This window comes from Pristiophorus japonicus, chromosome 11 (genome assembly GCF_044704955.1).
Source record: "Pristiophorus japonicus isolate sPriJap1 chromosome 11, sPriJap1.hap1, whole genome shotgun sequence".
Lineage (NCBI taxonomy): Eukaryota > Metazoa > Chordata > Chondrichthyes > Pristiophoridae > Pristiophorus > Pristiophorus japonicus.
In genome coordinates, this window is record NC_091987.1 from 67,755,845 (window position 1) to 67,827,933 (window position 72,089).

The 72,089-nt window shown below is 45.1% G+C and overlaps 1 protein-coding gene across 1 annotated transcript; it reads left to right on the forward strand.

Moving 5' to 3' along the window:
- The first annotated feature begins 14,942 nt into the window (after positions 1-14,942).
- Positions 14,943-59,820, forward strand: LOC139275750 (T-cell surface antigen CD2-like). Its single transcript, XM_070892949.1, has 5 exons — positions 14,943-15,011; positions 16,324-16,641; positions 38,863-39,108; positions 41,028-41,171; positions 59,290-59,820. Exons 1-5 carry the CDS (start codon positions 14,951-14,953, stop codon positions 59,715-59,717), a joined length of 1,197 nt encoding a protein of 398 aa, XP_070749050.1. The 5' UTR covers positions 14,943-14,950; the 3' UTR covers positions 59,718-59,820.
- Positions 59,821-72,089: the final 12,269 nt, after the last annotated feature.

A 72,089-nucleotide genomic window follows, 5' to 3' on the forward strand; every position in this document is an offset into this window, starting at 1 on the left:
TGGAATCAAGGGATAGGGGAGTAGTGCAGGAAAGTAGAGTTGAGGTAGAAGATCAGCCATGATCTTATTGAATAAGGGAGCAGGCTCGAGGAGCCGAATGGCCTACTCCTGCTCCTAATTCTTATGTTCTTATGTTTCAAATCCCTCCATATCCTCGCTCCTCCCGATCTCTGGAACCTCCTCCAGCACTACAACCCTCTGAGATACCAGCGCTCCTCCAATTCTGGTCTCTTGCACATCTCCAATTTGAATCACTCAACCATTAACAGCTGTGCCTTCAACTGCCAGGTCCCTAAGCTCTGGCATTCTTTCTCTAAACCTCGCCGCCTCTCCTTCCTCCTTTAAAACACTCCTTAAAACCTAGCTCTTTGACCAAGCTTTTGGTCATCTGTCCTAATTTCCTCATATGTGACTCGGTGTCTTGTTGTACAGCAAGTACCTCAAAAGTAGTAACCTCAGGATTGCTACCAGTGCCACATGCTAGTCAGAGTAGTAATCGCAGGATAGCTCAGATTAATACGTGGCTTGAGGAGCGGTGCAAAAGGGAGGGATTCAAATTCCTGAGACATTGGAACCGGTTCTGGGAAAGGTGGGACCAGTACAAACTGGACGGTCTGCATCTGGGCAGGACCGGAACCAATGTCCGAGGGGGAGTGTTTGCTGGTGCTGTTGGGGTGGGGTTAAACTAATATGGCAGGGGGATAGGAACCTCTGCAGGGAGACAGAGGGAAACAAAATGGAAACAGAAGCAAAAGACAGAAAGGAGATGAGTAAAAGTGGAGGGCAGAGAAACCCAAGTCAAAAAACAAAAAGAGACACGTTACAGCAAAATTCTAAAGGGTCAAAGTGTGTTAAAAAGACAAGCCTGAAGGCTTTGTGCCTCAATGCGAGGAGTATTCGGAATAAGGTGGACGAATTAACTGCGCAGATAGCAGTTAACGGATATGATGTAATTGGCATCACGGAGACATGGCTCCAGGGTGACCAAGGCTGGGAACTCAACATCCAGGGGTATTCAACATTTAGGAAGGATAGACAGAAAGGAAAAGGAGATGGGGTGGCGTTGCTGGTTAAAGAGGAAATTAATGCAATAGTAAGAAAGGACATTAGTTTGGATGATGTGGAATCAGTATGGGTAGAGCTACGGAATACCAAAGGGCAGAAAACACTAGTGGGAGTTGTGTACAGACCACCAAACAGTAGTAGTGAAGTTGGGGACAGCATCAAACAAGAAATTAGGGATGCGTGCAATAAAAGTACAGCAGTTATCATGGGCGACTTTTAATCTACATATTGATTGGGCTAACCAAACTGGTAGCAATGCGGTGGAGGAGGATTTCCTGGAGTGTATTAGGGATGGTTTTCTAGACTAATATGTCGAGGAATCAACTAGAGGGCTGGCCATCCTTGACTGGGTGATGTGTAATGAGAAAGGACTAATTAGCAATCTTGTTGTGTGAGGCCCCTTGGGGAAAAGTGACCATAATATGGTAGAATTCTTTATTAAGATGGAGAGTGACACAGTTAATTCAGAGACTAGGGTCTTGAACTTAAGGAAAGATAACTTCGATGGTATGAGACGTGAATTGGCTAGAATAGACTGGCGAGTGATACTTAAAGGGTTGATGGTGGATAGGCAATGGCAAACATTTAAAGATCACATGGATGAACTTCAACAATTGTACATCCCTGTCTGGAGTAAAACTAAAACGGAGAAGTTGGCTCAACTGTGGCTAACCAGGAAAATTAAGGATAGTGTTAAATCCAAGGAAGAGGCATATTAATTGGCCAGAAAAAGCAGCAAACCTGAGGACTGGGAGAATTTTATAATACAGCAGAGAAGGACAAAGGATTTAATTAGGAGGGGGGAAATAGAGTATGAGAGGAAGCTTGCTGGGAACATAAAAACTGACTGCAAAAGCTTCTATAAATATGTGATATGTGGTAAATAAATAGATATGTGAAGAGAAAAAGATTAGTGAAAACAAACGTAGGTCCCTTGCAGTCAGATTCAGGTGAATTTATAATGGGGAACAAAGAAATGGCCGACCAGTTAAACAAATACTTTGCTTCTGTCTTCACGAAGGAAGACACAAATAACCTTCCAGAAATACTAGGGGACCGAGGGTCTTGTGAGAAGGAGGAGCTGAAGGAAATCCTTACTCGGCAGGAAATTGTGTTAGGGAAATTGATGGGATTGAAGGCCGATAAATCCCCAGGGCCTGATAGTCTGCATCCCAGAGTACTTAAGGAAGTAGCCCTAGAAATAGTGGATGCATTGGTGATCAGTTTCCAGCAGTCTATCGACTCTGGATCGGTTCTTATGGACTGGAGGATAGCTAATGTAACACCACTTTTTAAGAAAGGAGGGAGAAAGAAAACGGATAATTATAGACTGGTTAGCCTGACATCAGTAGTGGGGAAAATGTTGGAATCAATTATTAAAGATGAAATAGCAGCGCATTTGGAAAGCAGTGACGGGAGCGGTCCAAGTCAGCATGGATTTATGAAAGGGAAATCCTGCTTGACGAATCTTCTAGAATTTTTTGAGGATGTAACTGATAGAGTGGACAAGGGAGAACCAGTGGATGTGGTGTATTTGGACTTCAAAATTTAAGCACATGGTATTGAGGGTAATGTACTGATGTGGATAGAGAACTGCTTGGCTGACAGGAAGCAGAGAGTCAGGATAAATGGGTCTTTTTTAGAATGGCAGGCAGTGACTAGTGGGGTGCCGCAGGGCTCAGTGCTGGGACCCCAGCTATTTACAATATACATTAATGATTTAGATGAGGGAATTGAGTGTAATATCTCCAAGTTTGCAGATGACATGAAGCTGGGTGGTGGTGTGAGCTGTGAGGAGGATGCTAAAAGGCTGCAGGGGGGCTTGGACAGGTTAGGTGAGTGGCCAAACGCATGGCAGATGCAATATAATGTGGATAAATGTGAGGTTATCCACTTTGGTGTCAAAAACACGAAGGCAGAATATTATCTGAATGGCGGCAGATTAGGAAAAATGGAGGTGCAATGAGACCTGGGTGTCATGGTACATCAGTCATTGAAAGTTGGCATGCAGGTACAGTAGGCGGTGAAGAAGGCAAATGGTATATTGGCCTTCATAGCGAGGGGATTTGAGTATAGGAGCAGGGAGGTCTTACTGCAGTTGTACAGGGCTTTGGTGAGGCCTCACCTGGAATATTATGTTCAGTTTTGGTCTCCTAATCTGAGGAAGGATGTTCTTGCTATTGAGGGAGTGCAGCGAAGGTTCACCAAACTGATTCCTGGGATGGCAGGACTGACATATGAGGAGAGACTGGATCAACTGGGTCTTTATTCACTGGAGTTTAGAAGGATGAGAGGGGATCTCATAGAAACATATAAAATTCTGATGGGACTGGACAGGTTAGATGCAAGAAGAATGTTCCCGATGTTGGGGAAGTCCAGAACCAGGGGACACAGTCTAAGGATAAGGGTTAATCCATTTAGGACTGAGATGAGGAGAAACTTCTCACTCAGAGAGTTGTTAACCTGTGGAGTTCCCTACTGCAGAGAGTTGTTGATGCCAGTTCATTGGACATAGTCAAGAGGGAGCTAGATATGGCCCTTATGGCTAGAAAGCAAGAAAGGTGTATTGAGGTGAATGATCAGCCATGATCTTATCAAATGGTGATGCAGGCTCGAAGGGGCGAATGGCCTACTCCTGCACCTATTTTCTATGTTTCTATATTTCTAAGATAAAGCTGCTAAACTGCTTCATGTTTTCAAGCAGTTCCATTAAAAAACACTGGAAGAAGACATTTTCATAGATAAAAGTAGTGGTGGAAATGAATACCTAATAAGGGAATATTTCAGTTGAGGCAAAAAACACTTTTTTAACAGAAGTGTGTGTATGCATGTCAAATTTAAAATAATATATGTGCCGCTTTTTTATCACTTGTTGGCATACTTAAAATAAATATGATTTGTCAGGATGTTGTGGTGTCAGCTATGGCTTAGTGGTGCTCTCTCACCTCTGTGCCAGAAGATTGTTTGTTCAAGACCCACTTTAGATACTTGAGCACAAAGTCTTGACTAAGGAGTCGAGATTCAGTTGTTACCGCCAGCTGATACAAGCTAGGAATACGGTAACTGGGCGTAAAAGGCTATGCGCCGGCATTAGGTGGTGTTGCTGCCTGCTGGGAAATTCGGTTGTGGTTTTTCAAGGACGCTAAGAATTACCACCTTGCCTACTACTGCCATGGAAATCATGACGTCAGTACGCGCGTGACGCCTCGCTGGCGCCGGTCTCTCCAAATTCCCTTTTTGCCCCTCACTTACGGCTGGCGGGGAACACGCCACAAAAAATTGCCGTTCACAAGTCGAGGCTAGGATGCCGGAGCGGTATTTAACGGGAGTTGCAGCTGGGTCACAGAGGTCATGGTGAGTGCTGCGTTCTCTCCTCGCAGAGTGCAAAGGTGTTGGCATGCTGCATCGGCTCAGCTTCACTATTAGCATTTTGCAAACATTGGTGGGTTTCAGGTCAGATACATTAGCAACTAACATCTCGGTGTTACCTTCTGCAACTCAATGGGGGCAATGATGGCACACCACGTCTCGCTGTGGCGAAGACTTCAAAGGCATCGGCTGCACAGCCAAGTTATGGCCAATGTGGGTCCCCGCCAGAGGAGACGCCGCAGACCTCGGGGCAGGAGGCTGTAAACACGCAGGGTTTACCATGCACATTACTCTTACCTTGATATGTCCGAGGAGCTGTGCTTTAGAAGGCTGCGGTTCTGCAAGGAGGTGGTCGCCGAGCTCTGCCACCTCCTGCACACAGACCTCGAAGCTGATATTAGCACCAGGACCTCGCTGTCAGTGGCTGTGAAAGTGACAGTATCGCTGAACGTCTACGCTAGCAGAAGTGCAACAGAAAGCCATCACCCACAGCAAATAATTATGCAAACAAGACCCCTTCAAACATTATCACCCGCATCCAAGTGCAACTATTTACTTGAGTTCATATTCAAACAAAGTCATCATCTCTGGCTACTATCACACAAATTTGTGTATGAAACACAAAAAGTTAGTATGCAGGTACAGCAAGTAATCAGGAAGGCAAATGGAATGTTGGCCTTTATTACAAGAGGGATAGAGTATAAAAGCAGAGAAGTCCTGCTCCAACTATACAGAGTACTGCGTACAGTTTTGGTCTCCGTATTTAAGGAAGGATATACTTGTATTGGAGGCTGTTCAGAGAAGGTTCACTAGGTTGATTCTGGAGATGAGGGGGTTGACTTATGAAGATAGGTTGAGTAGGTTGGGCCTATACACATTGGAGTTCAGAAGAATGAGAGATGATCTTATTGAAACATATAAGATAATGAGGGGGCTCGGCAAGGTGGATGCAGAGAGGATATTTCCACTCATCGGGGAAACTAAAACTAGGAGACATAGTCTCAGAATAAGGGGCCGCCCATTTAAAACTGAGATGAAGAGAGATTTCTTCACTCTATGGAATTCTCTACCCCAGAAAACTGAAGGCTGGGTCATTGAAAATATTTAAGGTGGAGATAGACAGATTTTTGAGTGGTAAGGGAGTAAAGGGTTATGGGGAACGGGCAGAGAAGTGGAGCTGAGTCCATGATCAGATCAGCCATGATCTTATTGAATGGTGGAGCAGGCTCGAGGGACCAAATGGCCTACTCCTGCTTCTATTTCTTATGTTTTTATGTTCTTATGTTCTTAAGTCTTTAGCGGGTCTTGTTCAGTAATTTCCCACCCCTTCCCTTCTTCCCCTCCCAAGCCTACTGCTCCTCCTCAGTGGGGTCTCAGTGTCTGTAGCAAGGCTATTAGAAGGGCCACACCTGATGGGCTAGCAGCACGTCCCCAACCAGCTTGGGCCCTAGAGGGGTAGGCTACGGACTGCACCACCTCAGCATGAGTGGTAGAACATCACGTTCCATAAGGCTCGACGTGCTGCTACTCCCCCAGGGCAGAGCCTGAGCATCTGGAACAGTCTGGGTGAGCACAGATTGCTGCCCTGCTTCGGCACCATTAGGTCCCTATTGGACTGATGGAGCCCCAGACATCATGGCAGCGGTCAGTGTGTGTTTGGCATCATGTTGACTCTGCATTAGCACAGAGTGCGACTGCAGCCTACCACAGAGTTGATTGATGCCACCACGCACTGACGACATGACAGAATGCAGGCCTTGCGTGGCTTCAGCCTGGTGTTCAATGGCTACTGCCACGTCAGCCATAGCCTGTGCCACCATGTCTGGGTCACTTGTGGCCTCCAACATCTGTTGGTATCTACCAAGGAGGGGCTCGATGGGCTGCTGAGAGGCATGGGCAAAAGTTGAGGCGGGCTCCTCCATTCTCACAGCTAGTGCATTGAGATGCTTGGACACCCTTGCTTATGCACCCAACAGATTGCTGTGCATCTGCAATGATTGTCTTGTGACAACCTCCAATTCGGCCTTCTCACCAGAGTGCTGCTGAGCACCATTGAAGCATGCACTTACCCTCCGGGGAGCTGGCCCCAGGGCTTTCCCTCCCCCGTGGCGTTGCTGCAGGCCACTGGGTCCCGGAGCATCACCCACCTCTAACTCCCTGACCACGCCTTCCACCAAAATGGTGCTGGAAGTCGCTGCCTCCTCGGTAAGTGCCAGAGAGATGTCCTCTGCCTCCTTCTCCTCTCCACCATTACCCGCAATCGAAGGCTGACTTGTAGGCTCCTGTCCGGCTGGGTCATCATCTGAAAACACAAAGCCAGAGAAGAGTGGTTACCTGCAGGGGGGCGGCCAGAACTGGAAAAGGCATTTGGAAATGCCACTCGCATGGAAAGTGGTGAAGGATTGTGGTGTCAGGGCTCAACATACCGTCACTGTCTTGAGGGGGCTCGGCCTGAGCCATCGCCAACACTTGTCAGGGTCGAGACACATTCCTCCAACCGCAGTTAGGGGTTGCAAATAAGGTCCCTTCCTCCCATCTGCATCTGTTACTTTCTATTATGGGCTGGCTAGCTTGGCCTGCAAGATTAAACAGAACGTCAGAGTTAGTGCCCTTCTATCCGTCTGTCCGAAGTGCCTTACAAACTTCAGAACATGTTACTGCATGAGAGTCTTCACAGATCAATGTAATTTCCATTAGCTGCGAGTCACTCATAGGCAGTCCCTCGAACGAGGATGACTTGCTTCCACGAGTTCACAGGTGTTTCGATGAAGAACCTGAACTACAATTGAGGGGGTGGAAGATGCTTGTGCGTGAATGTTTTAACGTGGGGTGGCCGTTGCACACCAGCCACCACATGGGCTTGAGAGAGCTAGGTCTTGGTCAAGTGGCAAGGATTAACCAAGACGACTGGAGACCAGCTCTGCTGCACGGACCTAGTGCGCACATATATTGCAGTGTGGGCTGGCCCGTGCTGCCCCTGGGCCCTCAGCTCTTCTGGGCCCCGTACCCTCATCTGTCGCACCTCCGCCACGCTCTCTCGCCGCTCCTCCGCCATAAATATTCACCGCATCTCACCATAAACACTCGCCGCTCATCCACCCCGACCTTCCCACTCCTCTCTGTACCTGGGCTCCGCCGATGTTCCTGCCCACGCTCCAAAACGGCGACGAGGGTTTTGATGACGTCACCCAGTCGCCCATCTCAAAATCGTCGCATGCTTGGAGCAGCTCCTGTTGGAGGTTGAAGTGGTACACCGCTCCAGCTCTTTTGTAGCCCGACCTGAGGAGCTGTTCTCTCGCAAATCAAGGGGTCACGATGTCTCAGGGCCCGCCACTCTAGCTCTTTTACTTCAAGAAGACATACAGGCTGGTGGAATGGGCGGATACGTGGCAAATGAAATTTAATGCAGTAAAGTGTGAATTGGTACACCGCTTCATTGCCAGAGTTGGAAAGGACACTGACCTCTGGGGAAGTGTAATCAGCAGAGAGGGGGTATGGAAAGCCAACTCCAATGGCACGCTCCTCCGGACAAAATGCTTAGAACACGGACTCGTCATAACCAATACACTGTTTCGTCAGAAGGACAAATACAAAGCTTGATGGCAACACCCTTACTCCAAGCACTGATATATTTAAGGAAGGATATACCTGCATTGGAGGCTGTTCAGAGAAGGTTCACTAGGTTGATTCCGGAGATGAGGGGGTTGACTTATAAAAACATAGAAACATAGAAAATAGGTGCAGGAGTAGGCCATTCGGCCCTTCATGCCTGCACCGCCATTCAATGAGTTCATGGCTGAACATGCAACTTCAGTACCCCATTCCTGCTTTCTCACCATACCCCTTGATCCCCCTAGTAGTAAGGACTACATTTAATTCTTTTTGAATATATTTAGTGAATTGGCCTCAACAACTTTCTGTGGTAGAGAATTCCACAGGTTCACCACTCTCTGGGTGAAGAAGTTTCTCCTCATCTCGGTCCGAAATGGCTTACCCCTTATCCTTAGACTGTGACCCCTGGTTCTGGACTTCCCCAACATTGGGAACATTCTTCCTGCATCTAACCTGTCTAGACCCGTCAGAATTTTAAACGTTTCTATGAGATCCCCTCTCATTCTTCTGAACTCCACTGAATACAAGCCCAGTTGATCCAGTCTTTCTTGGTATGTCAGTCCCGCCATCCGGGAATCAGTCTGGTGAACCTTCGCTGCACTCCCTCAATAGCAAGAATGTCCTTCCTCAAGTTCGGAGACCAAAACTGTACACAATACTCCAGGTGTGGCCTCACCAAGGTCCTGTACAACTGTAGTAACACCTCCCTGCCCCTGTACTCAAATCCCCTCGCTATGAAGGCCAACATGCCATTTGCTTTCTTAACCGCCTGCTGTACCTGCATGCCAACCTTCAATGACTGATGTACCATTACACCCAGGTCTTGTTGCACCTCCCCTTTTCCTAATCCTATGAAGATAGGTTGAGTAGGTTGGGCCTATACACATTAAGATCACCTCTCAGCTGCGAGTACTTGGTGTGGCAATGCTTGAATGAGGGGGCCAGGACCTAAAAGTTACGGTGAGGATACCATCTTGCAGACACATATGAAGACTGAGGAGGTAACAAGATGAGGGGTGGGTCTCAACAATGGAGTAGGAAGGTTAACAGCACATGCAGGTCCTTGGAGCGGGTGAGGCTGCAAAAGCGAATGTTGCATCTGGCCTCAGACACATTCCTATTGAGGAGAGACTGCATATTGAGCTCAAAGCATAGCATGCTCAGGTTAATGTGAAATATACTCACCCTCTACCACCCGCGTTATGTTGTTCCACCTCTTGCGATATTGGGTCGCTGTCCTGGGCACATGTGAGTTGCTGAGATGCTTTAAGCGACTTCCCTCCATAGACGTCGAAAGGTCTGTGGCTGTGGCCTCCTGCCAGCCTGCAACAGCAGCTCCCGTCGCCTCTCCAAGGCATCAAGCAGTGCATCCACGGCGGCATCAGAGAACCAGTGAGTGCGCTGACAAGCTGCTGCTGCATCTGCCATCTTCACCTTCTGACTGAATGCGTAGGAAGCGAATATTAGCATGAGGCAGTGCCGCGCCCTATCACTGCCTGAATTGAATCCAGATGGTGCCAGTTTGCCTGTGGCACAGTTACAAATGCTGATTACTGGCTGTATGCTGTTGCCTACCCACTTCCTGCCCCATGTACCGCCGTTTACTGCCTCCAGAGTAGAGTGCAACGCTTGATTCACTGCTGCAATCCCTTCTTCAGGCGGTAAAACTGAATTTCGTGGTTGGTGGCGGTAATTACCGCCTGGCGGTAAAATCTCCACTCCGGCGGTGTCACTGCCTCCAAAACAGCAGTACCGAATTTCGGCCCTGAACACTTTAGTGCAGTGCTTTAGTGAGTGAGTACTGTACTATCGGAGGTGCCATCTTTCGGATGGCCTGGATCTTGCGGTCGGCGGCATACCTACAGAGTACGCCGCTGGCATCCGAACAGAATGCGCACTTAACTGCTGGGGACTGTCTTTGGCAAACTTTCTGGAAGACGTTGCATAGTAGAGGGCAGCGTAATGACCCATGGATCCCAGGAACGCATTGTGTGTGGAAGCAGGGGAAGAATGTTTGCGAAGCCTCCAGCTACCGCTCAATCACCTTACTTTGCATTTGTAACAAAGTGCTGGAGAGGCTACTAATGCACAGATTAGTCCCCATCATCGAGCCAGCTATTCCTAAGGAGCAAGCGGGCTTCCGGAGCGGAAGTCTTCCAGAAAACCTTCCAGAAAGTTTGCCGTGGGGCGCTGGAAGCTGGCTGCCCAAGCACTTTCCGCCACCATTGCCGTCCAGGGCGCTAAGAGAGGCAGCAGAAGACCGAAAATCCAGCCCAAAGTGTCTATTCCAGCATCATAGGCAGTCCCTCGAAATCGAGGAAGACTTGTTTCCACTCTAAAAGTGAGTTCTCAGGTCACTGTACAGTCCAATACGGGAATTACAGTCTCTGTCACAGGTGGGACAGACAGTCATTGAGGGAAAGGGTGGGTGGGGAGTCTGGTTTGCCGCACTCTCCTTCCGCTGCCTGTGTTTGATTTCTGCATGCTCTCAGCAACGAGACTCGAGGTGCTCAGCGCCCTCCTCCGGATGCTCTTCCTCCACTTTGGGCGTTCTTTGGCCAGGGATTCCCAGGTGTCGGTGGGGATGTTTCACTTTATCAAGGAGGCTTTGAGGGTGTTCTTGAAATGTTTCCTCTGCCCACCTGGGGCTTACTTGCCATGTAGGAGTTCCGAGTAGAACGCTTGCTTTGGGAGTCTTGTGTCGGGCATGCGGACAATGTGGCCTGCCCAACAGAGCTGGTTGAGTGTGGTCAGTGCTTCGATGCTGGGGATGTTGGCCTGATAGAGAACATTGATGTTGGTGTGTCTATCCTCCCAGGGGATTTGCAGGACCTTGCGGAGATATCGTTGGTGGCATTTCTCCAGCGATTTGAGGTGTCTACTATATATGGTCCATGTCTTTGAGCAATACAGGAGGGCGGGTATCACTACAGCCCTGTAGACCATAAGCTTGGTGACAGATTTGAGGGCCTGATCTTCGAACACGCTCTTCCTCAGGCAACTAAAGGCTGCACTGGTGCATTGAAGGCGGTGTTGGACCTCATTGTTGATGTCTGCCCTTGCTGTTAGTAGGCTCCTGAGGTATGGAAAGTGGCCCGCGTTGTCCAAGGCCGCGCCATGGATCTTGATGACCGGGGCCAGTGCTGTGTGGTGGGATCAGGTTGGTGGAGGACCTTTGTCTTGCGGATATTTAGTGTAAGGCCCATGCTTTCGTATGCCTCGGTGAAGATGTTGACGATGGCTTGGAGTTCAGCCTCTGAGTGTGCACAGACGCAAATGTCGTCTGCGTACTGTAGTCCGATGACAGAGGATGGAATGGTCGTGGATCTAGACTGGAGGCGACGAAGGTTGAACAGGTTCCCACTGGTTCTATAGTTTAGTTCCACTCCAGCGGGGACGACATGCAAGCCGTGATCCTGACCAATGGATCCACCACAGACCCAATCCACGTCCGGACCGGGGTCAATCAGGGCTGCGTCATCATGTCAACCCTCTTCTCAATCTTCTTCGCTGCAATGCTCCACCGCATACTCATTCCAGCATACGGCATATAAGTAATGGGACTCCTTGCAGTTTTACAGCTGAATTCTTTCAAAGATATGCTTGGCCACTATTCTTATTGCAAGATTGTATACTGTACACAATTGAATAAAATGATAATGTTGAACTTGAGCCACAGGAAGCAGGTTGTTACTGCAGCCAGCACATTCTATCACATGATCAAATGTGACAATATACACAATTAAGCCAATTTCAGGAACTTCAACCCTGGATACAGTTGAGCAACACAAGTTGAAATTAATCTGTTTCCTGGACAGAAGTATTTGTGGAAATTGGAGTGACAAAAAAAAACTATTATGTGGAAGGAGGAGCAAGAGTGCTTTTTGCCATAGTTATATAATAGGAACATAAGAACATAAGAAATAGGAACAGGAGTAGACCATACAGCCCCTCAAGTCTGCTCTGCCATTCAATTTTCTCATGGCTGATCTGATCATGGACTCAGCTCCACTTCCCTGCCCGCTCCCCATAACCCCTTATCGATTAAGAAACCATCTATTTCTGTCTTAAATTTATTCAATGTCCCAGCTTCCACAGCTCCCTGAGGCAGCGAATTCCACAGATTCACAACCATCTGAGAGAAGGCAGGCCTGTCTGTGGAAATAGTGCTGTAATATAAATAATGCAATGTATATACCTCCAGAATTTTCCTCCATTAATCCTGCCTGAAATCGGGCAGGATAACGTTGGAAATTGCTGGGAAAATGGGACTCCTCCCCGCCCCAACCTCAATTTTGCTCCTCCGAATCCTGTAATGACAACTGCTGGCTGCCCTATTCCTGTACTCAGGGGTGGGGGAGACAGAGAATATATAGGGCTGGAGAGATTTCAGAGAAAGAATGAGACAGGGCCATGGAGGGATTTCAAGTCAAGGACGAGGATTTAAAATGTAAGGCATTGGAGGTGGCCAATGTAGGCCAGTGAGGATAGGGTTGATCGGTGAGCAGGACTTAATGAGGGACAGGATATGTATAGCAGAGTTTTAGATAATATGCAGATTATGAAGGTGGAGAATGGGATTACAGCAAGGAGAGTGCTCGAATAGACCAGTCTGGAGATACTGGAATTATGTTTAAGGGTTACAGCAATGGGGAGGAGCAGGGTGGAGGTGAGCAGATGGGGACAATATTGTAGAGGTGTAAGTGGATAGATTGGGCCTGAAGCTCACCTCAGGATCAAACAGGACACACAGGTTGTGAACAGTCCGACTCAGCCTGAGACAGTGGCTGGGGAAGGAATGGAATCAGTGGCAAGGAGTGAAGTTTGTGGCAGGGATTGAAGATGAAGGAGTTGGTAGTTTCAATGTTGTGTTGGAGAAGTTATGAATCATCCAAGGCTAGATGTCGGCCAAACAGTCTTATAGCACAAAGGCAGTTGAGGAGCTTACCAAAGTATTAGAAAGGTAGAGTTGAGTGGCATCAGCTGACCCCATGCCTGTGGATGATGTTGCTAAGCGGCAGCCTGCAGAAAAGGAAGAGGAGGGACCAATGATTGATTCTTGGGGGATTCCAGAGCTTATAGTAAAGGGGTGGTACAAAAAGCCATTGGTGAAATTATTCCCTTCCTTATCTATCCAGACCTGCCTGTCGCAATCTTCCCCTTCCCTTCTGTTGAGCACTGCTTACCAGAGCTCCCCATCACAATCTTCCCCTCCATCCAGTTCTATCGATCAGAATACTTCCCTCTCCACCCTCCTGCCCAGAATTGCTTGCCAATCTTTCCACTTTTGCCCAGAACTGCATGCCATAATCCACCCTTCTTGCCCAATGATGCTTTGTCACAGTCTAGTCTAGTTTAATCTTCCCATCCCCTTCCCTTCCCCTTGCCTTCCTTTCTTAATAGTGCTGCCTGCCATAATCCTTCCTTCCTATATAGAGCTACGTAGTACAGCCCTTCCCTTCCACTCAGCGTTGCCCATGACAATCATGTTTAACCAACTTGATCGATTTTTTTGATGAGGTAACAGAGAGGATTGATGAGGGCAATACAGTTGATGTGGTGTACATGGATTTTCAGAAGGCGTTCGACAAAGTGCCACATGATAGGCTGTCCAACAAAGTTGAAGCCCATGAAATAAAAGGACAGTGGCAGGAAACAGAAAGTATTGGTGAATGGTTGTTTTTCGGACTGGAGGAAGGTCTACAGTGGTGTTCCCCAGGGTTTGGTACCACGACCACTGTTTTTCTTGATTTATATTAATGACTTGGATGTGGGTGTACAGGGCACAATTTCAAAATTTGCAGATGACACACAACTTGGAAGTATAGTGAACAGTGAGGAGGATAGTGATAGACTTCAAGAAGACCTAGACAGGCTGGTGGAATGGACGGACATGTAGCAGATGAAATTTAAAGCAGAAAAGTGTGAAGTGATACATTTTGGTAGAAAGAATGAGGAGAGGAAATATAAACTAAAGGGTAAAATCCTAAAGGGGGTGCATGAACAGAGAGACCTTGGGGTATATGTGCACAAAACGTTGAAGGTGGCAGGGCAGGTTGAGAAAGCAGTTAAGAAAGCTTACAGGATCTTGGGCTTCAAAAATAGAGGTGTAGAGTACAAAAGCATGGAAATTATGATGAACCTTTATAAAACATTGGTTCAGCCTCAGCTGAAGTATTGTGTCCAAGTTTGGCACCACACTTTACGAAGGATGTGAAGGCCTTAGAGAGGGTGCAGAAAAGATTTACGAAAATAATTCCAGGGATGGGAGTGGATAGGCTGGAGAAGCTGGGGTTGTTCGCCTTAGATCAGAGAAGATTGAGAGGAGATTTGATAGAGGTGTTCAAAATCATAGGGGGTCGGGACAAAGTAGATAGAGAGAAGCTGTTCCCGTTGGCAGAAGGGTCAAGAACCAGATGACACAGATTTAAGGTGATTGGCAAAAGAACCAAAGGCGACATAAGAAAAAACTTTTTTACACAGCGAGTGGTTAGGATCTGGAATGCACTGCCTGAAAGGGTTGTTGAGGCAGACTTAATCACTGCTTTCAAAAGGGAATTGGATAAGTACCTGAAAGAAAAAAATTTGCAGGGATACAGGGAAAGGGCGGGGGAGTTGGACTAGCTGAAGTGCTCTTGCAGAGAGCCGGCACGAGCTTGATGGGTCGAATGGCCTTCTTCCATGCTGTAACAATTCTATGATTCTATGCCCTTGGAAACAGACCAGCCTATCATAACCCTGCCCTTGTAAACAGAGCAGCCTATTATAACCCTTCTGTTTCCTCTTCTCCTTCCTCCCAGAGCTCAGTTACTTATGTCAGCTTCTTTTTTGTCGAAGAACTTTTTGTTTAAGTAGTTACAAATTCTGTTCTCAATTACTGGGAAACAGACAAAAATCAGTCAAAATGCCTGGTCTTCAAAAATGTTCATCACAGTTCAACATAGTTTTGCTGTTAGCAACATCAGGTAAGGATATTTGTAAAAATACATTTTTAACTTTTTTATGCATTTAATTGTATGGAGGTAATTTTAACCTGCTGATTATGTAAACTGGGCAATATCAGTTTCGCCAACTATTATACTTCATGGCCGGTTTCCCTTTCCATTTAAATCAACGGGCAGCCGATCCAATATTGACTGTTCTATGCTATTACCGTAAGTTAAAAATACCCCCTGCCCTATACATTTAATTTCCAAAGGAAATGTGGAAATAGAGATAATTTAACAAGGTTGGTACAGCGTACATTTAAGTGGACAGCTGGATTTGCTATTGCAGAAGCTGCTGATACAAATATCTATTATATTTACTCAAACATTTCTGTTATAAATGTTGCTATTATTACCTGTTTTATGATATAGTACACTCTCTAAGTATGCACTCAATTTACTTTCCAAAGCAAGAAACACCCAATATACATATACGAATGTATGTATAAGATGCACTTATAATTATACATTCCTAATATAAATAAATAAAAATTATTTCATATTCAATATTTAATTCAAAAACTTGAATAAATTACTTCTAAGAGGACATTCTTATAATTGCAGTTTGTACTTCTCAACATTAATAAATAAAACATCACTGATTCTGTGTTGCCTACTTATACTGCTTGTAGGCGCTGACTGAGCATCTATTTCTAGATATTTATATTGAAAAATTCTCATTTAATTTTTCAGTTGAAATGTTAGAAATTAAACCTATATATTCCTTGGGAGTGAAGCAAAATAAGCCTCTTTAGGGTCATAGTTCCCCAGTTGACACAGATAGCATTGAAAGTTTGGAACCAAGCCGATCGTCTGTGGCAGACCTAATAATCTGATACCTGATCGAGGCAGATCTGTGATAATTATGGGCCACTGTTGATAATTCACCTGACACTGGGGCTTGCGAATTTTCTCGCTCAGCTCCAGATAACCATTTAAGCTAATGCCATTAGGCCTGGCTGGACAAACAGTAGGAACTTGCCAGTGCTCTGTACTGTCAGACTGTGAGGTTTTAGCTGGTTAAACTTCAGCAGTATCCCTACGCACATTTGAGGTTCTCTAAGCCTTGCCTCTGCTAACCTGTGCCGAAGCCCTTTGGACCGACTTATGTTATCTATGTTCTTCATGTGAATGAGTCTGCACTCCATATCAGGCCAACAGAAATTTCATCCTTGTGGATTTCTCAGTAGCTTGGACTGGAGACTCAAACTTAATAATGGTTTTCTCTGCATGATAGAGACCCAGTTGACCAAAAAAATATATTTAAACGGTTGTATTCTTTAATCCACAGGACTGTTTCTTACAGAAAGTACTGACGATGCAGAGCCTATTTTTTATAGTGAACTTGGGAAACCAACTTTTTTAAATATTCACTCTCCAAAGTCCATTTACAATGAGATTTCATGGTTTAAAGGAAACTCAAAGGTTGCAAAATACAAAAATGGTTCTAGATCCTATGCTAATTATGAACAGAGAGCAGAAGTTTTTCAAAATGGAACTCTGAAATTTAACATCGGAGAAGCAACTGATGAAGGAGAATACCGTTATGAATTATGTAGCAAAGATGGAAAATGTCACAATGGTCAACATTTTAAATTGCATTTACTTGGTGAGTTTATTTCTTTTAAACTTTTCTGTATTAGAATCTGGTCCAAAGCTTCGGGACAATAGCGAGGGGATTTGTGTATATGGGCAGGGAGGTGTTGCTACAGTTGTACAGGGCCTTGGTGAGGCCACACCTGGAGTATTGTGTACAGTTTTGGTCTCCTAACTTGAGGAAGGACATTCTTGCTATTGAGGGAGTGCAGCGAAGGTTCATCAGACTGATTCCCGGGATGGCGGGACTGACATATCAAGAAAGACTGGATCAACTGTGCTTGTATTCACTGGAGTTCAGAAGAATGAGAGGGGACCTCATAGAAACGTTTAAAATTCTGATGGGTTCAGACAGGTTAGATGCAGGAAGAATGTTCCCAATGTTGGGGAAGTCCAGAACCAAGGGTCACAGTCTAAGGATAAGGGGTAAGCCATTTAGGACCGAGATGAGGAGAAACTTCTTCACCCAGAGAGTGGTGAACCTGTGGAATTCTCTACCACCGAAAGTTGTTGAGGCCAATTCACTAAATATATTCAAAAAGGAGTTAGATGAAGTCCTTACTACTAAGGGGATCAAGGGGTATGGCGAGAAAGCAGGAATGGGGTACTGAAGTTGCATGTTCAGCCATGAACTCATTAAATGGCGGTGCAGGCTAGAAGGGCCGAATGGCCTGCTCCTGCACCTATTTTCTATGTTTCTAAATTCAGTGGGTAATGGTAGGGGACCACAAATCCTTTGGAGTAAAGGATTTATTTCCAGGTAGTTAGAGTATTGTAAAATTGGAGAACAACTCTCTGAAACAAAAACAGAAAATGCTGGAAACACTCAGCAGGCCAGGCAGCATCCGTGGAGAGAGAGTTTAACAGATGTTGCCTGGCCTGCTGACTGTTTCGGATTCTAGCATCCGCAGTATTTTGCTAATAACTCTCCAAGTTAGGATTAGCCATGTATTGTAGAAGCTCCAACTCCTTCTAACTCCTGGAGCATTACCCGTAACATCAACCTGTCAACATGCATTTGCACACAGAATGCATGTTGTTAGCGTCATGCATTGCAGGAATAGCTCCATGCACATGCATGGTGGTTCAGATTTGGTGCTGCAAGACGTGTAGGAAGGAAGAGTACAGGATAATCATGGTGGCAACATCTGAACCACATCAGTGGTGTTGCTGATTAGCCTGAAAAATAAGTATAACACTGTCACTATAATACTGATGGTTGTTTGGTATGGTACAGATCTAGTATTGATTTGGCATTATAACAGTTTGATGTTGCTCTGGTGTAAGCATTTACATAAGAACGTAAGAACATAAGAAATATCAGGGGTAGGCCATACTACTCAAGCCTACTCCGCCGTTCAATAAGATCATGGCTGATCTGATCATGGACTCAGCTCCACTTCCCTGCCCACTCCCCATAACCCTTTACTCCCTTATTGCTCAAAAATCTGTCTATCTCCACCTTAAATATATTCAATGACCCAGCCTCCACAGCTCTCTGGAGCAGGGAATTCCACAGATTTACAACCCTCTGAGAGAAGAAATTTCTCCTCATCTCAGTTTTAAATGGGCAACCCCTTATTATAAAACTATGCCCCCTAGTTCTAGATTCCCCCTTGGGTGAAAACATCCTCTCTGCATCTACCTTGTCGAGCCCTTTCATTATCTTACATGTCTCAATAAGATCACCTCTCATTCTTCTGAACTCCAATGAGTACAGGCCCAACCTGCTCAACCTTTCTTCACCTCAGGAATCAACTGAGTGAACCTTCTCTGAACTGCCTCCAATGCAAGTATATTCCTGCTTAAATAAGGAGACCAAAAGTGTATGCAGTACTCTAGGTGTGGCCTCACCAATACCCTGGACAGTTGTAGCAGGACTTATCTGCTTTTATACTCCATCCCCTTGCAATAACATAGAAACATAGAAACATAGAAAATAGGTGCAGGAGTAGGCCATTCGGCCCTTCTAGCCTGCACCGCCATTCAATGAGTTCATGGCTGAACATGCAACTTCAGTACCCCATTCCTGCTTTCTCACCATACCCCTTGATTCCCCTAGTAGTAAGGACTTCATCTAACTCCTTTTTGAATATATTTAGTGAATTGGCCTCAACAACTTTCTGTGGTAGAGAATTCCACAGGTTCACCACTCTCTGGGTGAAGAAATTCCTCCTCATCTCGGTCCTAAATGGCTTCCCCCTTATCCTTAGACTGTGTCCCCTGGTTCTGGACTTCCCCAACATTGGGAACATTCTTCCTGCATCTAACCTGTCTAACCCCGTCAGAATTTTAAACGTTTCTATGAGGTCCCCTCTCATTCTTCTGAACTCCAGTGAATACAAGCCCAGTTGATCCAGTCTTTCTTGATAGGTCAGTCCCGCCATCCCAGGAATCAGTCTGGTGAACCTTCGCTGCACTCCCTCAATAGCAAGAATGTCCTTCCTCAGGTTAGGAGACCAAAACTGTACACAATACTCCAGGTGTGGCCTCACCAAGGCCCTGTACAATTGCAGCAACACCTCCCTGCCCTTGTACTCAAATCCCCTCGCTATGAAGGCCAACATGCCATTTGCTTTCTTAACCGCCTGCTGTACCTGCATGCCAACCTTCAATGACTGATGTACCATGACACCCAGGTCTCTTTGCACCTCCCCTTTTCCTAATCTGTCACCATTCAGATAATAGTCTGTCTCTCTGTTTTTACCACCAAAGTGGATAACCTCACATTTATCCACATTATACTTCATCTGCCATGCATTTGCCCACTCAGCTAACCTATCCAAGTCGCTCTGCAGCCTCATAGAATCCTCCTTGCAGCTCACACTGCCACCCAACTTAGTGTCATCCGCAAATTTGGAGATACTACATTTAATCCCCTCGTCTAAATCATTAATGTACAGTGTAAACAGCTGGGGCCCCAGCACAGAACCTTGCGGTACCCCACTAGTCACTGCCTGCCATTCTGAAAAGTACCCATTTACTCCTACTCTTTGCTTCCTGTCTGACAACCAGTTCTCAATCCATGTCAGCACACTACTCCCAATCCCATGTGCTTTAACTTTGCACATTAATCTCTTGTGTGGGACCTTGTCGAAAGCCTTCTGAAAGTCCAAATATACCACATCAACTGGTTCTCCCTTGTCCACTCTACTGGAAACATCCTCAAAAAATTCCAGAAGATTTGTCAAGCATGATTTCCCTTTCACAAATCCATGCTGACTTGGACCTATCATATTATCTCTTTCCAAATGCACTGCTATGACATCCTTAATAATTGATTCCATCATTTTACCCACTACCGATGTCAGGCTGACCGGTCTGTAATTCCCTGTTTTCTCTCTCCCTCCTTTTTTAAAAAGTGGGGTTACATTGGCTACCCTCCACTCCATAGGAACTGATCCAGAGTCAATGGAATGTTGGAAAATGACTGTCAATGCATCCACTATTTCCAAGGCCACCTCCTTAAGTACTCTGGGATGCAGTCCATCAGGCCCTGGGGATTTATTGGCCTTCAATCCCATCAATTTCCCCAACACAATTTCCCGACTAATAAGGATTTCCCTCAGTTCCTCCTCCTTACTAGACCCTCCGACCCCTTTTATATCCGGAAGGTTGTTTGTGTCCTCCTCAGTGAATACCGAACCAAAGTACTTGTTCAATTGGTCCGCCATTTCTTTGTTCCCCGTTATGACTTCCCCTGATTCTGACTGCAGGGGACCTACGTTTACTAACCTTTTTCTCTTTACATATCTATAGAAACTTTTGCAATCCGTCTTAATGTTCCCTGCAAGCTTCTTCTCGTACTCCATTTTCCCTGCCCTAATCAAACACTTTGTCCTCCTCTGCTGAGTTCTAAATTTCTCCCAGTCCCTGGGTTCACTGCTATTTCTGGCCAATTTGTATGCCACTTCATTGGCTTTAATGCTATCCCTGATTTCCCTTGATAGCCACGGTTGAGCCACCTTCCCTTTTTTATTTTTACGACAGACAGGAATGTACAATTGTTGTAGTTCATCCATGCGGTCTCTAAATGTCTGCCATTGCCCATCCACAGTCAACCCCTTCAGTATCATTCGCCAATCTATCCTAGCCAATTCACGCCTCATACCTTCAAAGTTACCCTTCTTTAAGTTCTGGACCATGGTCTCTGAATTAACTGTTTCATTCTCCATCCTAATGCAGAATTCCACCATATTATGGTCACTCTTCCCCAAGGGGCCTCGCACAACATTCCATTTGCCTTCCTGATTACTTGCTTTACCTGCATACTAACTTTTTGTGTTTCATGGACAAGAACCCCCAGGTCCCTCTGTACTGCAACATTTTGGAATTTTTCTCCATTTAAATAATAATTTGCTTTTTTATTTTTTCTGCCAAAAGTGGATAACTTCACACTTTCCCACATTATACTCATCAGCCAAATGTTTGCCCATTCACTTAGCCTGTCTCTATCCCTTTGCAGATTGTTTTGTGTCCTCCTCACAACTTGCTTTCCTACCCATCTTTGTATCATCAACAATCTTGGCTACATTACACTTGGTCCCTTCCTCCAATTCATTAATATAGATTGTAAATAGTTGAGGACCCAGCACCGATCCCTGTGGCACCCCACTAGTCACTGTTTGTCAACAGGAAAATTACCCATTTATCCCGACTCTCTGTTTTCTGTTAGTTAGCCAATCCTCTATACAGGCTAATATATTACCGCAAACCCCATGAACTTTCATCTTGTGCAGGAATGTTTTATGTGGTATTGTATTGAATGCCTTCTGGAAATCCAAATACACCACATCCACTGGTTCCACTGGTTCCCCCTTCTCTAATTTAATATTGGTACTGGTCTGGTAAAGTTCTGGAATTGGCACTGGTACAGATATAGGTCTTATATTGGTGTTAGACTGGTATTGTTACTGTTCTGGTATTGATCTGATATTGGTACATACAGTTCCTCTGGAATACTGGACTTGCACTCATATGTTTTTGTTATATTGGATGGTGAGGCCCAGAAGCTGGAGCATTCCGGTTCTGTGTTACAAGCAAAATATATATTTTGAACCACTTAAACTGCGCTCTGGTAATCTTTTTAAAAAGTGTTTATACATGGGTTGCACCCACAGTACCATGCTGACCGTTGTACAGGTCATCATGTCATTATGCAGCAAATTATAGGAAATTGAATCATAAACCAGCAGTCTTTAGCTGGTCTCAAGGCAAACTAGAACCAACATGTACGGAACACCTGTTTCCTTTGAATGTGTTTGCAACAAGTTTCAAGCAGTTCAGAGTAGTTATTATACACCAGGAGCCAAATTCAAATCTGCTTTGTCCCGTAATGTGTAATATAACTGCAATATAAGATCCTACATCATTACCAGTTTAGAACTTATACTAATCTCTTGTTGGTCTTCATCTATAAGGTAATCTATTCTACATTATATTAGCTGAATATCTTAGTGGTTCTTTACAGGAAAGTTTTTAGTGAATTCGACCAAGCCATTTCTTTCAGTTCATTGCATGGTTGAACAGTACAGTTCTTACGTCATTGAAAAATGTTAAATTTCGTTATTTTGGGCCCAAGTTTCCACATGATTTGCGCCTGATTTTTAGTAGCAACTGGTGGAGAACGGACTATCTTAGAAATCGCAATTCTCCACATTTTTTTTTCTGCAGTTCTAGTCAGGTAGAACAGTTCTACTTTGGAACATAATTTTTTCTTCAAAAGGGGGCGTGTCCGGCCACTGACGTCTGATTTGAAAGTTTCCACAGTGAAAACGTACTCCAAACTAACTTAGAATGGAGCAAGTGAAGATTTTTGTAGAACTGAAAAAACCTGTTCTACACATTAAAAAATCAGGCGCAGGTTACAAATTAGGTGTAGGGAACGAGGGGGGGAGGAGCGGGGGAGGAAGGGAAGTCATTAAATTCTACAATAATTCCTTAGTTATACTTGTACAAATATTATACAAATAAATCCAACCTGAATAAACATTTATAAGCAAAGAAAGGATTAAATAAACCATGTTCCTACCTGTGTGAAAGTTCTTCAGGCAGGCCTTTAGGAAGCGGTTTGCCATTGGGACCGAAGGCTGAATGGGCCGGGCCCGAGACTTCGGGCAGGGCCCGTCCCCAGCACCAGAGGTAGGTGGCGTTGGGTCGAGTCGGGGAGAGAGGTTCGGTTCGGGTCGGCGGGGGAGGGAGGGAGAGAGGGAGGGGGAGGGAGGGAGAGAGGGAGAGAGGGAGGGAGGGAGAGAGGGAGGGGGAGGGAGGGAGAGAGGGAGAGAGGGAGGGAGGGGGAGGGAGGGAGAGAGGGAGGGGGAGGGAGGGAGAGAGGGAGGGGGAGGGAGGGAGAGAGGGAGGGGGAGGGAGGGAGAGAGGGAGAGAGGGAGGGAGGGGGAGGGAGGGAGAGAGGGAGGGGGAGGGAGGGAGAGAGGGAGGGGGAGGGAGGGAGAGAGGGAGGGGGAGGAAGGGAGAGAGGGAGGGAGGGAGAGAAGGAGGGAGGGAGGTCAGGTCGGGGAGGGAGGTCAGGTCGGGGAGGAAGGTCAGGTCAGGGAGAGGGAGGTCAGGTCGGGGAGGGGGAGGTCAGGTCGGATCCAGTCCGGGGGCGAGAGTAGAGTCGGGTCGAGTCGAGTGGGAGCGGGAGCGGCAGCGGCAGACGCAGACGGGTCAAGTCGGGTCCGGTCTGGTCGGGGAGCGGGGGGGGCGGAAGCAGGAGCGGCGGGGAAGCAGGAGGGGCAGCGACAGGCGGGTCGAGTCGGGTCCAGTCGGAGGGGAGGGGGGCGGGGCGGAAGCAGGAGCGGCAGCGATAGGCGGGTCGAGTCGGGTCCGGTTGGGGGCGGGGGGGGGGCGGGAAGCAGGAGCGGCAGCTCGTCTTCTCTGAGGAGCAGTTCCTTCAGCTGCTCAGGGTGGGGACGCACTGGAGGACGGGCAGGGTGCTTGATCTCGGAGCTGGAGACGTAGAGGTTACTAAAACCATCAGCCCCCATTTTGACGAGGTCTATGTGACTGAAGTGTCTCCCACCATGAAGTGGCAACTTAAAAAGAAACAGTACAGAGTTCGAGGTCGGGTCGGGTCAGGTCCGGTCCGGGGGGGGGGGGGTGGAAAGCAGGAGCGGGAGTCGGCAGGAAGCAGGAGCTGGCCGTGGGAGGAGCCTTATTCACGCAGCCCCAGTGAGGCCATTCGGCCAGGGCTAGGGGCTGCGTGCTTTGGGCCCCTCCCACACAGTTTCGGGCGCCTGGAGCTACTGCACATGCGTGCCCACTGTAGTGCGCATGTGCAGAGCTCCCGGCTCCCGCCGCGCCGAGGGCCAGAGGACCTGCAGGGAGGTGGAGAATACGGAGGGTTTTTTTAGGCGCACTTTGTGGCGCGAAAAACGGGTGCCCAGCTCGGAGGGGCGCCCGTTTTTTATCGTGTGGAAACTTGGGCCCACTGTCTCAATAAACTATACCTTCCCAATTAGCCTAGATTTAACAGTAATGAAAATAGATGTAAAACCCTTCAGAAATTTAAGGTGAGTATTCCTTTTCTACATTGGTAACATTTCCAGGACAATGAATAGGAGTTATAGCTTGGCTCTTATTATTCTTATTCAAATTTATTTTTATGTCACTGGATTTTTTCAGAAATATTTTTACACAGACAACTTCCCCACACACTCTGTGCGCCGGTGCCAACTTCTTCTTGGTCAGATGATGGCATTTCATTTCACTGTGCAAGTCTGTCTGTCAAGATGTAAGAAACATATATGACAGAAATTTTCCAAGAGCCCTGCCACCAGTGGGGACTTATAGGCTGCAGCTGGTTTATCAGAAACCCACAGGTGCTCTGCCAGCACTTTTCTGTACATTGATTTCAAATGCACACAGAGAACTCTAGTGCTGGTAAAACGAATGCTGAAAATTTGAACTGAAAACAGAAAATGCTAGACTTGCACAGCCTGTGAATCAATGTTCTAATGAAGGGTTATACCTGAAACAAAGCCCTATATTTCCCTTTTACTTGATTTCAAATTGACCTATTTTGTATTTCCAATTTGTTCAATATTTGTAAAGTCTAGAGCTGTAGTTTAAAAAACAACACGGCCTTTCAAATTTCCCCTGTATTACCTTCATATATTAACACATAAATCATAGGCAGCTGCTTCTCAAACTTACAGTTGTCACAAAAAAATCTGCAATACTGATGGGAAGCAGTTGTTGAAGCATATAGCTGGATCAGAGAGTTCTGATCATGTTATTCCCATGAATCACAAAATTAACATAGTTAATCATGAGAAACACCAGAAGCATGAGTGTAAATTACTTCCTGAAGCACACCTTCCATTATTTTCTTCTGTATGTAACACACACTGTAGTATAAGGTGAAGTTTAGCTTATTTCTAATTTTTCTATTATTTTATGAAATGATCACTGAACACTGGTTAGTTTGCTTAGCTCATCCATATTGAAAGCATTGTATCCATGAGGTTAAGAGGTGCCATAATTCACTTGTTCATTTGTTCTTATAAATTTTATATATTGACTTAATAGATTATTGATGGTGGAGTAGTAACATTCGTGATTTTGTCACTTAAGACCAACTAAAGTATACAAATCCTTTAAGTGAACTTACAGCTGGAACGTGGACCTTTGCTTTAATTGTGGAGGTTTTCTGATATAATTGAAATATCAAAGCAGCTTCATGTTACATAGAACAATAAGTATCACCAAATTTATGATCTGGAGATATATTGGTTTGTTACCAAATATTTCTAAATTAATTTTATAGTAGATTTAGACTATACAGTGCATAGCCTTAAAGCATGTGCATTTTAATTACCCCACAAACTATAGATTTCTACCATGTCTTCAAACCAACAGCTCAAAACCTTGGCAGATTTGATGCACTATTGTTTTAGTTGTAATTGGGTTAAATAAATGAAGGTTATTCTAAGAAATTTTAATAAGGATATAAGTAAATGAAGTTTACCCTAAATGAACATAAGAACATAAAAAATAGGAGCAGGAGTAGGCCATTCGGCCCCTCGAGCCTGCCACGCCATTCAATAAGTTCATGACTGATCTTCTACTTCAACTCCACTTTCCTGCACTATCCCCATATCCCTTGATCCCCTTAACATCCAAAAATCTATCGGTCTTTATCTTGAATATGCACAGCAGCTGAGCCTCCACAGCCCTTTGGGGTAGAGAATTCCAAAGATTCACCACCCTTTAAGTAAATAAATTTCTTCTCATCTCAGTCCTAAATGGCAGACCCCTTACTCTGAGACTGTGACCCCCCTGGTTCTACACTCCCCATCCAGAGGAAACATCCTCCCTGCATCTATCCTGTTAAGCCCTGTCGTGCTTTCTTATTACAATTAGCTTATACAGCTAAAAGTGTCTAGTTGGATTTATTGTGCATGTAATTATGGAAAGACTAAAGCTTATGATCGTAAATATTAAGATTAATTGCTGTGCAGTTTAACTCAACAACACAATTATTATTCATTATTATCTACACAGACTTATCTTATATACTCGTTCTGGGATGTGGGCATGGCTGTCAAGGCCAGCATTTATTGCCCATCTATAATTGCCTTTGAGAAGGTGGTGGTGAGCCACCTTTTTGAACCACGGCAATCAGTGTGGTTAGGGAGGTAGTTCCAGGATTTTGACCCAGCGACAATGAAGGAACAGTGATATATTTCCAAGTCAGGATGGTGTGTGACTTGGAGGGGAACTTGCAGGTGATGGTATTCCGATGCGTCTGCTGCCCTTGTCCTTCTAGGTGGTAGAGATCATGGGTTTGGGAGGTGCTGCCGAAGAAACCTTGGCGAGTTGCTGCAGTACATCGATGAGACTGTATTTAGAATGACACAGAAATTACAGAATTTGGGCTGGATTTTATATATTAAGGGGCCAAAATTGCCCACCGCCCAAAACGAGGCTTTTTAAAGTTTTTTTCCGCCATGTCGTGGCAGCTAAGGAGTGGAAGTGCCCTTGTAGCGGGTCGACTGCCCCGACCAGTCATCGGTGCCGTGTTGATGACATCAGCGTGGCGCGGACGTGCTGTGTCAAGTTGATGTATCACAACGTCTCTCCCCTTCAGTATGCGAGCTCTGCATACTTTTAAGTTAGGTCCACTGGCCCACCAGGGAGGGTTTCGGCCAGGCCAGTAGCCTGGCACCCAAGAGGGGATGCCAGACGGCCTTGCGAACCTGGGGGCATAATTGCTGGGGGTCCCTGCCAGTCGGTAAAGGGTCGGCGCCTGCGCGTCCCAGGCACCGCTCCAAAACTCACGATGGGCAATTTACAAAATGGCGGCCATTCCGCGCCTCCCCATGGCCGTCGCTTTCAGGCGGCCAGAGGCCTTACTGGGAGGGGCAAATTCGGCCCATAAATGTCTTTGCCAACCACAACCTATTGTGGATGATCGTATTGACATCCTCGCTTTGCCTGAACCCTAGTTCACAGCTGACGACATCATGTCCCTTACTGAAGCCACACTTTCCATCTGCCTTTTCCACTTGCTGCAATTGTGGCTTACTGTTCAACCCAACCAGTCCATATTTGTGTTTATTCTCCAAATGAGCAGTAATCCTAATCCCGTATTCCTACACTGTTCCACATCTCTTCATCCCCTTTTCTTCATACCACCTATCTAACTTATTCTTAAGAGATAACATGGTCTCTGCTTCAGTCATCAAATCTACAGTCTCACAGCCTTCCACATAAAACAGATTTCCTCTGATCTCTGACCTAAATCGCTTACCTTTAATCTTATTTCCATGTCCCCTCATTCTAGACATCTGAACTAACTATCTGGGTGATCATTTATTCACCATGTATTTCATGGCACAGGCATGCTGGGCTGAATGGCCTCTTTTCGTGTGGTATCATTCTATCACTGTACCTCCATTTTTAACTCCACAAAGCTGCTGAAGATGAGACACAATAATATGCAGTTTTTGTGCAACACTCGATAAGCCCTTTAACCAAAGTGAAATTAACACATTGACTGTGCAGTAATCTTGAAGATTGACAGCATCAATGTTGCAACAATGGGTCATAAGTTGCTATATTTTGCACCGCAATTTGCTGATAGTAAGAGCAGATAAAGGCTCAGCGAGAGAAACTGAGAATCTGGGACCTGAAATAGGACAAGCAACTCTGTATCTCCTTAACCAATTAGATTGAAAGAAGGAAGTGCAAATTAGAATGGGTGAACTCAATGTCAAATCAAGTGCAGAGAGGGAAAGAAAGAGAGCAAAAGAAAAATTGGGTTAAGAGAGAGAGAAAAAAGAGACAGAAAGGAAAATTAAAAATAAAGTTAAATTTCACATTTTTAAAGTATCCAACAACAATTAAAACCTGAAGGAATGCGACACCACACTTGTAATAGTTAATTTTCGGTGCCAGAAAGGTTCATTGGCAGTAATTAATAATTAGCACATCGTTAAAAGAATCTCTGACAGCTCATCCAGGCTTAATTAAATATGCATGAACCTTAAGAGGCTCCAAAACAGACTCCTTGCATCATCAGACCACCTCTAACCTTCTGTGGTGACTTTAGTTTGTATCTACTGCTCAGGTACAACAACCTCATGCCATTCAATGCATTTCAAAAGTGAGATACACAGAGAGATGCCATTTTCAGGAAGCCAATGGCAGTGCAGTGCATTGCGGACAGCAACTTTTGGATTTCCGCATTTAACCGCGCATCTGCCTCGTGCCTGAAGTTTCTGCAGCATTTGCACATAAATAACAGCGAGCACTTTTAGCCTCACTCTTATTTTGACAGCAAAGTATTGCTTTCACTGGTGTGCCAGAGTCCATGTAGGCTGTAATTGGACCGCAGTCAAAATGGCAGTGTCGCGTTCTGATGATGCCATCAGGCATGACACTGCCATTTAAATTAGGTCCCCATTCATGAATTCAGGCAAGTAAAAATGGTAAGGGGCAGGAATATGTCAGGAACGTGGTGCAAACCTCCATTACTATCTTAACACCCACTCCACACCACCCCCCCCCCCCACCCCACCTCTGCCGGCACTGTTCCTGCACAGTGAGGGGTTACAATCGACCTTGTGGCTTCTTTTCCTGCCAAAAATTACTTTCACTGACATGTATACATGAATGCTGACATCCTCAGTGTTGAAAGCAGTGGGAATTTTCCTCAATTTCTTTCCTCAATATTCAAAAATGTCAATTAGTCATATCATAAAAGTTATTAATAAATTCTGGATATTTGCAACACCACAAACAATCTTTATTGATAAATCCTAATGTACTACTCAATGAGTGCTTTTCAAATCTTATGATAAAATAGTGATTTAAGTGCCTAAAATTCTTGGGGGTTGGGAAGGGTGGAGAGGGAATAATTTACAACATTGGTTGAAATGGAGGCCAGAAAGGAAAACTGGGCGATTGAGAGTTTGGTGGAGGTAGGATGAGATGAGCTTGGTGGGGATGGGGAGAAATGAGAGAGCGAGAGAGAGGAGAGTTTGGTTCAGTGAGCAAGGACAGAGATAAAGCAACAGGGACAGTGGAACAGACGGTCGCTATCTTGTGTTAGAATTGAGGGTGGAGGGGGCAGTGGAGGAGTTTAAATAGCTGATTAGTAGTAGAAAAAAAGAATTTGGGATTATCTTCATCCTCATTTTGGTGGACGAGAGAAAGGCCACGCAGAGTTTGATGTGGTCAAGCCAGATCTGGTGATGGATGGCCACAGCCGTTGTGTGCCAGGTATGTTCAAGTCTGGCCCTTGGACTTGAGGGAGTGAAGATTGTGGTTGTTCAAGGGAAAATGTCCGCTACGGGAGATGGTGATAGTTTTTCTGGGGACATCCAAAGTGAGGGTGAGGAAGTGGTTGACATCAACAGTTGTAGAGGGATCATGGCAGATGTAGGGCCAAATGCTGGGCAGTATGGAGTTTGAGAATGAAATCAACTTTTATTCCAGGGGCGATTGCAGAAGGAAGTGGTTTGAAAGAGGTAAGGGTATGTTGGATACAAGGAAGTGGTCGGAGATAGCCTTGTTTATGATTGAGACCATGGGAGATGGTGAAGTCAAGGGGATGGCCGTGAATATGAGTAGGATAGTTACCAAGGAGGGAGACGTTAGAGAGGACAGGAGAGCATTAAATTCAGTGGAGAGAGGGCAAGTGGAACTGAGTTGGAGATTGAAATAAACTAGCATCTGGAATATCTCAGTGCAGAGGATCAGAGAAAAAAGTAATGAAGATATCTGATTGATAAACCAGGACAGGTTTTAGATGGGCAGTACACAATGAGAATTTTAAAGGAGAGGCAAGATGTGAAGCATTCAAAGGAGAAAAAAGTACCAACAGAATAGGGAAAACAGCCATGACATTACTTGCTGATGAGGTTCGAGCCACAATCGCAGCAAGTAGAAAAGGCAGATGGAAAGTGTCGCTAGGTGGCTTCAGTAAGGGACATGATGTCATCCGCTGTGAACTAGGGTTCAGTCAAAGCGAGGATGTCAATACAATCATCCACAATAGGTTGTGAATGGCAAAGTTATTTAATATCTAAAATCCAGCCCAAACTTTGGTAGGGTGGGGTGGATGTGGGGAGGTGCGGGAGGGGGTGAGTATTCTGTCTGCCCCCCACGTCTTGGGCCCATATCTGGGATAGTTATCGGGCTATCCTAGGAAGCCGTCCCATTATTAAAATTCACATAGATTGTTCTTTGACACTTCCTGGGCCTCAGGCTTCCCCAGACAGAGCAGATGTACACAGGAATTTTCTTCAGGAGATTAACTGAATGGAGTAGAGTTCCTGAAATAATAGATTGTGCATCGTCTTTCGAAGGAATGGATTTTACTAGCTCAATAGCCTTTTCTTGTTGCAGGCTTTCTTATACTATTACATTTATCTGTAAATTTCAAAAGAATATTTGATTTTATCATAGTCTTGGAATAAACTGAACACCAATCATGTTTTATTTCCAATATTAGTGCACACATGATATTATTTAAAAGTGTGTATTATTAAGTGTAAAAATTGTAGAGAAAGCACAATGCCATTTCTCAAATTACATCATGACTATTTTGGGTAGTGCCTGGCCCCACATTGTCTGTCACTATAAAATCCAATGGTATCTTTTTTCAAAGCAGACCAGCTGTTTAGCTTTGGAATATTTGAAATCAACCAATGAATGGTTTTCTAAAACCCCTACAAAAAAGAACAACATTACATACCGATTGTGAGATGATTTCTTACATTTAAGATTAAAGAGGGTCAATTGTGAAAAATCTAACCTTTGAATTCAACGGAGTAGATTTTCTGAGTCCTTCCTGCCAGTGAGCCTTTCATTTTCTATCCATTGAAAAATGTTTACTGAGAAAATGGGAAGGCTACATTTCCTGAACGCTGACTTTGTTCTTTAACAAGTTGGGGGCAATTTTCATCTCACTATCATTCCAATTTGGGCATCAACAGGACAGTAAGATGCCCAGAAAACCGGTGGGAATCAGATCAGCTGGATTTCCTTTCTTTAGGATCCTGCTTGTGAACAGGGTCGGGCCTGGTGCGAGTGTCTGAAGCTCTTGCCCAAAATAGGCGGGAGCTCCATTAGTGCATGTAAAAGGGGAAGGTTGCTCCGCCAATTTTGGGGTAACATCTGAAGCCACTATTCACCTGTGCTAGACCCTTGCACCAACCGCTGCTGGCTCATGGTCAACTCTACACTCACTCTCAGCCCTCTGATTACACCGTGCAACCTCCAACAGTGTGCCCACTGATATTCTGCCCCTCAAATAGCTCCTGGATCCACACTCTCTCCACAACTGTCTCCAAACGTGGACACTGGTTTGTGAATGCCCCAGGTTGACTCCATCCTGTCTAATTTTGGAATTTCCTTCCTGTCCTCTGTTTAGGTCATTTTTCTTCCAACCTCCGCCCTCCCTATTTAATCTGAAATCTCTCAGTATCCATTTACATATGCATTTTAGCTGCTACTCCTGATCTGAGCCCATTACTTCTTTCTCCTTATTTTTCTGTTGGTCTACTCTCCTCTTTCTTTTAACCAGCTATGCTACCTTCCATTTCTCCCCTCTTGGGTAGTATTGCCCCCATCCCAAATTCAATCCTTCACTACTCTTCATCTTTCCAACTCTCCTACTCTCGTCACAGGATTGAATCCCTCTTGAATAAGTCCACATATGTCCCCTGTGCCTCTCTTAGCATTCTCAAAGGGACCGTTGAGGTACCTGTTGCTACCTCCTTACAAGCACCCCAACTGCCCCATCCTCCTTTCTCATGGACATTCTACACAGCATTTCCATTTGGGCTAACCTTGCCAACCTTTTTCCTGTCAAGCTCATCCCATTCACTACTGCCTTTTGGACTCTACCAGAGGAACAGGAGTAGGTCATTCAGCTTCTCGAGCCTGTTCCACCATTCAATTAGATCATGGCTGATCCAAGGGTCCGGTACAGGTGCTTAGTGGCCTCAGGTGTTAGCCCTAAAATGATAGAGTTCCTGAAAGAATTGATTGTGCATTGTCCTTAGAAGGAATCAAACTAGCTGCCATTCTTCGTTTTTTCCTCCAGAATATCTATTTATGTGCAAACAAGGCCCTTCATATTCATGACGCTATTGTGGACAATTGCATTGATATCGTAGCTTTCCAACCAAGATATCTTCCCTCCTTTCTTTCCACCTCTGCACTTATGAATCCTCACCCTTGGTGATTTCAATCTTCATCTCAGGGCCCTTTGTCCTTTCTCCCCTGAATGTACTGAGCTCCTGTCCTCCCTAAACCTCTCCCTTCATATAAACTGATAGCCATTACAGAGATGTGGTTGCAAAGTGACCAAGGGAACTAAATATTGCAGGGTACTTGATGTTTCGAAAAGACTGGCCAACTGGAAAAGGAGGGGATTTGCCCTGATAATAAAGGAAAACATAAGGAGAGTAGTGAGAAAGGATCTTGGCTCAGAAGATCAGGATGGATGGAGATAAGAAGTAACAAGGGCAGAAAACAGTGGTGGGAGTAGTTTATAGGCCCCCTAACAGTAGCTATACCATTGGACAGAATATTAAGCAAAAAATAATAGGAGCTTGTAACAAAGGTAGTGCAATAATCATGGGGGACTTTAATCTTCATATAGACTGGCCAAAACGAATTGGCAAAGGTAGTCTGGAGGACGAGTTCATGGAATGCATTCAAGACAATTTCCTAGAACAATTCGTCATTGAATCAACCAGGGAACAGGTTATTTTAGAACTTGGTTATATCTTAACCCTGCTTTTCAAGAAAGAAGGGAGAGGAAACAAGGAACTACAGACCAGTTAGCCTCACATCAGTTGTTGGGAAAATGCTGGAATCCATTATTAAAGAAGTAGTAATGGGGCACTTAGAAAATCATATGATTAGACAGAGTCAACATGGCTTTATGAAAAGAAAATCGTGTTTGACAAATTTATTAGAATTTTTTGAGGATGTAACTAACAGTTTAAATAAAGGGGAACCAGTGGATGTAGCATATTTGGATTTCCAAAAGGCATTCGATAAAGTACCGCATAAAAGGTTGTTATACAAGATAAGGGCTCATGGGGTTGGCGGCAATGTATGAGGATTGGTTAATGGACAGAATACAGAGAGTAGGGATAAATGGGTCATTTTCAGATTGGCAGGCTGTAACTAGTGGGGCACAACAAGGATCAGTGTTTGGGCCTCAGCTATTTACAATCTATATCTATGGGCTCAATTTTCCCCAAAGCAGTTTTTTGGTGTACTTGAAGAGTTATGCCCATTTTTTGGGGCCCCAAGTACTCCACAAAAAAAAATCTTCCAAGTTTCCCCATTTGAATTCTTCATTTTGGCACCGCCAAGCCTGTCATTTTGTTTTGGGGGTGGAGCCCAAAATCTGTGCCAAAAAGATCGGGTTGTCATGGTAACCAGGGACACAATGCGAGCTGAGGCTGGAAAGTGAAACATACAGCCAGCTCACAACAATCAAGTACAAGCACATTACACCAACCTGCACAAGCACATTATACATTATAGCAACTTATCTCCATTAAATTATTAAAGTGTAATGACAAAAGTCTACTTCCCCCACCCCCAACCCCTCCCAATGTCGGTTCCGGTCCCTTCTCCTATCCCTGGTCAAACGACCTCCTCCCTCCCGGTCCCCACACCTATCCCTGGCCAAATGGCCTCCTGGTCCCGGTCCCCGCACCTATCCCTGGCCGAACAGCCTCCTCTTCCCCGGTCCCCACTCCTAACTATGTCCGAAAGGCTTCCTCCCCCTCTTTCCCACTCTCTCTCACCTCTCTGCTGTTGCTGTCCGGACCCTGGAACTGCAGCTGCTGCGCTGATTTACCTACCTGCGCCGATTTTCTTAACTCACCAGAAGGTCTTTCTACAGAGGCCACATACGCCGGCCGAAGAAGAATTGGAATAAATCGGAGCTGGCCAAACTTGCTTAAATGGCTAGAATTGGCGCAAGTGGCAGGTTACATCCCCTATGACACAAAAAAAATGGACCTAAAAAAATCGTAACAAACAGTTATGCTGGCGCGCATTGATTGGGGAAACTTGTATTTTTTAAACTTAGGCCAAAAAAAGTGGCGCGTGCCAAAAACATCACTGGGGAGAATTGAGCCCTATGACTTAGATGAAGGGACCAGTTGTAATGTATTTAAGTTTACTGACGATACAAAACTAGCTGTGAGGAAAGTGAGCTGTGTGAAGGACACAAAGAGCCTACAAAGGGATATAGACAGGTAAAGGAGTGGGCAATAAGGTGGCAGATGGAGTACAATGTGGGTAAGTATGAAGTTATTCACTTCAGTTGGAAGAATCGGAAAACAGAACATGGTGAGAAACTATTAAATTTTGTTGTTCAGAGAGATTTGGATGTCCTCGTACAGGAAGCATAGATCTGGGCTGGATTTTTGGCTTGTTGTTGCTTCTGTTTACGCCCTGGAGGGGCAGTAATGGTCGCAGAAAGCATTTCCGGACGGCTGGCCAGCTTCCAGCGCCCCACTGAGACATTCAGTGCTGGGTTTGCGGGGTCAAGGAGCAGTACCACTTGGGAGAGGCGAGCTGGTGTGCAATGCCCCTGGTTGCGACACTGGCTCGATATTTGGTTCGCACCCGACCCGTAGCGCGCCGTAGTGGGACTGCCTGTGATAGCTGGCGGCCCGAGCTGTGCCAGCCGCAGTGAGTGAATTAATGTCGACCTGAGGTAAGTGTGATTGTTTTTATTTTTTATTTTTGAAATTAATCAAGATCCATGGTGCGGCCCTGGACAACGTGGAACATTTCCCATACCTCAGGAACCTCTTACCAGCAAGGGCAGACATTGACGACGAGGTTCAACACCGCCTCCAGTCCGCCAGTGCAGCCTTCGGCCACCTGAGGAAAAGAGGGTTCGAAGACCAGACCCTCAAATCTGCCACCAAGCTCATGGTCTACAGGGCTGTAGTAATACCTGCCCTCCTGTATGGCTCAGAGACATGGACCATGTATAGTAGACACCTCAAGTTGCTGGAGAAATACCACCAACACTGTCTCCGCAAGATCCTGCAAATCCCCTGGGAGGACAGACACACCAACGTTAGTGCCCTCGACCAGGCCAACATCCCCAGCATTGAAGCAATGACCACACTTGATCAGCTCCATTGGGCAGGCCACATTGTTTGCATGCCTGACACGAGATTCCCAAAGCAAGCGCTCTACTCAGAACTCCTTCACGGCAAACGAGCCAAAGGTGGGCAGAGGAAATGTTTCAAGGATACCCTCAAAGCCTCCTTGATGAAATTCAACATCCCCACCGACAGTCTGTCCCACCTGTGACAGGGATTGTGGTTCTTGTATTGGACTGTTCAGTCACCTAAGAACTCATTTTTAGGGTGGAAGCAAGTCTTCCTCGACTCCGAGGGACTGCCTATGATGATGAATGTATTGAGAGTGATTTTGGTGGTTTTTTTTCAGATTTCCTGCTTTCACGGAAGCCTCTCTTAGGGCGCTCAGAGGTCGGCTGTTTTGTTCGGGATTTTCAGTTGTTCAATCGGCCTCGTGCCCTAAAAGAGGTGTGGAACGCCTCCTTTCGTGCTCCGCTCCACACTCAGGGCCCTGCTGGTGAATTTTGTGGCTGGAGATGCAAACCATTTCCTGGAGCAAAATTTACCACTCCACCTGGATTAACGCCACAACAGAGGCCCGACTGAATTTCCACCCCAGAGAGTTAGCATGGAGGTACAGCAAACAATTAGGAAGGCAAATGGCATGTTGGCCTGCATTGCAAGAGGGTTGGAATACAAAAGTAAGGTAGTCTTGCTACAATTGTCCAGGGCTTTGGTAAGATCACACCTGGAGTACTGTGCCTAGTTTTGGTCTCCTTATCTGAGGAAGGATTATATTTGCCTTAGAGGCAGTGCAACGAACATTAACTAGACTCCTGGGATGAGAAGGTTGTCCTATGAGGAGAGATTGAGTAGATTGGGCCTATATTCTCTGGAGTTTAGAAGAATGAGAGGTGATCTCATTGAAACATAAGATTCTGAGGGTAGCTGTCAGACAGGAAGGTGGAGTTGAGGTCAAAGTTCAGCTATCATCTTATTGAATGGCAGAGCAGGTTCGAGGGGCTCCTGCCCCTAATTCTTATGTTCTTGTGTAAACTGGTCAACCCATATTAACTGCCACCTCCTTGACCTTGCTATCTCTAGTGGCCACTCTACTCCATTGATCTCAATCAGACCACGCCATCCTTGATCCCTTCTTTGTATCCCTCATTACCCAAATTCCCTTATCCCTTTCAACCCCACTTCTATCTGCATCCATCACTGGAAAATCTCTCCCCAAGTCACTTACAACTGCACTTTCAAACTCCCAACTGCTCAGCCTTTGGCCCTCAATATGCAACAATATTTCTGTAGCCGTCAATCTGATCAACCACTCTCTGACCTCTACTTTAGATGCCTTTATCCCCAGCAAAACCTTTACTCTCTCTCATTGTGGTCATTCCTCACTGGCCTAGTTCTGAACTCAAGTCTTTCCATAGTTTCAATCCAATCACCCCTCACGCCCTCCCCAAGATTATCTTGTCCATGGGACCCTTTTCCTGCTCCCTTGGCCCCATTCCCACTAAACTGCGAACCACCCAACTTCTTCTTCTGGCCCCTATGCTGGTTGACATTGTAAATGGTTCCTATCCCCTCCTTGTACTGTCCCCTCCCTTTGAAATTACCATCATTATCCTGCTTTGTCAAAAAACCCACCTTGATCTTTCTGTTTTTGCAAACTACCACCCCATCTCCAACCTTCCTTTCTGCTCACAAGTCCTTGAGCATGTTGTCACCTCCCAAATCTGTGTCCATCTTTCCCACAACTCCATGTTTCAATCTCTCCAATCAGGTTTTGGACCCTGCCACAGCACCAAAAAGGCCCCAACATTGAAAATTACTTACTCTGTGACTGTGAACATGGTGTATTCCTCTTCATTGTCCTCAACCTCTCTGCAGCCTTTGAAATGAATGACCATCTCATCCTCCTCCAATGCCTCTCCTCCGCTGTCCAACTCAGTGTGGCTGTTCTTGGTTGGTTCCAATTATAGTCCGAGCATTTCCAGCAATAGTTTCTGTTCCCGCCCTGCACCATGACCTCCAAGAGTCCCCCAAGGATTTTATTCTTGGCTCCCTCATTTACACGATGCGGCTTGGCTGCATCGTCTGCAGACATGGGGTCAAGTTCCATCTTTATGCTGATGACACTTAGTTGTACCTCTCCGTACCATCTCCCTCCATCAGTCATCATCTTCAAGCCCTGTCACAAATCTCTGTACCTTTGCCATCGATTCCATCCCCATCCATCATCGCAGGCTGAACCAGACTGTTTGCAATGTTGGCATCTGACCTCATATCCTATCTGTCACAAAGACCACTTTCTTCCACCTCCGTAGCATTGTCGATCTCCACTCATACATCAATCTATTTGCTGCTGAAACTCTCATCCATGGCTTTGTCACCTCGATGTTTCCAATACTCTACTAAGCCGCCTCCCGTCCTCCACTCTCGGTAAAAAACATTAGCTCATCCAAAACATTGCTGCCCATACCCTATCCCGGATCCCTGTGCTTGCTGACCGACATTGGTTCCTGGTTGCCCAATGCCTGCATTTTAAAATTCTCATCCTTGTTTTTAAATCCCTTCATGGCCTTGCTCATCCTATTTATGTAACCTACTGCAGCCCTCCAACCCCCATCTCCCCCCACCCTCCCCCACTCCCCCCCCCCCCCCGCCCCGGAGTTTCCAGCTCCTCTGAATCAGGCCTTTTATGCAATTCCCCCACCCTATTCACCCCACCATGGATGGCCATGCCTTTAGTTGTCTGCCTAACCCCCTCAACCTCTCTTCCTTTCCTCCTTTAAGACTCTCCTTAAAACTCATCTCTTTGACCAAATTTTTGGTCACCCCTCCTAATATCTGCTCCTTTGGCTTCTCATCCAGTTATTTCTGATTATGCACAGTGTAAATGAAACTTATTGCTGCTGTTTCTTTCCAGAATATTTACAGAAAATAAAACAGCGATAAGGTCGACACCATTTATGATGTTCAAAGCACTTGCTACTGTAAACACATTTTCCTTTATTATTCTCCTCCATATAGAAAAGAGCCAGTTCTGGATAATCAAGATACATATCTCACACTCTCCATAAACTTGAGCTCATCCAAAACTCTGCTCCCATATCCTTACTCACATCAAGTCCCATTGACACATCACCCCCATGCTTGCTGGCCTACATTGGCTCCTCGTCTGACAACATCTCAATTTTAAAATTCTTATCTTTGTTTTCAAATCCCTCCATGGTCTCACCCCCTCCATATCTCTATAACCTCCTCCAGTCCTACAACCCTCCGAGATCTCTGCACTCCTTCAATTCTGGCCTCTTGCGCATCCCTGAATTTAGTTGCTCCACCATTGGTGGCTGTGACTTCAGCTGTTTAGACCCTAAGCTCTGGAATTCCCTCCCTAAACCTTTCCACCTTTCTATCTCTCTCTCCTTCTTTAAGATTCTCCTTAAAACCTACCTCTTTAATCAAGCTTTTGGTCACCTGTCCTATTATCTCCTTTTGTGGCTTGGTGTCAAACTGTGTTTGATAATAGCTCCTGTGAAGTGCTTGGGACATTTTACTATGTTAAAGGTGCTATATAAATGTAAGTTGTTGTTTTTGTTGTAGATTACTTGTTTAATATATAAACTTTCTTTTTCTTTCAGTGAGTGTCTCAAAGCCAGTCTTGGACATTAAATGTAACTCTCCAAACAAGGTCAACATTACCTGTTATGTGAAGGAAGGAACAGGAGTCACCCTGAAATTACTTGGTGACTCACTGAATGAATCAGACAAAGCTCAAAATTTAAACAAGATACATTCCTTCAAAAAGACAGGAGCTAAGAAATATACCTGTATTGCTAGCAATAAGATTAGTGAAACCAAGATTTTAAGTGAGGTTAACTGTCCAGGTAAATGATGATTCATATTTTATAATGACAGCAAGTTTGTTCTTATATTGGTCTTTGTGATTATTGTCTGATAATGGGAAATTGAGAGAATTGATTTCTATGCATTAAATGTCACTTGATTATTACAGGAGTGAGCTAATCTGGAATGGTTCCTTATCAGTAAAACCAGATTAAATCGATTTCATAGTATTCCAAATAATAACCCCAGACTGAATTGTAAATACATCCCAATGAGTAACTCCAGATTGAATTGAGTTGAAATTTATCTTATTAAATCCAGATTACATCGATCTGAAAGTCCTGATCAATAAATCGGGGTAGATTTTCATTTAAATTAATTTAATTGGAAATGGAAATCGAACAGTTTCCATAATGGGCGGCCAGTTTTAAACCTGAAAATCAACCGAAATTCCATTTCAAATCCATGGTTAAATTACCTGTTGTCAATAAAATAATACAGTTCACAATTCTTACAGTGGGGTTTGGATCTAATTAGTCAGTCCTTTGCAGCTTTTAATCCACATTGGTTTGCTATCAAAATTTATATTGAAGTATGACTTTGTAAATTGTTTTTGTTTTCCCAGCCTGTTTCCCCTCAGTTTGTCTCACATCATTCACCGTACCTTCCTGGCGGAGATGCCCTTTCCTGTAGTGAATGATGGGCATTCTAACATCACTCACTGGGGTTGATTTTGACTTAAGGTAGTTGACCAACCGACTGTTCCATCGTGGGCCGCCCCGATCTGTGTGAGAACACCACCGCAGGTCGGGGCCATAAATAAAGGTGGAGCTGGAACATCGTGGGTGAAAGTGCGGTGAATGATGGTATGGGTCCCAAGAGCCGAGGGCCCAGGGACAGCACGGGCCAGCCCACACTGTGATATGTGTGCGCACTAGGTCCGTGCAGCAGAGCAGGTCTCCAGTCGTCCTGGTTCAAAACTTGCCACTGGATATAGGCCTATCTCTGTCGAGCCCGTGTGGTGGCTGATGTACAACGGTCACCACACGTTAAAAAAATCCACGCACAGGCATCTTCCACCCCCTCAACTGAGTTCAGGACTGGAACATTGGGTCCTACATTGAAACATCTGTGAACTCTTGTGGAAGCAAGTCATCCTCGTTTGAAGGACTGCCTATGATGATGATGTTCCAGTGGCAAAGAGTCTGCCGTGAGTTTGTGTCCCGGACCTCATTGGAATTTGGCAGGCGAGTTGCAGATGCCAAACATGCATTCTGATGCAGCTCGCCGCGCTTCCACCTCAGGAATGTCAGCCTGCTTCGACAGTGGCAGAGACCTGCAGGGTGGGGTACGATAGCATGGCAGGATTAGGACCGCCCTGCAGTATTTTTGTGGAGCCAGGAGGAGAACTCCCGCTTCTTCTGGCTCTACGAAGAAAAAACTCTTTTTTTTTCAGGTCATTTCCTGAACACCAGTACACATGGGTGGAGCATTCGCATCACAAGCTCCGGGCACGTGTCCCTTAATATTGTAATAGGGTTCCTAACTTCATCATTAGGACCCTGATTTGCATGGGAAAGAGGCCCACCGCTTGTTTAAGGCAGGCGCTTCAGCCGCCCAGCAGTAGGCCTTGTGAAAGTTACATCGGGCTGCTCGTTGGGGTTAACAGAACGGTACGGCTACCAACCTCAGTTTTAGGACCTTACTACTCCGTTAATGCTGATTGTCCCAAGTAAAAATGGGCCCCATTTGTACAGTAAGTTAAAATAAGAACAAGCCATTTCATACATTTTTAATGTTGTTTATAACACAGTGAATAATTCCTATATTAACAATATATTGTCTAAATGAAAACATTCACTACAATTCTGATATTTCTGTCCTGGGATACTTATTGTTATATTTGTACTGTGTGGCTTAGCGGGTATTATTCATATTTTCATTCATTCTTTTCTTGCAGTTACTAAACCTATTAAACCTATATCCATTGATTATAATCTAATTATGGCAGTAGCAGGAGCAGTGGTGCTGGTGATCATCTTATCAATCCTAGTGATTTATTGCTTTCGAAGACATACTCGTCGACAAGTGCAAAGGGAAGATGGTAAGTAATATTATGGCTCCCGTTAGGACCAAATACTCACAAATTACCTAGAAAACTGGCAAAGGATTGCTACAGCTCCAAAAAAAGCTGACAACTCAAAAATGGCCTTGAATATAATACCTCATCACACAGGGGAATGGGGTATGGGCCTGTATCTTAAGCTGTAAGTAGGCAAATGGTGTTTATTCTATGTTCTGTCACACTCTGGACTTGGTGGAATCACTTTAAGAGGTTGGGCGATGAGCCACCCATCTCAGAATACCCAGCCTCTGCCCTGAGGAATTTGTGCAGTAATGTCCTGGGGTTGTGATGATTGTCATCCGACATACACAATAATCTTCTTGTTTGTTAGGTATGATTAGAGCTTCTGGAGGTTTTTCCCTTTGACCCCATATTGTGCCATATTTGATCGAAAATTGCCTTGGCGTTTAGTAAGCTAGCTACTCACACGTATTGCTACTGATTGAACAGCTCGGCTCCTCCTTCCAATAACTGCCTAGTTCATCGTTGCAACAATATATTGATTACTGATGGTTGAGTTAAGCTGGGATTTCTATCAGTAAAACTGGTTTGTAACACCTTCTATGTAATGATATAATTAAAAAGCCAATACTATGCTAAATTACAGACAGGCATAGTTCATTTTTTCACATGCAGCATTTATTATGCAGCTCCTACCATAGCTCATATCCATGGTTCCTGTAGCATGAACAACTTGGGGCCCTGCGGGTCTTCACTGCTTACCTGAATGTTGAACTAGGAGGAACAGCAGTAGTTCTCCTCGCTCCATATTAAAATGGCAAGCCGTTGCTAGCCCATGCTTGCCCGCCTCCCAATTGCTTCCCTGCTCTTCCTGGACTTACCTTCTGCCCTCAGCCAGTAACCAAACTCCCTTGCCATCACGACCGGTGAGCTGCTTCCAGAGCTGTAACTTGCTCCCGCAGATCATCGGTAATAACCAAATGAGGCCGGAGAACCAATTTTGCGTGGTTCTGCTGTCAGTCATTTTAGACATGTGCATGCGGATCGTGCCTGAATTTGGGCATGATCCAATTTCTAGGCCATCCTCTCCATCACAAACATGGCCTACTTCCACCTCCGTAACATTGCCTGTCTCCAGCCCTGCCTCAGCCTTTGACACCTCCAGACTTCTCCAGGCTCTCCTTGCTGGCCTCCCATTCTCCACCCTCCATAAGCTTCAACTGATTCAAAACTGTATCCTAACCCACATCAATTACTATTCACCCATCACCATTGTGCTCACTGACCTCCATTGGCTCCTGATCTCCCAACAGCTCCAATTTAAAATTCTCATCCCTCCATGTCCTCACTCCTATCTAATCTATCTAGTCTTTTGTGCAAACCCCCGCCACCATCCCCCCCCCCACCGAACCCCTGGCCCCCATTGGCCACCATGCCTTCAGTTGTCTAGGGTCTAAGCACTGAAATTCCCTCCCTAACCCTCTCTGCCTCTCCACCACTCTCCCCTCCTATAAACCGCCACCCCCCTTAAAACCTACTACTTTAGTCACCATTCCTAATAACTCCTTCTTTAGCTCAATGGTGCCTTGGGACTTTTGTTGCTATGTTAAAGGTATTATATAAATACAAGTTGTTGTTAGTTATAAAAAGAATTAGAGAAGTGGATTTCAGAACTGGAGGCTGATCTACCCACATCAGGAAAACATGTGACTTAAGACTAAACGTGAAAGTAAATGTTAAATAATAACAAGAAGTACATTTCCATAACTTCACAACAAAGAACAGTAAAAGTTTCCAATTTGTAGGAAACATGTAATAAACAAATGGGGGAAGAAATTAATTATCATTCTGGGGGTGGTAACTTTTGAGAGGCGGGAAACTTAGAGCCAGGTGCGAAAATTTCCACCCTCTCAAAAAATTCTCTTTAGTGCTCCTGGAAGGAAATGGAGCACTAAATCAAGCACTCCAGTTCCTTCTTGGAGCGCTAACGGGGCGCACACTCGGCCATGCAGCACTGCCCTTTCCTCCCTTAAAAGGAAGGGCAATCGCTGCAGGCTCTGCAATTTAAAAATCACCTACCTGGACCATCAAGGGAACAGGGGAGCCATGTGATCAGCCTGGCACTCAAGTAGTCCTAGACTGAGCAATTGGGGGCAGGACCCCACGAAGAAAACAGAGGAACACAGCGAAAACAAAGTTACGTTTTTTTTTTACTTACCTCGGCCACTTCACCTTTAATTATTGCCCCGGTAGCGGCCGGCCGCCCAATCCACGCCTCCTGCAGCTGTCGGTGTTTTTCGCCCGGTGCTGCTGCAGGGGTCAAAAGTCAATTTCAGGGCCGGGGCGCTAATGGGGTGATGCGCACGGTGATGACGTCATGATCTCCGGGCGCAGGAGATCGGGGCACAATGCCGTAGCACCAACGCTAAACTCCCGCCCAATATGGCAGGAGTCATTGTCAACACCGCGCCTGGGCACTGGCGCATTTGCGCCCCATTAGCAATCCCCGGGGGCACCAGTGGGAGGCGCAAATGCACAGAATTTATAGTCCATATTTTCTTTTAATCCATCTGGTGTGAAGATTAATTACATTGAGATTTATTAAACCACTTTTTCTATTGCTCTTTTAAAAATCTGCTTTTACCATTTACTTATTTTCCTTTAGTTAGTTAGCCTTTCCATAATTATTTTCCTTGATAGAGCCATTTTTGTTATCAAAGAATGTAATGTAGATTTTCCGACTGGATTCAAACTTCACTGACAATGGGGCAGTGCAGAAAGGAAACCTTTAGTGCCTTTAAAGCCTTTAGTGAGTTGAAGTAGCCGTTGTTTTTGTGCATTGGCTTCAATAGAAAGGAGAATTGGGTGGGTTTAAAATGGGGAGCTGACACATTGCCGCCTGTTTAGTTAAAATTGACCTGACAATTTTCAGGTCGGAGAGATTATTGTCATAGGCGATTCTTTCCTCAGCATAGTCATATGTATCACAGGGACAATACCTAAAAGATGGTGAGCAGCCCACATTGAGGAAAGGTTAGAAAGGATACTGAGGGGACAGCTAGGAATCTTGTGGTATTCGTCCATATAGGGATACGTGGCATAAGGAGAAATAATATACAAAAGCCACATATCTGAGGATTGGCTCAAAACTCAAAGATAGAAATTAAAGTTCTTTGTTATATACTTCCAGTATTTGGTACAGAGAGGAGTTCACTAAATGAATTGAGGAGGTAAATGAATATACAAATGAAAGGACAACAATCCTACCTTCATGAATAACTGAATCCTCCTGGAATAAGAAGGTCTGGTGCAGGAGAGACAGGCTACACTCAAACCAAGTAGGGGGTAAAAGACTTGTAAAGCCTCAATGGAAAATCATTTAAACTAGAGTGGTTTGGGGGGTGGGGGGGGCGATGAGGGGCATTTGGAGGGGTGGAAGGTGATAATAAAAATAAATCATTGAGTAGAAGGCAGTAAGTGATTGGTACAAACTTAGACTGGGCTAGACTTTCCATCAGGATCGCCCAGTTACCGGTCAGTTACTGCCCATTTAACCGCTGAGATTGCGTTTAACGCCCAGATTTGATTAAAAATGGAAAGTAACGCCCAATTATCGTCGACGTAACTTTCGGCATACAATTAACGCCGGTAATTAGCTGAACCGCCCGCCCATATTTTAAAAAAAAATCTGACGTCATCCCTCGTGCACCGCCCAGAAGAATGTTTATAATGGAAACTAATGCTCAAATACCGCCCAGAATATCACCGAGTGTTACCTTTGGCATCTCGCCCATATGCTGCCTAAATGATCACTCGCTCAAAAAGACGCTCAAGAAAAGCTACACTCACCTGACCTTAACCTAGCGGTATGGACGCCATTTTGTAATTCCAAGGACTTTTCATAAAAAGCTGCTTCAAGTTCATGGGAGCTTTGAAGTAATTCGTGAGAGCTTTTAAGGTGGTTTTAAATTCTCTTGACAACCATCTAATCACATTGTGATGAATTTTGAGTTTCTATTGTGTTTTTAGAGAACAATTTAATAATTTTGAAGATATATAAATAGGGCATTTATAGTAATGGGACCTGTAATTTCTCAGCCAGTATTGATAACTACTCACATGCTGCAGGCTAGAGATGGGAGAAGCTTTATTGAAGAGCATGATGTGCCCAATCAAAGAGGTGGCAGACTGCTGAGGAGGAGGAGACCTTACACACAATACATTTACAGGGATAAGCGATCATACCTGGATTGTTTGATAACACGTGCCTTAGGAGACTGCGCTTCCGAAAGGAGGTAATCAGTGAGATATGCCAGCTAATTAAGGGAGATCTGCAGCCTAACAGCACCATCAGGACTGCAATGCTCGTTGAGTTCAAGGTTACTGCGGCACTTTCCTTCTATGCATCGGGCTCCTTTCATGCCTTAGCTGGCGACATTTGCGGTATCTCTCAGCACGCCACACATTGCTGCATTCGACAGGTGACTGAAGCCCTTTACACTCGCAGGATGGACTTTATAAACTTCCCTATAAGCAGAGAGGCACAGACTGAGAGGGTTTTGGGTTTCTCGAGAATAGCAAACTTCCCCAAGGTGCAGGGAGCAATAGACTGTGCGTACATTGCCCTGCAAGCACCTTTTCAGGATGCAGAGGTGTTTCAGAACCAAAAGGGATTCCACTCCCTGAATGTGCAACTCGTTGTCGACCACAAGCAAATAATCATGGCAGTAAATGCAAATCTTGCATGAGAGCACTGTCTCTGAACTGTTTAAGAGTCAGCCACAAGATCACGGTTGGATGCTGGGGGATAAAGGATATGGCCTTGCCAGCTGACTAATGATCGCCCTGCGTAATCCCCAGACGGAAGCCGAGAAGCGCTACACTGAAAACCACATAGCCACACGCAATATCGTAGAAAAGACAATTGAAGTGCTTAAGCAGCGCTTCAGATACCTGGACCACTCAGGGGGCGAATTATAATACCACTCTGAGCAGGTCACTCAGTTCATTGGGATGTGCTGTATGTTGCATAACTTAGCTAACAGGAGAGGACAACAATTGCCAGATGGGGCCGCTGGTCCACCTCAGGAGAGATGGGAGTGGAAGAGGAGGATGAGGAGGTGGACGAGGACCTCAGGGAGGACAATCAGGCTGGCGCTGAAACCATGCCCCCCACCCCACCCTAGACCGTAGGAAAAGCCCCGTGGTAGTTACACAACTGCAAGACTGTTGTGTCTGCAGCTCATAAATGAACGCTTTGCGTGAAGTTACATTGGTGACAGTTACAGTTGCGTTACGTTACATTTCATCCTTACCTGGCCTGGTCTCGCCATTGTTTGCAAACTTTGTATTGATGTTTAATGTTTCTGTTATTGGAAGACACTGCACAACAATGTTAAGTTAAATAAAAAAATGTTAATGAATGAGGCGCTGTTCCTCGAGCTTACGTTGAGCTTCATTGGAACAGTGTAGGAAGCCGAGGACAGAGTGGTTAGAGTGGGAATGGAGCGGAGAATTAAAATGACAGGCAACCAGAGGCTCAGGGTCACGCTTGTGGATTGAAGGGAGGTGCTCCAGAAAGTGGTCACCCAATCTGCACTTGATCTCCCCAATGTAAGGGAGACTACATTGTGAGTGGCGATTACAGTATACTAAGTGGAAAGAAGTACAAGTAAATTGCTGTTTCACCTGGAAGGAGTGGTTGGGACCCTGGACAGTGTGGAAGGGAGGAAGTAAAAGGGCAGGTGATGTATCTCCTGTGCTTGCACGGAAGGTGCCGTTGGGCGAGGAGCGGGTGTTGGGGGTGATTGGGGAGTGGATCAGAGTGTCGCGGAGGGAGCGCTCCCTTTGGAATGTTGAAAGGGGAAGATGTGTTTAGTGGTGGGATCAAGTTGGAGGTGGTGGAAATGGCGGAGGATAATCCATTGAATGTGGAGGCTGGTGGGGTGTAAGTTGAGGGCAAGGGGAACCCTGTCGTGGTTCTGAGAGGGAGGGGAAGGGGTGAGAGCAGAAGTGCGGGAAATGGGACAGACGCTGTCGAGGGCCCTGTCAACCACAGTGGAGAGGAATCCTCGGTTGAGGAAAAAGGAAGATGTATCGAAAGCACTGGTATGGAAATTGGTATCGTCGGAACAGATGCAACGGAGACGGAGAAACTGGGAGAATGGAATAGATTCCTTACAAGAAGCGGGGTGGGAGGAAGTGTACTCCAGGTAGCTGTGGGAGTCAGTGGGTTTATAGTGGATATTAGTCGATAGCCTATCCCCAGAAATGGAGAAGAGAAGTCGAGGAAGGGAAGGGAAGAGTCGGAGATGGACCATGTGAAGGTGAGGAAAGGGTGGAAATTGAAAGCAAAGTGAATGAAATTATCCAGTTCAGGGCGAGAGCAGGAAATGGCACCGATACAGTCATGAATGTACCCTAAAAGAGGTGAGGGTCCTGAGTAGGCCTGGAATAAGGAATGTTCCACATATCCCATGGAAAGGCATAGCTAGGACTCATATGGTTCTCCATAGCAACACCTTTTATTTGAAGGAAGTGAATGGAGTCAAAGGAGAAATGTGAGAACATTGTGAAAACAAGTTCAGCAGGGGGAGGAGGGTGGTGCTGGGTGGGGACTGGTTGGGCCTCCATTCAAGGAAGAAGCAGAGAGCCCCCAGGCTGTACTGGTGGGGGATGAAGGTGTAGAGGGATTGGATGTCCATGGTAAAAAGACGGTTGGGGCCAGGAAACTAGAAACTGCTAAAGTGGCGGATGGCATTGAAAGAGTCACGAATGCAGGTAGGAAGGGACTGCACATGGGGAGACAAAATAGAGCCGAGATAGGAGGAAATCAGTTCCATGGGGCACGAACAGGCTGAAATGAATGGTCTACCAGGGCAGGCCTGTTTGAGGATCTTGGGAAGGAGGTAAAAGTGGGCTGTGCGGAGTTGGGGGACTATGAGGAAGGAAACTGCGGAGGGAAGACCTCCAGAGGAGCTGAGGTCAGTGACAGTTTTGGAAACAATGACTTGATGTAAGGTGGTGGGGTCATAGTGCAGGGGTAGGTAGGAGGAGGTGTCAGAGAGTTGCCGTTCAGCCTCCACAATGTAGAGGTCAGTTTGTCAAACAACAACAGCGCCACTCTTGTCAGCAGGTTTAATAATAAGCCAGAGGAAAGGGTGAAGTGTGTGTCTAAGTAAGCGTGAGAGAGAAAGATGAAGGCCAGAATTTTCTGATGTCCATGCAGGCAGGAATGTAAACGGGTCAGGAGGGAAATTTGAAATAACTTGGAGCGGGTTGGGAACCCGCCATCTTCCCACCCCACACTTCGCGGCAGCGATCCGATCGGCAGAGGTGGCCGAGCTAATTCAGATGATTATTAGGTACATGTCAGACCCTTAAGTCTCTTTTTAGCCCTACCTTTCAAAATTCACTGGATGACCATGGGAATCTCGCAGCTTGGGGACCATGTCTGTGAACCTGAGGTGGAAGTTCAGTGGCCATTGATCCAGCTCATTAGTGCACAACATGGAAAGCAGAATAAATACTCCCATCTGAACCCTGGTTATTTTCCGAAGGCAGATACTGTTGCTGACTGCATTGTCAGCACGGATTTAGCTTTCTAGAGGTTGCAAGTCTTTTCAGAAAAGTTGAGATCTGGTGTTAGTTCATTGGTACGAGCCAACACATCATTGACAGGTTGTTTCTGTCATCTCCACTTGACCTGCTATCTATTCCATCAGCATAGGTGACGTTTATACTGTCTCACCTTGGTCCTCAGAATCGGACCACGATGAGCCCCAACACAGCAGCACCAGGCACACCAGATACAGCAACAGCAACACCGCCAACCTACTCCTCAATGCCCTGATGCTGCACAGGACAGAGGGCAGGGTTGCACCGCGCTGGAAGCGATACCCCCAGCACAGGGTATACAGACACAGGATGGGTTTCCTCAACATGACTGAGCAGCAGTGCCAAAGGAGGCTCAGGCTGTTGTGCCAGGTCGTTGCAGACATTTGCAGATTGGTGGAGCAAGACCTGCAGCCCAGAGGAGCGGGTAGTCACGCCTCACCAATGGCTGAGGAGGCCAAGTACTGAGGCTCAGAAAAGATATAATGAAAGCCACATTTACAGCAGATGTATCATAGAGCAAGCAATAGACATGCTGAAAATACACTTTATATGTCATGATACATCTGGAGGAGTCCCTCAGTACGAACCAGCCAGGGTCTCCAGAATCGCGTGGTCTGCTGAGCCCTGCACAACATAGCGTAGCAGCGAGATTTACCGATGCATGAGGAACAAGGCTCTGAGCACACAAGCTCTTCAGAGGAGGAGGAGGAGCAGTCCATCCATTCAAGGTGTTTTCTTACACTCTTTTCAATACTGAGTCCTATTGAGTCTCATCTGCAATCTCAGTTAATTACTGGAAAGTCTTTGTCAACTGCACCTATCATGAAAATAGCACCTTCACCCCCAACACATGTGACAACCTGGACAAGACATCTGCGATTGTGTTTTGCTTTGAAGTGCGATATTCAAACGTGCAGTCATATTGTGACAACAACACTACACAACATTGCATTCCTAATGTGACCATTGCAGGCTTGGCAGATTTGGGCCTCAATATTGCTAGTAGCAGTTTGTGATCAGTTATCAGGGTAACCTTTTTGCGATTCAAGAACTGTTGGAATTTCTTGATTCCAAACACTATGGCGAATGCTTCGTCTTCAATTTGCACGTAGGTTCTTTCGCTCTTTCTGATGGTTTGCAATGCAAAAGCGATTGGTTTCTTTTGGCTGTCATCCATTACGTGGCTTATGACAGCTCCACACCATAGCCAGAAGCATCACACGCTAACTTAAGCTCACACTCTGTATTGTAGTGCACAAGTAGAGCATCGCTACAGAGACTGCTCTTCCAAGCGTCCTGTTGTGCTTTGGTCCACCTCCACTGCACATCCTTCTTGAGGAGCTCGTGTAATGGAGCTAACATGGTCGCTAACTCGGGTAGGAAACGTGTGTAGTACTGGATCATAAATTAAATGTTGGTCCCTTAGAGGACGAGACCGGGGAATTAGTAATGGGGAACATGGAGATGGCAGAAACGCTGAACAAATATTTTGTATCAGTCTTTACAGAAGAGGACACTAACCATATCCCAAAAGTGGATAGTCAAGGGGCTAAAGGGAGGGAGGAACTTAACACAATCACAATCACTAAGGAGGTGGTACTCAGTAAGATAATGGGATAAAGTAAATGTTGGTCCCTTAGAAGATGAGAAGGGGGATTTAATAATGGGAAATGTGGAAATGGCTGAGACCTTAATCAATTATTTTGCTTCGGTCTTCACAGTGGAAGACACAAAAACCATGCCAAAAATTGCTGGTCACGGGCATGTGGGAAGGGAGGACCTTGAGATAATCACTATCACTAGGGGGTTAGTGCTGGACAGGCTAATGGGACTCAAGGTAGACAAGTCCCCTGGTCCTGATGAAATGCATCCCAGGGTATTAAAAGAGATGGCGGAAGTTATAGCAAATGCATTCGTTATCATCTACCAAAATTCTCTGGACTCTGGGGAGGTACCAGCGGATTGGAAAGCAACTAATGTAACGCCTCTGTTTAAAAAAGGGGACAGACAAAAGGCAGGTAACTATAGGCCAGTTAGTTTAACATCTGTAGTGGGGAAAATGCTTGAAGCTATCATTAAGGAAGAAATAGCGGGACATCTAGATAGGAATAGTGCAATCAAGCAGATGCAACATGGATTCATGAAGGGGAAATCATGTTTAACTAATTTACTGGAATTCTTTGAGGATATAACGAGCATGGTGGTTAGAGGTGTACCGATGGATGTGGTGTATTTAGATTTCCAAAAGGCATTCGATAAGGTGCCACACAAAAGGTTACTGCAGAAGATAAAGGTACGCGGAGTCAGAGGAAATGTATTAGCATGGATCGAGAATTGGCTGGCTAACAGAAAGTAGAGAGTCGGGATAAATGGGTCCTTTTCGGGTTGGAAATCGGTGGTTAGTAGTGTGCCACAGGGATCGGTGCTGGGACCACAACTGTTTACAATATACATAGATGACCTGGAAGAGGGGACAGAGTGTAGTGTAACAAAATTTGCAGATGATACCAAGATTAGTGGGAAAGCTGGATTGTGTAGAGGACACAGAGAGGGTGCAAAGAGATTTAGATAGGTTAAGGTTTGGCAGATGGAATACAATGTCGGAAAATGTGAGGTCATCCACCTTGGAAAAAAAAACAGTAAAAGGGAATATTATTTGAATGGGGAGAAATTACAACATGCTGCGGTGCAGAGGGACCTGGGGGTCCTTGTGCATGAATCCCAAAAAGTTAATTTGCAGGTGCAGCAGGTAATCAGGAAGGCGAATGGAATGTTGGCCTTCATTGCGAGAGGGATGGAGTACAAAAGCAGGGAGGTCTTGCTGCAACTGTATAGGGTATTGGTGAGGCCGCACCTAGAGTACTGCGTGCAGTTTTGGTCACCTTACTTAAGGAAGGATATACTAGCTTTGGAGGGGGTACAGAGATGATTCACTAGGCTGATTCCGGAGATGAGGGGGTTACCTTATGATGATAGATTGAGTAGATTGGGTCTTTACTCATTGGAGTTCAGAAGGATGAGGGGTGATCTTATAGAAACTTTTAAAATAATGAAAGGGATAGACAAGATAGAGGCAGAGAGGTTGTTTCCACTGGTCGGGGAGACTAGAACAAGGGGGCACAACCTCAAAATATGGGGGAGCCAATTTAAAACCGAATTGAGAAGGAATTTCTTCTCCCAGAGGGTTGTGAATCTGTGGAATTCTCTGCCCAAGGAAGCAGTTGAGGCAAGCTCATTGAATGTATTCAAATCACAGATAGATAGATTTTTAACCAATAAGGGAATTAAGGGTTACGGGGAGCGGGCGGGTAAGTGGAGCTGAGTCCACGGCCAGATCAGCCATGATCTTGTTGAATGGCGGAGCAGGCTTCAGGGGCTAGATGGCCTACTCCTGTTCCTAATTCTTATATTCTTATGTTCTTTTGACTAAAGGCAGATAAATCCCCTGAACCTGATGGCTTGCATCCTAGGATCTTAAGAGCAGTAGCGGCAGGGATTGTGGATGCATTGGTTGTAATTTACCAAAATTCCCTGGATTCTGGGTGTTATGTCTGTAATGCACTTATGAGTGACTCCACGAGGCAATGTGTTGTACTTAAACTGTAGTGACCTTGGTCCTTTATTTGTAACTCCAGAGTGAGGCACAAGCATGGTGGGCAGCCTTTTATACTGGGCCCTGCACACCTTTTCAGGTGACCCTTAGGTCTCCCACCGCAGTGCCTTCTGGTGGACAGCCTCTGCGACAGGGCAGGAAACCCCGGTCTCCACCAGTTACTCCTTCTAGTGGTGCCAGGATGGTATATACACAGTGTAAACATTATTGACAGTACATCAGGTAACGTGTCTCCATCTTATGCAACTATACAGTGACTACACAGAGAGTATATCTATAGTCTGCATACTGGGGAGATCCCAGCAGATTGGAAAACTACAAATGTAATGCGCCTATTTAAAAAAAGAGGGAAACTATAGATCAGTTAGCCTAACATCTGTGGTTGGGAAAATGTTGGAGTCCATTATTAAAGAAGCAGTAGCAGGACATTTGAAAAAGCAAAACTCGGTCAGGTAGAGTCAGCATGGATTTATGAAGTGGAAGTCATGTTTGACAAATTTGCTGGAATTCTTTAAGGATGTAACAAACAGGGTGGATAAAGGGGAACCAGTGGATGTGGTGTATTTGGACTTCTAGAAGGCATTTGATAAGGTGCCACATAAAAGGTTACTACACAAGATAAAAGTTCACGGGGTTGAGGGTAATATATTAGCATGGATAGAGGATTGGCTAACTAACATAAAACAGAGAGTCGGGATAAATGGTTCATTCTCTGGTTGGCAAACAGTAACTAGTGGGATGCCGCAGGGATCAGTGCTGTGACCCCAAGTATTACCGACTTGAAAGAAGGGACTGAGTGTAACGTAGCCAAGTTTGCTGATAACACTAAGCTGCGTGGCAGTGCAAGTTGCGAGGAGGATGCTAAGAGACTGCAGGGGGACTTGGACAGGTTAGGTGAATGGGCAAATGCATGGCAGATGCAGTATAATGTGGATAGATGTGAGGTTATCCACTTTGGTGGCAAAAACAGGAAGGCAGATTATTATCTGAATGGTGACAGATTAGTAAAAGGGGAGGTGCAACGAGACCTGGGTGTCATGGTACATCAGTCATTGAAGGTAGGCATGCAGGTACAGCAGGCAGTAAAGAAAGCAAATAGCATGCAGGCCTTCATAGCGAGGAGATTTGAGTATAGGAACAGGGAGGTCTTGCTGCAGTTGTACAGGGCCTTGGTGAGACCACACCTTGAGCATTGTGTGCAGTTTTGCTCTCCTAATCTGAGGAAGGACGTGCTTGGTATTGAGGGAGTGGAGCGAAGGTTCACCAGACTGATTCCCGGGATGGCAGGATTGACATTTGAAGAAAGATTGGATCGGCTAGGCTTATATACACTGGAATTTAGAAAAATGAGAGGGGATCTCATAGAAACATATAAAATTCTGACGGGACTGGACAGGTTAGATGCAGGAAGAATGTTCCCGATGTTGGGGAAGTCCAGAACCAGAGGACACAGTCTAAGGATAAGGGGTAAGCCATATAGGACTGAGATGAGGAGCAACTTTTTCCCCTAAAGAGTTGTGAACATGTGGAATTCTCTGCCACAGAAAGTTGTTGAGTCCAGTTCATTGGACATATTCAAAAGGGAGATAGATGTAGCCCTTATGGCTAAAAGGATTAGGGGGTATGGAGAGAAGGCTGGGGTGGGGTACAGAGGTTGAATGATCAGCCATGATCATATTGAATGGCGGTGCAGGCTCGAAGGACCGAATGGCCTGCTCCTGCATCTATTTTCTGTGTTTCTAAATGTTTCTGTGATACAAAGATGGGAGGAAAAGCAAGTTGTGAGGAGGACACAAAAAATCTGCAAAAGGGCATAGACAGGCTAAGTGAGTGGGAAAAAAATTTGGCAGATGGAGTATAATGTTGGAAAGTGTGAGGTCATGCACTTTGGCAGAAAAAAATCAAAGAGCAAGTTATTATTTAAATGGAGAAAGATTGCAAAGTGCTGCAGTACAGTGGGACCTGAGGGTACTTGTGCATGAAACACAAAAGGATAATACGCAGGTACAGCAAGTGATCAGGAAGGTCAATGGAATTTTGGCCTTTATTGCAAAAGGGATGGAGTATAAAAGCAGGAAAGTCTTGCTACAGCTATACAGGGTCACACCTGGAATACTGCGTGCAGTTTTGGTTTCCATATTTCCGAAAGGATCTACTTGCTTTGGAGGCAGTTCAGAGAAGGTTCACAAGGTTGATTCCGGAGAAGAAAGGGTTGACTTATGAGGAAAGGTTGAGTAGGTTGGGCCTCTACTCATTAGAATTCAGAAGAATGAGAGGTGATCTTATCGAAACGTGTAAGATTATGAGGGAGCTTGACAAGGAGGATGCGGAGAGGATGTTTCCACTAATGGGGGTGACTAGAACTAGAGGGCATGATCTTAGGATAAGGGGCCACCCATTTAAAACTGAGATGAGGAGAAATTTCTTCTCTCAGAGGGTTGTAAATCTGTGTAATTCGCTGCCTCAGAGAGCTGTGGAAGCTGGGACATTGAATAAACTTAAGACAGAATTAGACAGTTTCTTAAATGATAAGGGGATAAAGGATTATGGGGAGCAGACAGGGAAGTGGAGCTGAATCCATGATCAGATCAGCCATGATCTTATTGAATGGCGGAGCAGGCTCGAGGGGCCTTATGGCCTACTCCTGCTCCAATTTCTTATGTTCTTATTCCAAGGAAAGACCTTAACTCAGACACGTTCTGTGACTTTGGAGCATTGATGGCAGCATCAACCTTTACCTTCACGAAGAGAGAGGTCCTCTGGGAAGGAGGAAGGAAGGACAGTGGGAGTATGTTTGAGTTTGTGTGTGTGTGTATTGGCACATGCAGCAGAGTCTGGTCTCCAGTTGTTTTGGATCCCCTTGCCACTGGACGAAGACCTTGCTCTGTCAAGCCCGTGTGGTGGCTGGTGTGCTACGTCTGCCCCATGTTAAAAAAATTCACGCACAGGCATCTTCCACTATTTAAAATGAGTTCATCGGTCACCTGAGTACTCATTTTTAGTGCGGAAGCAAGTCATCCTCGACCCTGAGGGACTGCCTATGATGATGATGATTACCTTCACTGGTTGCGAGCTATTTGCGCCAACTTTCAGACCAAGGTACACAACCTCGGGCTGCACAAAAGCACATTTACTCCTTTGCAATTTGACGTTGTAGAAATTCAAGCTTTGAAGCACTAAATCTAACACTTCTAGATTTTCTTCCTCACTGCTTGTTGCGATCAGCACGTCGTCTTGATTGCAAAAGCAATTTCAATCTCCTTGCAAGATCTTATCCATCGCAGCCTGGAAGATGTTGTGGGAGGACCTTACACCATATGGAAGCCTGGTGTATGAGTACACCCCTTGTGTGTGTTGATGATGAGATACTGTTCATCACTCAACCAGGAAACACCAGGACTGGTTTGATAAGAATGATCAGGATATTCAAGAGCTAATAGATTGCAAGCGCAGTGCATTTCTGAGCCTGAAACAACAATCCAACTCGGGAGCAGCAAAGCAGCATTACAGACGGCTTAAGGCTGAGGTCCAACAAAAAACCCGAGACCTAAAGAACAGGTGGTGGAGGGAGAAAGCACAGGAGGTACAGCAGCTGGCCGACAAGCATGATGTGCGAGGATTCTTCATTGCAGTCAAGGCCTCCTACGGGCTAAACACACAAGGCTCCACCCCCCTGCTGGCCAAGAATGAGGAGACACTCATCAAGGAGAGTGAGGCAGTCAGGGCCCGCTGGAAGGAACACTTCTAAGATCTTCTCAATCCAGACTCTGCCTTTGACTCGAGGGTTCTCGACTCCATTCTGCAGCATGCTACCCGCCACCACCTCAGTGAGACCCCAACACTGCACGAGGTAGAAAAAGCCATAGGACAACTTAAAAACAACAAGGCTACGGGAGTGGATGGAATCCCTGCTGAGGTACTGAAGTGTGGCGGAGAAGCATTGCTGACGTGAATACCTGACCTCATCTCTCTCATCTGGAGGGAGGAGAGCATGCCAGGCGATCTTAGAGATGCAGTGATTGTAACCATCTTTAAAAAAGGGGACAAGTCCGACTGCGGCAACAACAGAGGAATCTGCCTGCTATCAGCCACTGGGAAAGTCGTCGCTAGAGTCCTCCTCAACCGTCTTCTCCCTGTGGCTGAGGAGCTCCTCCTGGAGTCGCAGTGCGGATTTCGTCCCCTCCGGGGCACAACGGACATGATTTTTGCAGCGCGACTGCTGCAGGAAAAATGCAGGGAACAGCGCTTGCCCTTATACATGGCCTTCGACCCACAAAGGCCTTTAACACTGTCAACCGTGAGAGTCTATGGAGCTTCCTCCTTCATGGTTTGGATGCCCCCAAAAGTACGTCGCCATTCTCCACCTGCTCCATGACGACATGCAGGCCATGATCCTGACCAATGGATCCATCATAGACCCAATCCACGTCCGGACCGGGGTCAAGCAGGGCTGCATCATCGCCCCAACCCTCTTCTCAATCTTCCTCGCTGCCATGCTCCACCTCACAGTCGACAAGCTCCCTGCTGGAGTGGAACTAAACTACAGAACCAGTGGAAACCTGTTCAACCTTCGCCGTCTCCAGGCCAGGTCTAAGACCACACCAACCTCTGTCGGCGAATTTAATTTATGTGAGTAGAACAAATGAAGGACAGAGACACGACCTGATAGCCCGCATGCTTGCTTTATTAGGCCAGAGCAAACTGAGCATGTTCAGACCAAACCATGTGACAAACCATGTAACAAACCAGGTGGTAAAACATTACACTAATTGTGGGCTCTCTTCTCCTGCAAGGAGGGAAATAAGAGACGGTTGAATGAGAGTGATGTAATGAGTGTAAGGAATGGATGGGTTACATCTTTAGTGGGGTGCCAATGCCAAATGGCCTCCTTGTGTGTTAGTTGGTATGCGTGCATTAGGATGGGGGCAAGTGTGAGGGGTGGTTAGTCAGATGGGGATGTGAAAATGTAGATAGAGAAAGGGATGGGTGGACATGCAAGGTATGTTGGTGTAAGGAATGATGTGCGGGAGCAGGGTTAGGAAGGCAGCGTGATGGGGATGTGATGAGAGGCATAGCAGGAGGAAGTTGAGTATGGCTTTGCACTCACCTTTCCTGATCTAATGAGATCATTGAAACATTTCCGGCACTGCACCCAGGTCCTCCTGACAACATCTCTGTTGTTGACCTCTTCTGCTATTTAGAGCCAGGCTCTTTTAGTCTGCTGGAGAGGTCTCCTCCGTCCATCAGAAGGGAAGAAGACCTCCCTGCGTGCTCTCACTCCCTCCACAAGCATATGGAGGGAGTCATCTGAGAACCTGGGTGCAGCTCTCTGTCTCTGTGCAGTCTTGTTTGCTAGTTTTTCCAACACTCCAATAGTCCTGCACAATCCTATTTGAACTTTCAAATACAATGTGGCCATGGCTCCTTTAAACATCCAGGCTGTAAACGTGTCATTGATGATATCATCAGACCCACACCATTTAATAGGGCCGGGTAACTGCCTTAGTAGGCCCAATTAAGGGAAAATCAATCTCGGGAGCAGGATGAAATGAAGATCGGGGTCATGACGCCCCCATGGCGACCGCCCACACCCAACCCGCCCAGGTACAGAAAGTTCCAGCTGAAATATCAGACAGCGAACATGCTTGCTCACACTGAGCCACAGGAAAACAAGCAAGAAATATTGAGAAGGGCTCATTAGTAACCATGAGGCAAACCATATTCTTAAGGCATTGAATAAAGACTACCCCCTGTGCCTAATTATCTAGACCACCACGGAGCAAGCGCAAGTAATTACTATTGAACTGGCAGGGATGCTGGCCCAATCATTCAGCTGGTGAAGTCGCTGACTATTTGAGCCATGTAGAACAGGAAGGTCCTAGGTTTGATTCCCAGTCTGTGTTGAGTTGGACCATCTTAGTGTTTCTGGGTTAGGAAAATCAGCTAGGGTTTCTGCTTCTGATTGTCAGCTAATAAGCCTTGCTGGAATTGTATGTTTGTGGCCACTGAGTGGGCTTGGCAGTGATCTCTCTGTGGTTGAGTTACTTTTCAATACTCACTATTTAAGCTCACACATTAAACCGTGTCCACCTAGGTGAAGTACAAGAAGCTGAATGGTTCCCATGGAAACATACCCCAAGAAAGAGTCATTGCCTTCAGGAAAGAAGAGAAGGCAAGGGGAGAAATTTGTTGGAGGCAAATAAATAGACTAATGGAGCTCTTACACCCCGCGTGGGAGGGCTCTCACCAGACATACAAAACATAAAACTGACCTACTTTAGGTGATTTGGTTAACCATAGACAGACAGCTGCTCAACAAGAGAATAACAAACTAATGATGCTGCAAATGGACTGGCTGCTTGTTTGCGCTGAGGGGCATTTTGATTCTCTTTGCATATGTGCCAACAATTTTTAAATAACATGCCCATCCTAGCTTGGAGTAGGTGAATTGAACCAAATCAATCCACTGAATTCAGTTCAACCCAATTTACATAAGTTTGGTACTTGGCAACCTACTTCTGTGCTAATTTCTACACCTAAGGTATTCATCACTGAGCTGGCTCTCTCGTTACCCTCAACATTTAAGTCAGTTGAAACAATTCTGAGTTTTGACTGCAACTTTGGAGCGAGGGCCTGTCTAATTTTGGGGGGAATACAGAGCTGAAATGTGCTTTTATCTTCTGGCATTCAAATTGTGAATAATTACCTATAGCAAAATGGAGAGGGGGTGATGGTGGTCACATATTGTCATGCCTGTAAAGTTAAAGTAAAATGCTTTTGTTAACCTGAGGAAGGTTACAATGACAGTTTAGTGAAATCATTTCCCTTTATATCCTAGTTTCTTGATATTTGCTTGTATGAAGAATTTGTAACTTGGAATTAATGATTATCTTTCTTTCTGTTTAGTGATGGAACACACACTCCAAACTGAACTGAAAGTACCCATGGAATTCAGAGAGCAGATGAAACTGCAAAGGCAACCAGTACCAGTCCCTGGACAACACCATGAAGAATATACACCACATCCACAGCCACAACCTCGAAAAAGCAGGGAGAGAGGAGAGAGAATGGACAGCAGCGAGAGAGCACAGAGAGGAGAGAGACCGCAGAGAGGAGAGAGAGGCCAGAGAGAAGAGAATGACCAGAGAGGAGAGAGAGCGCAGAGAGGAGAGCGAGGCCAGAGAGGAGAGAAAGGCCAGAGAGGAGAGAGAGCGCAGAGAGGAGAGACAGCGCAGAGAGGAGAGAGAGTCCAGAGAGGAGATAGAATGCCGAGAATGGAAAAGAGGGAACTGAAAGTCGACAGAGGGCCTGTGCCTCTCCCACCGCAAAAATGAGTCATTAATTCTGACTGAAAACTGCTTCAGGAAAATAATTTTAAAAATGGAAGCATGTATAAAGAAAATCATTCCTACTAATGAGAACATTATCTCCTTAAATGCTGTAAAACCATGTTGTGCTTTTTGCTACAGTAATTAGATTGCTAAAGACTGCATATAAAAACTATAAGTAATTTATTTCCACAACAGCCGAATTAATCAGTAATTTTACACATTTATCTAAGATTTAAACAGTACCTTTATAACTGGGCTTATAAATTTTTAGATGTTTTACATGTATAGATGTATATAAGAAAAGGAGCTGGAGTTTAATTTTGCTGAGGAGTATACATTGCAGTCACAGCTAACAATAATCTGGATTCTGGATATTTACTTCAATTTTCTATTTTCTATTATGAGACAACAAACAGATTAAAGTATTTAAATACCCACCTTGTGGTGTTTTTGATAGTGATTATGGTAGAAACACAGATATTACAGTAGATAAAGTGATGGCAAAAAGTCTGGCCAAATGGGAAAATTGGTATTGGCTTATATTAAGCAAAATCTCTTGTTTCAAAAATGTCCTCCTCCCAAGCAGTAGTCTTTCTGATTAGAGAACTTCAAAAATGTCTAGGGGGAGAGAGAACCTATTGCTTTTTAACTCAGTAATGTAGAGTGATATTAATTTTGTTGGAGCATTGACTATAGAAATTGAGACACCATCAGTATATCAGTTGTCCCACCCTCTTGAAAAGAGAAGGCAGCGGGGTGACCTGGTAGAGGTCTATAAGATTATGAAAGGATTTAATGGGGAAGACTTAGAGAAGATGGTTCCACTTGTGGGGGGTGGCGGAGGGAACCAAAACTAGGGGTCATAAATGTAAGATAGTCACTAAGGAGAAACTTCTTTACCCAGAGAGTGGTTAGAATGTGGAACTTGCAAACACAAAGAGTAGTTGAAGCAAATATCATAGATGCATTTAAGGGGATGCTCGATAAACATATGAGGGAGAAAGGGATATAAGGTATGCTGATAGGCTTTGATGAATTGGGTTGGGGGGAGGCTTGTGTGGAACATAAACACCGGCATTGACCAGTTGGGCCGAATTCCCTGTTTCTGTGCTGTACATTCTATGTAATTATCCTGTCCCATTCCTTTGGAATTAAGGGGACATTGTCTTCCTGAAAAGCTGGTTGGGCAGTATTTTTTGTTGCAATATTTGTGTAAATGATGCAGTGATGTACTTTAATATGATTTGCACAAGTTACAAGTTTCAGGCCGACTGTAGATGTTCTCTCGGGTTCACTGCCAATGGTCTCTCCTGTAAGCAGACCCACGGCTCATGCCAAGGAATTAAATCGCACTGCCGAGTATCTAATTATGCATTAGGGCTCGGGGAGTGTAGCAATGCATCCCCTTTGTTCTCTGAACTGGATACCTGAGTCTTTGCATGTGCCCTTCTTCAATTTTCCAGTTGCAGACTGATTAACACTTTAATGAGGTGAAGCTGAATATAAATCTACAGGGTGCCATGAAAGAGTTCCGAGTAGGGCACTTGTTTTGACTCCCAAAACAACGCTCTACTCGGAACTCCTTCACGGCAAACGAGCCAAAGGTGGGCAGAGGAAACATTACAAGGACACCTTCAAAGCCTCCCTGATAAAGTGCAACATCTCCACTGACACCTGGGAGTCCCTGGCCAAAGACCGCCCTAAGTGGAGGAAGTGCATCCGGGAGGGCGCTGAGCACCTCGAGTCTCATCGCCGAGAGCATGCAGAAATCAAGTGCAGGCAGCGGAAAGAGTGTGCAGCAAACCTGTCCCACCCTCCCTTATACTCAACGACTATCTGTCCCACCTGTGACAGGGACTGTGGTTCTTGTATTGGACTGTTCAGCCACCTAAGGACTCAATTTAAGAGTGGAAGCAAGTCTTCCTCGATTCCGAGGGACTGCCTATGATGATGATAGGGTGCTAATACCTTACAGTCAGCAATTAAATGCACAGTTATAACCAAATCTCACTATTCCAACTTAACCTTGGTCCTTCCTTGTAAATAAGAAAAATAAATCGCACTACACCATCCTGCCGAGGTTAGCAGGCTAAATATACTTCATTTTGGTCAATTTTGACATTGAATCCGACACTGGGTTTGGTTGAATGTTACCTTAAAGTGACTTGCCTAAGGTTTACTTGCGTCTCTCTCAGCAGATCTCATCCATTGACTTCCAGCTTGTGGGTCTTTTTTCTCTTATTCTCTGTCCCACAGGAAGTTGAGGCCTTGAAAAGATAACCCCCGGCTTCTATTCTGTACTGCTAACCATCTTCTTAAACCCCTTCCCCCTGTCTCCACCGCACTCACCTCCGACAACAAGTGCGAGGAGCTTATGGACTTCTTTGTCTATAAAATTGAGACCATCCGATTAGTTGCCTCTGCCACTTTCTTTCCTTCCCTGAGCCCACTGGGCCAAACATCTCCTAAGGTTCCAACCCCCCGCCCCCCGTCCTAGCGCTGAACGAACATCTTTCTCCAGTTTCTCTCCGATCTCCACTCGTGACCTCTCTGCGCTCATCTTGTCCATGAGACCCACTTCCTGCTCCCTTGCTCCATTCCCACTATACTGTTGACCACCCTACTTCCTTTCTGGCTCTCAAATTAGCTGACATTGTTAAGCTCTCTGCCCCGCCACAGTACCGAAATGACTCTCATCAAAGTCACAAATGACATCCTTTGTGACTGTGAAAATAGGTAAACTATCTCTGCTCGTCCTTCTCGACTTACGTGCAGTCTTTGACAAGCCTTTGTCCCAGTTGGGTGGGACTGTATTCGCCTGGTTCCATTCTTTTCTATTTAATCGTAGCCAGAGAGTCACCTGCAATGGTTACTCTTCCCACTCCCGCAGCGTTACCTCTGATGTCCCCCAAGGATCTATCCTTGGCCCCTTCCTATTTCTCATCTACGTGTTGCCCCTTGGCATCATCATCCAAAAACACAGCGTCAGTTTCCACATGTACGCTGATGACACCCAGCTCTACCTTACTACCACTTCTCTCGATCCCTCCACAGTCTCTAAATTGTCAGACTGCTTGTCCGACATCCAGTTCTGGATGAGCAGAAATTTTCTCCAATGAAATATTGGCAAGACCAAAACCATTGTTTTCGGTTCCCACCACAATCTCTGTTCCCTAGCCATTGACTCCATCCCTCTCCTGAACATCTGTCTGAGGCTGAACCAGACTGTTTGCAAACTTGGTGCCATACTTGATCCTGAAATGAGCTTCCGACCACATATCCATGGCATAACTAAGACCGCCTATTTCCACCGCCATAAAATTGCCTGTCTCCACTCTTGCCTCTGCCCCTCCACTGCTGAAACCCTCATCAATGCCTTTGCTACCTCTAGACATGACTATTCCAACGCACTCCTGGCTGGCCTCCCATGTTCTACCCTAGGTAAACTTAAGGTCATCCAAAATTCGGCTGCCCATGTCCTAACTCGCACCAAGTTCCATTCGCCCATTACCTCTGTGCTCGATGACCGACATTGGTTTCCAATTAAGCAACACCTCGATTTCAAAATTCTTATCCTTGTATTCAAATTCCTCCATGGCCTTTCCCCTCCCTAACTCTGTAATCTCCTCCAGCCACCCTTCCCCAAAGATATCTGCGCTTCTCTAATTCTGCCCTCTTGAGCAGCCCTGATTATAATCGCTCAACCATTGGTAGCTGTGCCTTCAGCTGCCGAGGCCCTAAGCTCTGAAACTCCCTGCCTAAACCTCTTTGCCTCTCTACCTCTCTTTCCTCCTTTAAGACACTGCTTAAAACCTACCTCTTTGACCAAGCTTTTGGTCATCTGCCCTAATTTTTCCTTATATGATTCGGTGTCAATTTCTTCATCTTGGGACATTTTACTATATTAAAGGCGCTATATAAATACAAGTTGTTGTTGCTGTTGATTCCCTCCCTAATTCAGGGCTTGGTCAGTCTCTCTGCCAATGTAAATGGGATCACCTCGGAAAACCCCACCCCATACCTGCAATGTGAAATATGCCTGCCCCAAACCGTAGCTACCCCATAGTGGAGCTTTGACCCCATTATTGTAAATTAAATATGACTGAAGAAAGTTATTTTGTTTCACCAAGCCCAAGTATTTTTTTATCTTTTCGTAACATATTAAAGCAAATAGAATTATTTATAATTTTGCATATGAGCACATCTGTAGATCTTTGAAACATTTAGAGTGAGCTAACTAATGAATTTTTCTGGTTAATATCGTCCAACAATAATACTCTTCTGAAATGGGCCACATTGACCCCAATATTTACAGGGAGGTGGGGAGGGAGCAGCGAAGCGTGTGTGCAGGAGGGAAGCTTGGAAATCCCAGGAATGCGGTGTTCTTGCAGAATTTAACAGTGGGACCTCATCATCCTTATTTTTCTTCCGTTTCCCAACCAGCAGCTGACCAGATTGACAGGCGGTCGAAGACCACAGTTGGGGACCCTTGGGGACAGTCCCCTGCAACCAGGAGTGATCGTGGGGCAGAAGTGGGGTAACAGTTGGAATGGTAATCAGTGGGGGTGGGTTACAGACTCGAGCTTGAAGGTTTGTGGGGTGGGGGGGAGGTGGAGGGAGGGGGATGGGGAGGGAAGTGGGGAGGGGTGGGTAGGGGGGCTGGTAGGGGGGCGGGTGGTGAGTGATTGCAATAGAAAATTTGCTGGAGGAGCCGGGAGTAGCACTTCTGCTCCTCCTGGCTCACAATGACTGCTATGAAAAGCAATTACATGCTGGATCCAGCCGATCCAATCTCCATTTAGTTTCCCGAGCCCTGGGAAAGCCAGATGGATGCTAAATTTAAATCAGGCGGTGAACTACGCTATGAAAACCTGATTTAAATATTATAATGAGGTGTCTCTCTCAAGAATGGGGCACAGACGTGCCTTGCAACCTGCAGCCGGGTTACGCTATTTTTTTTTGTATTTAAGCACCCTCCCCCCCACCACCAAATCCCCAACCCTCTCCCACCTGTCTTGGGAGGAGGGGGAGTTAAAATTCCCCCTAATGGTTCTTTCAGCTGAGGAGAAGATTTTTTCCAAAGAAAGACTGTTTGGAATGTTTCCACATTTCAGAGTCACAATCCTAATCCAAACAAATCATTATTCAAAGCATAGCATTTGTTATAAATGTAGTTCTGCAGTAGGTACCATCTCAGGTAGAGTGGCATCAGTTGCTCCAGTAACAGTCTGTGGATCTTACGGTCATGGGAGTTGACTCACACTGACATATATTAACTTGTAATACTTGTAGTACCCAGAGAAGTAATAATCAAATCCTCACGACCTGATCTATGTCTTTTGCATTTGTGTTTCTTCAGTTTTCCCGAAGTTGGACTGATTTAACAGTAAATGAGATGACGGGATTTTGACTTTGAGCGATAGTGTAAAACGGGTGATATCGGATCAGCCACCGATTATACATCTTTCTTGATTTTCATTTCCATTGAAGTCAAAGAGATAGCAGGACAGTGTTGATCCCTCAACCAGTGCAAAAAAACAGATTATCATTTATTTCATTGCTGTTTGTGGGACCTTGCTGTGCACAAATTTACTGCCTCATTGCCCTACAGTGACTACACTTCAAAAGTACTTCATTGGCTGTGAAGTACTTTGAGACGTCCTGAGATCATGAAAGGCACTATATACATGCAAGTTATTTCTTTCTTTTGAGAGGCAAATCATTTTGCATCTGTATAATTAAAATCTACACTACTCAACTATACTGTAAATTGATTAATTGCTTCCCACTTTTATATCTTTTTATTCAGATATACTCACATGTTTTCATTGTACTGGTATATAAAGCTCATATACTTATCACCACTTGTCTGCCTATGTTATTTGACATGACTCTACTTGAAATACTTTAAGCAAATTTATAACAAACACTATATTATCAAGATTTTTTTCCCAGTGGTCATGCAGGTGTAATTAGAAGAGCTTTCTACATTCCTACAGGTGCACAATAACCAGCTCACAGTTATGCCTGAGTTCAATAAACCCAGCTGTAACAGTAACCTTTTCTTGCAACGGAGATGAAATCTGGAGCTTGGGTCGACATAATAACTGATGTCTTTTACTGCTACCTCACAGCTCTCATTCTCCCACTTCCATCTCCAAAGGCAATGTAACCAAGAAGGAGAAAGTAGCCATAAAATATGGAGAGGCATAATTAATGGTGTAAGCCACTTACTCCACAATTTTCTTTATTTTATATCATTCAAAGGTTCTTACGCTGTAAATGCATCATTTCAATGATGCAAGTCCCAGGATAATCTGAGCCAAAAACGACACAATATAAGAATGTATTGTAATGTAGATGTACGTTAGAACCGCTGCGTTTAGATAGTAAAAATATGCCCCACACACCCATAAATCACTTGGCCTCTGTCCTCACCATTTATTCAGCATGGTAGAGATGTTCATAATCTTGTAAACTTGGAACCTCCACATATACCACCTAATTAATCTCTGATAAATTAACAAATTATTGATCAAATCATTAGCAAAGTTATCTTGATTCATTACACTCAAGTTAATTTTCAGACACATAATTCACTCTGTTTAATATTCATGTTAACATTCAGACTCATATCCTAGTACGGTATACTATACTCATACCAGTCCTCAGACGCATACATCATCATGGCCCATTATACTCATATTAATCTTCAGACACATATCATATTTGGGATTGCCAATCATTGTTAATCACAAACTACTGTCCTATCTCCAACTACTCCTATCTCTTTAAAATTGACAGTTCTACACCAATCTCTCTCAGCATTTCTTTTTCAAGATCTTCCAATCCAATTTCCTATTAATGCATAGCAGCAACACTGCCTTAGTCAACTTCACAAATAACACTTTGTTAGAGTGCAATTGTGGCTTTCTTTCCCTCCTCATTCTATTTGACTATCCACCTCGTTTAGTATTGTCAATCACTGATTCTCCTCTACCACCTCTTTGCTAAGGTCCATCTTTATAGCACTGCTTTCTTCAGGTTCCACTCTACCTGTTCTTCTGAAGTAGGCATTACATCTCCCGAAATAGTTCTCCTCTCATGCCTGATATTTCAGGGTTTCATCTTTGGCCCCTTCTTCTTTATCTACATGCTTTCCCTCAGAAACATTATCCACAAACATGGTGTCAGTTTTCACATGCATACCAAAAACACAATTCTATCTACCACCACTATCAATTTCAATGTTACCTGATAGAAGTCAAGACATGGATAACATAGAAACATACATACCCCTTGATCTCCCTAGTAGTAAGGACTATATCTAACTCCTAAAGCCTAACTACCTGTTAACCTTTTGGCTCCAGCTCCATCAGCTTCCCCATTTACCCATTCAGGCTGAATGTATGGAAAATCTTGCAGGGTCTGCTGACCTCCATAACTGAATTCCTAATTTGCACACCTGTCTCTGCACCAGAGCATAATTTGTGAAATCTACCCATTTAAGTTGATGCATAACTGATGGGAAAGGAACATGTTTACACCTTTAATGTTCATTAAGCACGTTAAGATAAAACATAATATGAGTGACATGCATATCCTGTCAACAGTGTGCCTTAATACTAACCTCAAGAACAGCACCCACTACTATTTCCATTTCTTATATTGGTTATGATCTCCCTGAGTGAGAATGAGAACTTTAGCATCAGTTTGTACTGTGGATGTGTATTCATTACGAATAGAGCTGAAACTACTTAAATTCATTTCAAACAAGACCCAAAGAGCTTACAGAGAGGGGAAACTTTTACTCCAACAATTTGGGCTAAATTCAAATCCACGGCCCCGATTTTAGCGCAGGGGCCTGGATGAGCAACAAGCTCACATGGTGAGGCCCAGAAGAGGTTTTACCTCCCTGGCCTCATTTTAATTTTCAGGCCCTCACTCCAGCCCTAACCCAACTGTAATCACTGGTCAGTCAGCGGGCAATGGTCCCCCAGCAGTCAGGTAAGTGGTGAGAGGGGGGGGGGGATGAGCTCTGGTCAGGATCAGGCGAGAGGGAGAATCCCAGGGCAAGGGAGGCCCAAGTTTTTTTTGCGGGGCCTGGTGAAGCGCTTCTGCTCCTACGGGCCCTCAAGGAAACAAAATAAAATTTAAATTTACCATACTTGACTTCTGAGCCTTGATCCAGCTCCCGAAAGGTTTGGCCTAACAGGGAAGCCATCACTGCCCCCTTCAATGCTCCAGTTAAAATAGCAGATCGGGCCCCGATGGCGTTATCGAAGCCCAATATGTATATTTAAAGAGGACCACACTGGCTTTGGGAGGGTATCATTGCCGCCTTCAATTGTAAGGAATGGGTATGTCCTGCATTCCATTTAAACTGCCATGCCCTGTCAGATGGGGGAGTTAAAATCAAGGCCCACATCTCAGAGGTGAAAGCACAGTGTGCTGAACCATTGCTTCAAGTAGTCTTCCTCTTCAATTGTTAACAAAATAATTATTTTTCTATCCAATTATTTCCATTTCATAGTTTTCTGGGCTGAATTCTGGCCTTTGACTGAGACAACAGGCAGATGGCCAGAGGCACCTTCTCACTTCATGCTAAGTGCGACTTAAAGTGGATCTTCTGCTAATTAGTCGTTCATGCAAAGTATTTCACATTGACTCAGTGTGGTACCTAGCAACTAGGTTGAGAATTGGAAATTGTTTGTCTGGAGAAGCCTGAGTGTGAATGCCAGTGACTAAAAGAAAGAAAGACTTGTATTTGTATAGAAAAGCAAACTACTGCGGATGCTGGAAATCTGAAATAAAAACAGAAAATGCTTAAACTACTCAGCAGGTCAGGCAGCATCTGTAGAGAGACAAACAGAGTTAATGTTTCAGGTCTATGACCTTTCGACAGAACTGGAAAAAGATGCAACACATTACTGGCAACGAAGAATAAAAAATTGTGAATTTATTGTGGGCGTTTCCTTCACTTTACAGCAAAATTAGTTCTTAAAACCTACATCAGTCTGAGGACAAACTCTAGAGTTACATAAATGTAAAAAACAGAAACTCACTTTATAAATAGTTCCATCATTTCTAATAAATCGGAGATGATTATGCAACAGTATTACCATGAACTCATATGCAAATTATGCTGTCAAATGAAACTTTCACAGTACAATAAACTATTTGGTCATCCTCTGCCCTGTTGCTGCATATTAGTATAATACCACTCATGGTAAAGTAAAATGGTTTTTACTGAAATTTTGCATCTTGCTCATGCTATTAATCATAAATGTAATCAGGTTGACTCAAATAATAATTCAAACCAATTCAAAAGCAAAATGCTGCAAATGCTGGAAATCTGAACTAAAAACAGAAAATGTTGGGAATACTCAGCAGGTCAGGCAGCATCTGTGGAGAGAAAAACAGAGTTAACGTTTCAAGTCGATGACCTTTCATCCCGTTAACTCTTTTTCTCTCCCCACAGATACTGCCTGACCTGCTGCGTATTTCCAGCATTTTCTGTTTTTATTCTTCATTAAAACTGAAATGTATGCACCTGTGAGTATGTGTGGCATAGCCAGTCATGTGATGTTGTAAGGTTCGAAAATCCACGGCCGCATTTTCTTTTGGAACACCCTAAGGACATTTTAAATGAACATTTTTTGGCCAAGAAAATCCTCAGACCAGGCAGGCTGGGAAACGTGTGGGCGGATACAGACATTGTGGAGTCTGGCTCACAAGCAAGACAGAGGCACTGGCCAATGGGGGAAAAGTGCATTCTGGCAAGCCAATCAGGGGTCAAGTAGGGCCTGAAGCGGGGAAATCCTCAACCAATGGGGACTACCCGGCTCAGTTCGAAAATATGACTGACCCCTAATCAAATTATGAATGTGGACCATCATCTACCTAATTAATATGGACAGTGGACAATAGTCCTGAGATCACTGCGGTGATGGCCCATCAAAGGGGAGGCCCAAACCGATTGACTCCCAGGACTGTTACAATGGACCCGCAGACTTTGAGGCACCAATGTGCACTGAAGCAATACCCCTGTCCTCACACCGACATGTACCTGTGACATCTTCTGATTAAATAATCAGAGCTATCTCCCCGCCCAAACTTACACAATGGACCACCAACTGAGTTTGAGCGCGAAAAGGCCAGAACTAAATTGGGTACAAATATAGGACCTACAGAACCACTGGGGAGAAGCAGCTGGAGCAGTAGGAGAAGGAGTCGAGGAGCAGTAGCAGTCACAGACAGACAGAAACCGAGAGAGAATGGAGATGGACTGTTACCGGCTGGGAAACCGACCATCGAACGGGCCCTGGACTCGATTTGTGTGCAGAATATACAACCCAACTACTGAGAGGCCCAACATCATCTCAAGAAGCCGAGCCGCACACCGAACAACGCTCCGAGGCCAACCAGCTGAAGAACCGGAGACCGAAGTAACTGGGAGAGGCTACATTCACTCCAGCTACCCCGTAAACCAACCATCCTAAGGCTAAAAAAAATAACTGTCAAAAAGGATCGTAAGTATTATCCTGGGGTTTCTTTTCCCAACTGTCAGCCTAGATCAGTCAGGTAAAAAGGGGGGTGGGGGTGGTGTTGGAAATGTCTTGTGAAGATAAAATTGTGTAAGGTTTTCGTTGTGTCCGTTTCTTCCCATAGATTTTCATAGTTTATAAGTGTGTGTCAGATATGTGTTTTGATGAAGTTTGACCTTGTTGGAAACTTACCGTGGTTAATAAATTGGACTTACCCGTTTTTTTTCGTTCCAAGGACCACTTGTCTCTGAGTGTTTTGTTTTCCCTTGTGGAAGCTCATAATCCACCAAAATTCTGAGGTTAGAACCAGATAGGGGTGCTAGGGCGCTTCAAAACCGCCAGTTTAGTGGTCAGCGAGCCATAAGCTGCTGGACCGTCCCCTAGAAGGGACAGAGAGGCCCAATACACCAACAGCCACCAAAGACCCCCGTAATTGGGCAGAGCAAAAACCCCCCTACAATGTTCACAAGATTCAATAAAACCCCAGCCAGTTGTGTTCAGGCGATCCACAATAAGGCAGGTGGTTGTGAGCCTGGTGGATGAACTGACAATGTGTAGTGTGATTGTTAAACCGTTGCTCATAAACCAACTAGTTCTTAATAGCAATGTGTTGCTATGAATTCTTAAGCAAAGAACCCATGAAGCAAATACATTACAAAAAACAATTGTTTGGGGCAGATCTCATTGCTCCCAGTGACTAATGTGCTCCTTTGTATATTTGAAGCGATTTCTTGGATATTACCCACTTTCCTGTTCAGATACACTTAAAAATTCTCATGTACCTTTTCAAAGAGGAGCAGGAAGTTCTCTAGTGGTCCTGGTCAAAATTTATCCCTCAACCAACTCCACCAAAACAGATTAACTGGTCATTTAACCCATCGTTGTTTTGGGGACCTTGCCGTGAGCATATTGACTGCTGTGTTTATCTACAAAATAACTGTAACTACAATTCAAAAGTAATTCTTTAAGTGTGAAGTGTTTTAGGATGTGAAATGTGCGATGTAAATGCAAGTTCATTCTTCTTTCTTTCTCCCTGTGAGGTTGCCCTATGGAATATTCTGCAATGAGATGACATCCTCCTTACTTTGCTTCCTAAGTGTGCTATGTCTTCTGATGGTTAATGTCTGATGTTGAGAGAATTCATTGTCCTTTGTTCCTTTAAATCTTGGGCTGCATTTCCCTATTCTATGACATGATGATGGGCTCTTCATATCATCAGGGAAACTGCTCAAGCACCTCCCTGCCCCTGGTTCTGTGTGGAGGGGGTGGGGAGGGGTGTTACTATGGTCCTCTCTTAAAAGAAGATATATGTGTCTCCTCAGCCCAATTTTCGGGCCAATATAAAAACTGTTAGTACCTGATTATTTGGACCCACTTCCACCATTTAGTGGCCTGCCGCTGCTCATGTGACAGGTGCTCGTGAATTCCCAGCTTTGGGAGACCCCGTCCCTGGCGTCACCCATTTAGTGCCTCTGGCCTTGTCAGTGGTTGTGAGAGGCTTTGAATAAGGCTTGTGGAATACCTGTCATAAGGCCGAGGCCCAGCATATCCAAGTCCTGGCCTAATTTCCAGCCCTTCTGGACTTATGGTGGGAGTGCACTGGAGAGCCATTGCTTTTTGGCCCCCATGAATTAGGACCTCAAAATGTGTACAGGTGGAGCGTCCGAAATCTGGAAACCTCGGGACCAAGGCCGTTCCAGATTTTGGGTATTTCCATATTTCGGAAGGTCTTTCTGACATCCCGAATCCGGAAATGCCCGAGCTAAGGTTCGAGTATTTCCGGATTTTGGAACATCTTAAGGGGGTGCGGACGAGCGGGATGCGGGGG

Excerpts from the sequence above, each read along its gene's own strand:
- LOC139275750 (XM_070892949.1), top strand. The coding sequence starts at position 14,951 with ATGCCTGGTCTTCAAAAATGTTCATCACAGTTCAACATAGTTTTGCTG. Across the intron at positions 39,109-41,027 it reads AAGTGAGGTTAACTGTCCAG|TTACTAAACCTATTAAACCT; the intron begins GTAAATGATGAT and ends CTTTTCTTGCAG. Across the intron at positions 41,172-59,289 it reads ACAAGTGCAAAGGGAAGATG|TGATGGAACACACACTCCAA; the intron begins GTAAGTAATATT and ends CTTTCTGTTTAG.